At 35.7% G+C, this 72089-nt stretch overlaps 1 protein-coding gene across 1 annotated transcript; it reads right to left on the bottom strand.

Moving 5' to 3' along the window:
• Positions 1 to 35784: 35784 nt before the first annotated feature.
• LOC105767021 (uncharacterized) lies at positions 35785 to 40546 on the bottom strand. Its single transcript, XM_052630364.1, has 6 exons — positions 40435 to 40546; positions 38907 to 40299; positions 38154 to 38482; positions 37069 to 37587; positions 36219 to 36344; positions 35785 to 36029 (listed from the first exon to the last, which is right to left on the bottom strand). Exons 1-6 carry the CDS (start codon positions 40544 to 40546, stop codon positions 35785 to 35787), a joined length of 2724 nt encoding a protein of 907 aa, XP_052486324.1.
• Positions 40547 to 72089: the final 31543 nt, after the last annotated feature.

Here is a 72089-nt window from a genome sequence, read left to right as displayed (position 1 = left end):
GAGGTCTAATAAAGAAAACGCTCAAGCTACTCATTTGAGTAATACAGGTGCGAGAGGGAGGCTACACCCAAACACTGGTAATACGGGCAACAGTCGTAATGGGACAAAAGATTTTGCGGTGAGATCTGAAGCACAGGCACCAGCAAGAGCTTACGCGATCTGTGCTCGAGAGGAAGCTTCAGCTCCTAATGTGACCACCTATACTTTTTCTATATTTGATACTAATGTTAATGCTTTGATTGACCCGGGGTCAACACAGTTGTATGTATGGACAACTTTAGTGTCAGATAAGAAAATACCTTTTTAGTTTGATAAGAAAATACCTTTTGAGTCTACTGAGTTTGTGGTTAAAGTAACGAACCCTCTAGGTTAATATGTATTAGTTGATAAAGTTTGTAAAAACTATTCTTTGATGATTGGGGGTTGCAACTTTCCGACTAATTTGATGTTACTACCCTTTGATGAATTTGATGTGATTCTGGGTATAGACTGGTTGACTCTGCATGATGTTGTTGTGAACTGTAGACGAAAGCATACTGTGTTAAAGGGTCAGAATAGTGAAAAGCTTCAAACTGAATCAGAAAGACTGGATAGTGCATCTAATGTTATTTCAGCTATATTAGCATAGGAATATGTTAGAAAAGGGTGTGAAGCGTATCTTGCTTATATATTTGATTATATGTGAGCCTACAGATGTGTTTCTAGAAGAATTACCAGGGTTATCACTGACTAGAGAGGTTGAGTTTGTTATTGAACTGATGCCGGGAACATCTCCGATATCGATAGCTTCGTATAGAATGACACCTATAGAATTAAAAGAGTTGAAAGAACAGTTGCAAGAGTTAATAGATAAGGGCTTTGCTCAGCCTAACTTTTCTCCTTGGGGTGCTCATGTGTTATTTGTTAAGAAAAAGGACAGATCAATGCGACTATGTATTAACTACTGACAACTCAACAGAGTCACAATCAAGAATAAGTATCCATTGCCACGTATCGATGATTTGTTTGACCAGTTGAAAGGTGCGATGGTATTCTCAAAGATCAATCTTCGTTCTAGTTATTATCAACTACGGGTTAAAGACTCTAATGTGCCAAAAATTGCGTTCAGGACTAGGTACGGGCTTTATGAGTTTTTTGTAATGCCATTTGGTTTGACTAATGCGCCTACTGTGTTTATGGATTTGATTAACAGAATATTCAGACCGTATTTAGACAGATTCGTTGTGGTGTTTGTTGATGATATTTTGATCTATTCACGAGATGAGACAGAGCATGCCCAGCATTTGAGAATTATTTTGCAAACATTACTCAAAAACCAATTGTTCTTTAAGTTCAGTAAATGTGAGTTCTGGTTCCGAGAAGTCAGATTTTTGGGACATGTGGTATTGGCAGATGGTATTAGGGTTGATTCGAGTAAGATCTCAGCTGTTGTGTACTGGAAACCTCTGAGAAATGCATCTGAAGTTAGAAGTTTTCTGGGTTTAGCCAGATATTACAAAAGATTTGTCAAGGGATTTTTGATGATTGCTACGCTGTTGACGAAACTGTTGCAAAAAGATGTTAAACTCGAATGGTTTGAAAAATGTCTACAAAGTTTTAATAAGTTGAAAGCTTTGTTAACCGAGGCACCTATTTTAGTTCAGCCAGAGCCCAGTAAAGAATTTGTAATTTATAGTGATGCTTCGTTGAATGGTTTGGACTGTGTTCTAATGCAAGTGGGAAAAGTGATAACGTATGTTTCTCGACAGTTGAAACCGCACGAAATGAATTATCCAACTCACAATTTAGAGTTTGCGACTATTGTATTTGCTTTAAAGATTCGAAAACACCAATTATCCGGAGAAAAATTTCATATCCTCACGATCACAAAAGCATAAAGTATTTGATGTCGCAGAAAAACTTGAACTTGAGACAGCACAGATGGCTTGAATTATTGAAAGATTATGATTTGATTATCGACTATCATCCAGGAAAGGTTATTGTCGTTGCTAACGCACTGAGTAGAAAATCTTTGTTTTCTTTGCGAGCTTTGAACACAGGGTTAATGTTGATTGATGACGATTCAATTTTAGCTAAACTAAAATCTAGACCGATGTTTCTACAACAGATTTGGAAAGCTCAGAAATGTGACAAAAAATTGATCACCAAACGGAAACAGATTGAGACAACATCTTATTCAGATTTTCATGTTGGTTCAGATGACACCTTGTACTTCAAAAAATAGAATTTGTGTTCTGAGAGATTTTGCTCTCATTCAAAAGATTTTACAGGAAGCTCACAGTAGTAACTTGTCGATTCATCCTGGCAGCAATAAAATGTTTGACGACTTGAAACAGATGTATTGGTGGTCAGGTATGAAATGGGAGATTTCAGAGTTCGTATTGAAATGTTTGGTTTGTCAACAAGTTAAACCCGAGCATTAGGTACCTTCTGGTTTATTACAACTTATGATGATTCCAAAGTGGAAATGGGAATGTGTCGTGATGGATTTCGTATCGAGATTGCCTCTATCTTTGAAAAAGTAATATGTTGTGTGGATAATTATGGATCATTTAATGAAATCCACACATTTCATTCTAGTGCGTATAGATTTTTCACTTGAAAGATTGGCAGAGTTGTATGTTGCTGAGATTGTTAGATTGCACGATGTGCCAGTTTCTATTATCTCAAATAGAGGTCCACGATTTATGTCTCGATTTTAGAGCAAGTTACATGAAACTCTAGGTACTCGACTGCATTTCAGCATAGCATTTCAGCCACAGATCGATGGTCAATCTGAGTGAGTAATTCAGATACTTGAAGATATGTTTTGATGTTGTGTTTTAGAGTTCGAAGGTAACTGGGAGAGATTTCAGTCGTTAGTTGAATTTTCTTATAATAACAGTTATCAAGCGAGCATTAAAATGCCACTGTACAAAGCTTTGTATGGTCACAAGTGTCGAACTCTGTTATACTATGCTGAGCTAAGCAAGAAAAAAATATTCAGTGCTGATTTGATTCGAGAAACTGAGAAAAGGGTCAAAATGATTCGAGACAGTGGGAAGGCGACTTCAGATCAACAGAAATCTTATGCTCATTTGAGAAGAAAAATATAGAATTTCAAGTCAGTGACAAGATATTTCTGAAAGTATCACCTTGGAAGAAAGTTCTTCGATTTGGCCAAAAAGGAAAGCTTAGTCCGCAGTTTATCAGGCTGTATGAGATCATTGAGAGAATCAGGTCAGTAGCTTACATATTGGCTTTGTCGTCAGAGTTAGAAAAGATTCATAATATCTTCCATGTATCGATGTTATGATTGTATTGATAAGATCCTTCACACGTAATATCCCTAGTTGATGTTGAGATTCAGCCTGATATAACGTACAGTGAAAAACCGATCTGAATTCTAGCTCGGGAAAGTAAAGAATTGAGAATAAAAGTACAACTTTAGTTAAAGTTCTTTAGTAGCAACTTGGAATAAAAGGCTACATGGGAAATAGAAGAAGCTATGAAAGTGCAATACTCGAACTTATTTTTTGGTAAGATTTTTTGGGACAAAAATTCCTTTAGGGGGAGAGTTGTAATAGCCCGTTTTTAGTGAAATCAGAATAGTAGTTTTGGGACCACAAATTTGACGATAAAATTATTATTTTATTATTAATTTAGTGTCTATGAGATGTTACTGAGGTCGTATTAAAATTTTGTTAAGAAATTTTGATGTTTGCATGATTAATTAAGTGAAAATGACTAAATTTTAAAAAGTGTAAAAGTAGAGCTCCATTAGTTAAAACGGTCAAATAGCTATGAAACCTTGAAGTGGTTGGATTTAAATGGTAATTATATGATTTATAAAGCTAGTGGACAATTATCAACACAATTTAAATTATTTTTAAGGTTAATAAGTAAGGTTAAAAAGTAATTTAACAATTAAGTTTAAGTAAAATATGGTAAAAACATAGTATCATCTTCTTGGATGCATTTCTCCACCAAATTTAGAGAAGGAAAACTCCATTTATGCATTTTGAAGGTTTGACTATATTCAATTTTTGCATGTAAGTGATTTTGAACCCCGTTTTTAATGATTTTTATGTTTTTGAAGTCATTTTAACTTAATCTAGCTAGCCCGGGGATCAATTTGTAAAACTGTCAAAGATTGCGGGTTATGCCAAGAATGATTTTGTATGATTCTTGATGTTTAATGATAGATTATGAATCCTTGTTGATAAATAAACAAGTTTTGTAAAGTGATTTTTGATGAAAATGACATTTAGGGACTTATATGTAAAAATGTAAAAGTTCATGTTAAATTTTTGAAATGATGATAGGTATGGGTTGGTTTAAGTCTCTAGAGAAATTCGTTAGCTTGAGAAGAGGATTAAAATGTTTAGATTTCAATTTATGAGCTTAAGGATTAAATTGTGAAAAGGAAAAATGTTAAGGGTAAAATGGTAATTTCACATAAATATGAATTTTGGACTGAATTGAATAATAGAAGTAATAAATGGATTGAAATTTTCTATTTTTATCAAGATAGACCATATACGAATTTAGATCGAGGAAAAGCTAAGGCCTCGGATTAGTTGGATTTTGTTTCTACGCCCTATTTTTTGAGGTAAGTTCATATGTAAGGATTACTATATTTATGTAATTCAATTGTATGTATTTATGTATTTGTAATTCTATTGAATAATATATATCCAAAGCAAAGCTATGATGGGTATCGAGTACTGGTTGAACCTTAGGAATTCGTAGGATACAAATGACATGTCATTAGGAATTTCATGTTCGGGTGCTCGTCTTGAATGTCCTACTGATGGCTGAGGTCCTGCATGTGTTGCGAATACTCCATAGTGATACGATCCCGGCCAGGGACGCCCATGATTTCATCTTGAATTCAGCTCCTCAAGCTCCATTTAGCTTGGTTCAGCTCACCTAATTTTTATTTCAACTCACATGAGCTTAATTCAGCTCGTTTGAGCTCGGTTTAATTTCTTTTCAGCTAATTGAGCCTGAACTTCAATTTATTTTAATGTATGCTTTTACATTATTGCTGGAATAAATTAAGTGCGTTAGTTTAATTAGTTAAATTCAGCTCAATAATTGTTAGTGTTTAATTTACTTAATTCTAGACAAATTTATTTATTTATATTAATTGTGTTTCATGCACGCTTTTAATTTGTTCTAGTTATTACATAGCTTAAATGTGTCTCAAGTTCATACCTAATAAATAGCTAATTTTAATTTGTCTAAGGTTTAGACAAATTTATTAGCTGCTGTTGTTTAATGTGTATAGCTGAATCTGCCTATTTAATTTGTCCTTGTTCCAGCTGAAATTATTTCAAGGTGTTAATGTGTATGACCGAATTTAATGTGCATATTAATGAGTTCATATGCTACTGATTTAATGTGTCTGAAATGCATTTAACTTGCTGATTTTTTTTTATTTGCTACAGATACATCTTCTTTGGACGGCTTAGGTGCATGTATGGTTTTTAAATGGGGAGCTGATGATTGGTGTTTCCTAAGTGACTTTTCAGCGAAAGAGAAAGCTGCCTCTATTCCCAAGCTGACCGTCCATTCTCCAACCAACTATCAAAGTTTTCACACTTGCTAGACCATCCTTTCACATTTTTTGGCCATTTGGTTTTTAGCTTTCACACACAAATGGCTGCTCAATTCCATGTGTTCACATTCCATGACTTTTGAAGTGTCCCAAGCAGCCCAATTAAAAATGATTCAAGCACAAGGCTAAACCAACTTAATGCATTCAGCTCCCAAACATTCCATTTAATTTTTTAGCTGGATTCAAGCATCGAGAAGCTGCCAAAGAAGTTCTCCATGCCCAAGAAGCTTCAAGGAACCTTCCCTTAAAATTCTGGAATTTTCAGCTACTCTTTAAGGCCTATTCGGCTATGATACGAACTCGTCTCGTGATGTTTTGAGTCGTATGTGTTGCCCAATCGTGAATTGAGTAAGGATGGATTCGTTTCAGTTTTAAAATGAAACAAAATAGAGATAATGGCTTCCAACAAAGATAATAAACAAAATAAAGAGGAAACAATAACCAATTAATTGGCTAAGACCAAAAATGAACCAACAATAACGAATTGTTGACCCGAATCTCAAAATGGTCTTTAGGTGTTTTTCGGTTAAAGGAAACAAGAAAGGAACCTTGACCCACTATCAACTATGATAGGAACCAAAGGTATATTGAACGCCACACCAAAGGTGATAAGTTCAGCAACAAAGAAAAGATGGACGCCACAAGCTATGCTTGATAAGTCAAATCAATTCCGAAAGAACAAAGAGAATTGGATAGCTCACAATTCAAATATTTCATCTATATTCAGCAAAAAGTTCCTCCCCTCTATGGCTGATTACATCTATTTTGATACGAACTCATCTTGTGATGTTTTGAGTCGTATGTGTTGCCCAATCGTGAATTGAGTAAGGATGGATTCGTTTCGGTTTTAAAATGAAACAAAATAGAGATAATGGCTTCTAACAAAGATAATAAACAAAATAAAGAGGAAACAATAACAAATTAATTGGCTAAGACCGAAAATGAACCAACAATAACGAATTGTTGACCCGAATCTCAAAATGGTCTTTAGGTGTTTTTCGGTTAAAGGAAACAGGAAAGGAACCTTGACCCACTATCAACTATGATAGGAACCAAAGGTATATTGAACGTCACACCAAAGGTGATAAGTTCAGCAACAAAGAAAAGATGGACGCCACAAGCTATGCTTGATAAGTCAAATCAATTCCGAAAGAACAAAGAGAATTGGATAGCTCACAATTCAAATATTTCATCTATATTCAGCAAAAAGTTCCTCCCCTCTATGGCTGATTACATCTATTTTGATACGAACTCGTCTCGTGATGTTTTGAGTCGTATGTGTTGCCCAATCGTGAATTGAGTAAGGATGGATTCATTTCGGTTTTAAAATGAAACAAAATAGAGTTAATGGCTTCTAACAAAGATAATAAACAAAATAAAGAGGAAACAATAACAAATTAATTGGCTAAGACCGAAAATGAACCAACAATAACGAATTGTTGACCCGAATCTCAAAATGGTCTTTAGGTGTTTTTCGGTTAAAGGAAGCAGGAAAGGAACCTTGACCCACTATCAACTATGATAGGAACCAAAGGTATATTGAGCGCCACACCAAAGGTGATAAGTTCAAACAACAAAGAATAGATGGACGCCACAAGCTATGCTTGATAAGTCAAATCAATTCGAAGAACAAAGAGAATTGGATAGCTCACAATTCAAATAATTCATCTATATTCAGCAAAAAGTTCCTCCCTCTATGGCTGATTACATCTATTTATAATGCTAGAACAAGGTAACAAGAATGGTCAAAAACATCCACTTAATGTGCCATAAAAAGCTGATGTCTTTTCTTATTCTTTGAACCAAATAACTCCTTCCATAAAATCACTTTAATTCAGCTGATTTGAATGTCTTTAATGGCTTAGAAAATGACTCTTGAGTTGTCCTTGGCTAGTTGAATAGTCACCATCTCTTAACTCTGCTCCTTAATGACATTCAAAGGCTTGATTAATTTCTCTTGAAAGCTCTAAAATGGCTGGAAGTGGAAGAGTTGCTGCTGAATTTTAAAGGGCATAAAATGCTCTTTAAAACTCCTTTAATGATTTTAAGCTCCCTTTATAACAGCCCCTTTAATTGTAACTCAAAAGAACTTGAACGACCACTTAATTAAATGTGTAATGACCTTGAATTGTAACCACTATAAGCTAAAAGTCACCTGCAATAAACACATTAAAATGAGTTTATTAAACAAATGAAAACACTTATTATTCATAACAAACATTAAACTTACTTAAATAAATGAACTAAAACATATATGCAATAATTATTCCAAGAACTAGTTTAATTAAAGAAGCATAATTTAAAAACTTAATTTATGCATCAATAAATAATCCTAGGAACTAGATCAATTAAGAACAACACTTATTAAATAAAGTTCAACAAAAACACTTATTAATTAAAACTAAGATGAGTTGAATAAATGTCCAACAACTCATTTATTAAACTAAGATGCTAAAATGCATGGTTTTGAAATGCAAATTTAACTAACATGAAAGTTACATAATTAAACTAACTTGACTTAATTTATTGATGCAAACTTAACTAACATGAAAGTTACATAATGCATGACTTTATTAAATGCAGAACACATATTAATGATGTGCAAACTATGACATAATTAAAAACGCAAACTAAAATAACTAAAAATTAATGAATCAAAGTCCTTATTTTCCAGCAGCCAAATTGACAAACTAAAATTAAAAACTTAATTTTGCACTTGGGCCCCTCGAGTTTGGACCAATCTCGGTAGCATCGAGTTGTGCCGTAACATGATGCGACCGGGATCGCATCATACCCTCCATCTTGAAAACGATTTGTCCTCAAATCGGGCCACTTGCTCAAGAAAAAGTTTTCAAGATCATGACCCCCTTTGTTCATGATCCAGACAGAATTATTTTCAAAATTCTGAGAACCACAAATGGCTTGACAAGAAAGATGGTCATTTGCATGCCATCCCTCTTTAGGAGGGTACCACTGATACGATCTCGGTTTAGTAGTCGAACCTGAGTCGTTTATTTCCCGATCGTAAACGAAGAAGTATATTAGACAAGAAGAAGAAAGAATATATTTGTGTTCAAAGAAGTAAAATAAGTTCGATCAAAATAAGATGTGGATTTGGCTTAAGTCAAATGGTATGATTAGTATGGTCGAATTCGTTTTAGGAATAAACAAGAAATGGTATTTGGTTTAGGTACGATTTGGTATTTAGGAATTGGTACGAAATGGTATGGAAGTTGGTACGAAATGGTATGGTATTTGGTACGAATTGGTAATGGTTCAAAAAGGTCAAGAGTGAACCAACACTAAAGAAGAGTGTTGACCCAAAACTTATAGGACCAAATTGAGTTGGAAATGGTGGATAAGGACCTTGACCCAATACTTAGTAAAGTATGAACCAAAGGTATCAAAGGTGAACGCCACACTAGGGTTTAGGGAGTGATAAGTTTGAAAGAAAGACTCGGAAAGACGCCACTAGAAGCTAGATAAGTCTTACGGGTCTCGAACGAAATTTGAGAGAAAATGCCTCACAAATTTGGCAGCAATTCGTTACTTAAAATGTCAAAAGTCCTTTACAAAGTAAAAATTCATCTATTTATAATAATCTCCTAAGCTAGCCGAATGGTCTCTTTCAATCCTTAAGGAGTAAGCAAATGAACCACTTGAATGTGCTAGCTAGATTCGGCTGAACTTGACAAGCTTCTAGAACTCCCATTGAACCTTGGTCACTTTGAATGGTGCATGAAGGAGTTAGAGTCGGCCAATGTACATAAAGGAGCTTATTTAAGTTGTATCTTTCTTTGAAAAGTGACCACCATTAAGAGGATTTGAATGGCCAAATGAAGTGTGAACACTCAGTTTCAAAGAGTCCTTGTGTGTGAACATTCCAAACCGAAAAGCCAAGAGTGTGAACTTCATGTGTGAACGGCAATATGCTGGTTCTTGAATCATTTAAAATCAGCTGAACATTCCTCATGCATGTAACGCCACATTCATTGAACCTATGATGCATGCACCTAGTGATACGAGTCACAGAGGCCCAACCCAAATTCTTGAAGGCAAGGCCCAATAAGAAGATTCCAAGCCCAATCAAGAAATCCACCCATACTTAGTTGAAAATCAGGCCAAATTGTCAAAGTGGCCCAAGTTGTAAAGTTTTATTTTTATTTTTATTTATTTATTTATTTATTTTTACTTAGTTTAATTTTTATGTAAATATTCAGTCCCAGAGTCCCAAATAAAGACCCTTGGCTGAATTTCCATATTAAAATAATTAGGTGATACGACCTCGATTTAGTAGTTGAACCCGAGTCGTTTAGTTCCCGATCGTAAACGTAGAAGTGTATTAGAAAAGAAGAAGAGAAAATGTAATTAAGTTCAAAGAGGTAAGGTAGGTTCGTTCAAAGTAGGTTGTGGAATTTGGTTTAAGTCCAAATGGTATGATTAGGTTGGTCGAGTTCGGTTTAGGAATAATTCAAGAAATGGTATTTGGTTTAGGTATGATTTGGTATTTAGGAATTGGTACGAAATGGTATGGAATTTGGTACGAATTGGTAATGGTTCAAAAAGGTCAAGAGTGAACCAACACTAAAGAAGAGTTGATACGACCCAAGCCCAAGGGAGGCCTTTGAGAGCTCGCAAGCCCAAGATGATGTCCAAGCCATCTTCCCTCTTCCTACGGGTCCAATAACCCGTTCTAGAGCCCAAAAACTCAAGCAGGCCTTGGCAATACTTCTTTCACAAGCTTGGGACGAATGTGAAGCAAAGGCCCAAGGAGAATATATTTTAAGCCCATATAATTTATTCTTAGTGATAATTAAAACTTAAATCCGTTTTGGTATTTTTGGGCCTAATTAATTAAAGTATTTAGTGTTTCTATATTTTAAATTAAGTCATAAGCATGTTTAGGTTATTACATATTTTATAGTATGTTTTAAATGTGTTTTCATTATATATTTAATAAGGTGTTAATATGCCTTCACTATTACATAGATTTCGTGTGTTTAATTTATCCTAGATTGTGAACTAATTTGGGTTTAATGTGTCCTAGGAAAGCTTTAAAGTGGACGGTTGCAAGGGGGAAGTATGTGACCATTCGGCCACCATCATAATCACCCATTCATGCATTTCCAAGATGACCATTCAAGTGGATAGCACAAGGGCCGAATCATACAAAGTACTTAAGGAACATTCAAGGTGGTGCATGTACTTCCATAATTACATTCCATGAATCCTATGAGCCCATTCGAGTTTCTAGGTGACCATTCATGATACAAGGTCTTTCATGGCCGAATTTGACCTTTGGAATTGTGACCATTCGGCCATACAAAGCATCCATTCGTCCAAGGCATTAAAATCAAGTCTTTTGGCCATTAAGCTACTCCAAGGTGCATGGATGAACATCAAGCTTCAAGTTGTCTTCTTGGGTTCATCAAAGGTCTTTCTAGAAGCCATTAATGTCCAAGCTATCCATGTATCATCTTTAAGACATTTTGACCATTCATGTACTCATCTTGGCCTATATATTTTCGGCCATTTGGACTGTTTAAGGTTAATGAACAATTTATACTTTATGAGAATTAAAGTTCTTCCTTTGTTCTTATTCTGGCTTTGTGAGACTTATCAACCTAGCTTGTGGCGTCTTCCAAGTCTACTTCCATCTTGATAACGTTGGTTCTTACCTTCCATAGGTAACGGGTCACGTTCCTTAACACCACTACCCCTCTTTCCCATTTCTTTGCAATCCTTGCCAACATAAGAAACGGGTTTGACTCTTTAGTCTGGGTTCTTTCTTCGGCTAACTCTTAGTTCGTATCAATTTGGTATCAGAGCAGGTTCGGGATTTAAAAAAAAACAAAAAAAATAAAAGAATAGAATAGAAGAGAAATTCAGAAAAAAAAAGTCTGGAGACCCATCAATAGAAATTTTTCGAAAATCATCATCTATACCCTCCAATACCCTTTCGGGTGAAATTTGACGCTATCAAAAAAAATTGACCCAAAATTCCAATTTTACCCCTGTACCCCGAAAACCTCAAAACCCTCCCAGACTTCCGTAAACATCATTTTGAGTCAATCCTGAGAAGACAAAAATATATATATATAATATATATATATTTTTTAATATACCCAAAATACCCTTCCTTCTTTTTTTCTTCCAAACGACACAACCGACGCTTCAAAGCAGTTTGATATAGTAAACAGAGCCTCGGTAAGAACTTGGCAAAAGAACTTTCGAGAGGAAAAAGGCAAGAGAGGTGAGATCATTCGAGTGAATAAAAGCCAAAATAGAGAGTTAAACACGAGTGGAGTGAAATCAAAAAAAAAAATTCTGAGTGACTAGTGAGTTTTTGTTGTGAGGTGATATTCTAAAAAAAAAATGTCTCGAAGTCCAATGCGAGAAGGAAACAATATGGGAGATGCTCTTCCAAATCTTCAAATGCAAGCAATGATAAGAGAAATGCAAAGAATGTTGCGAGAAGAATTAGAGCCAATTCATGAAAGGCTCGAGCAAGTCGAAGAGCGTTCTAGCGTGGCGAGATCTCCTCTGAAGTAAGGCGAGGCCGAGAACCAATTAGGCCCCGACGAAATGCTTTCTATGATCACCCAGATCAAGCAAGTGATCATGAGTCTATTTTAGAAGAACGGCCGCAAGATCGTAGACACCGCCCCCGTCACGTCCGTGATCGAGTGGATGATAACTTAAACAACATCAAGTTGTCTATTCCACCCTTTCAAGGGAAAACTGATCCAGAATCATACTTAGATTGGGAGCGCAAGGTCGATTTAATCTTCGAATGTCATAACTACTTGGAGAACAAAAGGTGAAGCTTGCTTAATCGAGTTCGGCGATTATGCTAGCATTTGGTGGGATCAACTTACCACCAATCGGAGAAGAAATGGAGAACGCCAGTCTCTAGTTGAAATGAAATGAAGGCTATAATGCGGAGGCGTTTCATTACATCCCATTATCATCGGGACCTATTTCAAAAGTTGCAAAACTTGGCGCAAGGGTCCAATAACGTGGAGGATTTTTACAAGGAAATGGAGATGGCCATGATAAGGGCTAACGTAGATGAAGACCGTGAAGCCACCATGGCAAGGTTCTTGGTGGTCTTAACCGAGACATAGCCAGCGTTGTGGAACTCCAACATTATGTGGAACTTGTTCACATGGTCCACATGGCTATGAAGGTGGAGCGTCAACTAAGGCGAAAAGGCCCGATCTTGAAGTAATCCTATTTCCCATTCCACGAACAAATGGGGCCAAAACACCTTTAGAAAGGATCCAACCCCACGATCCAAAGAAGTGTCGCTTCAAACAAGCCCACTCCACTCGTTGGTGATTCGAGCAAAGGCAAGGTGTGGAGTCCAACCAAAATCGAGCTCGCGATGTCATGTGCTTTAAGTGCTTGGGGCGAGGGCACTTTGCAAACCAATGCCCCAATCGGAGAACTATGTTACTTCTTGAGAATGGAGAAGTCGAATCTGGCCGATTCGGAAGATGTTTCAAAAATGATGTTGTTGAAGAGGAGGACGAGGAAAATTTAGAATATCTTTGTTGAGGAGAGGCCCTTGTTGTCAAGCGGAGCCTCAATACACAAACCATCCGGAGGAGCTCCAAGAGAAAACATCTTCCACACTAGATGCCATATTTACAACAAGGTTTGTAGTGTGATAATAGATGGCGGAGTTGTACAAATGTTGCGAGCACGTTGTTGATTGAGAAACTTCACTTGCCACCACAAAGCATCCAAAGCCGTACAAACTTCAATGGCTCAACGATGGTGGCGAGATTAAGGTGACCAAACAAGTAACACTTGCCTTTTCGATCGGAAGTATATCGATAAAGTTCTATGTGACGTGGTTCCGATGCACGCAAGTCACCTACTTTTGGGAAGGCCATGGCAATTTGATAGGCGAGTTACTCATAGCGGATATCTGAATCGGTACTCTTTCCGGTTCCAAGGAGAAACATCACTTTGGCGGGCCTTACGCCAAAACAAGTATTAGAAGATCAAATTAAATTACGTGAGTCTTTTGAAAAGATAAGTTTGTTGATTGTAAAAAGAAAAATAAAGAGAGAAAAGAAAATGAGATGAGTAAAGAAAAGAAAGAGTATGAAAATGAAGGAGAAAGTAGTAAAAAATACAAAAGAGTGAGAGTGGAAAAATGAGTGTGTTTGCAAAATCAAAAGATATTCGGAGGGCCTTATGCTTAAGCGACCTATTCTAGTACTCTTGTACAAAGAGGGTTTGCTTAACACTAACGATTTAAATGATTCTCTGCCTTTGTCTGTTGTTTCGTTGTTACAGGAATTGATATGACCACGCCTCGGGCACACTTTTGGACCAGCTCCCTAAGCACTGTTTGCAAATCCATGCGAATGAATTAGTTCATTTTCTTCTCGTTGAGCTCTGTTTAGCTCGTTTCACTCACTTGAGCTCAAGTCACTCATTCGAGATCAATTCACTCAATTTTAACCCAATGAGCTTATTTTTAGCTTTCTTTAGTTTGCATTTATTTTCTTTGAAATAAACCATTTAATTTGTCTTTAGTTGAATTAGTTGTTTATTTTAAGTTAATTGATTTGTTAAAATCGGATAAATAATTAACTAAGTGTTTTAATTATATCTAAATTAAATACTTAATTAATTATGATGTTTTAAATAGGTCTGAATTTGTTAATATGTATGGCGAATTTAATGTGTAAATTATTGAGTTCATATCTTGCTAATTTAATGTGTATGCAAAATGCATTTAACTTGCGATGTTATTTCTCGGAGTTCATGAACGGATTGGTGTAATGTATGGGAGTGTGCATGCACAATTGAGGTTCAATGGATGGCATTTAAAGTAACACATGCATTTGGGACGTTCATGCAAGAGGAGTTGTTGAAAGTTCATGTATTTGAAGATTCATGGATCATATTTATGGGGAAAGTACATGGGACGTTTCATGCATGATTCATGCATTTTCAAGATGACCATTCAAGTATTTTAGGCACATTAATGCCTTATTCAGCCAAGGGAGATGTAGGATCATTAAAGGGCTGCACATTCATGGAATTATGGAGATTCTTCAAGGCTAAGGATGCATGAATGCATCTAGTGAAGCAACATGATGATTCAGCCAATCCATGCATCATCTCTAGACATGAACCGAATTTTTAATGCTTCATTCATGCACATTCAACAAATTAATTATTTCTTTCTAGAAATTTCTAGCATATTCATGGCTGAATTCTTAGCCATTAAGTTGCCCATTCGGCTAGCTTAGTCTTTGCCTATAAATAGCTTACTTGTTTATTGTAAAGGTTCTGAATTTGATTATTGAAAACTTGATTGAGAGGTATCCTCCTATCCTATTTAAAGACGAGTCTCGTTCGACTTATCTAGCTCGCTAGTGGCGTCAACCCGACTCCTTGAACTTATCACCATTCGGTGTGGCGTTCCCCACCTTTTTTATACCTTTGGTTCTTACCTCAATATAGGTAACGGTCAAGGTCCATCTTCGACTATCCATCAAATTCACCTTAAGCAACATAAGTCCCGGGCAATACTTCATATAGTATTGAATTGTTCTTGACTTGAGTTCACTTTACCATCTCCATTTTAACTTTAAAATTATAAACTTTATTTTTCTTGTAAAACCCGAACCTAACATCAATCATCAAACTTCACCTATCCTTTGAACCCTTTTTCCAACTTCCGCTTAAAGTTAATCAAAATCCATTTTCTCACCAAGCGAGCGATTCTTCTCGTCGACGATCGGGCAAACAAGTGAATCGACTCAATCAATCGAATGGATCACATCATTTGGTATCGAGCTTGCAAAGCGAGGAGCACCGACGTTAAGTAACAAAGGCCGCAAGTAGGTTCGAACGTGAAAAAATCAAAAAAATTTCGAGTTGTAATTTAATTTTTTTCCTTCCTTGTATTTACCTTACTATTGTATTGGAGTATCACAAAAATCAAAATTCAAAAAAATTGAAAAAAAGAAAAAAAAGTGAGCAAAAAAAGAGTAAAAAAAGAAAAAAGAAGTGAAAAGTCTTGCGAGTTTTATTTTCATCTCTTATTACTCCGATCATCAAGTATCCTTCCTACCATTATTATCCATCCCAACGCCACACTTTAAACCAATTTTTTCTTTGTTCACCTACCTTACACGACATTATCCCTTGTAACCCATTTTGAAACCGACCTCAAGCGACAAATTAAGTCTACCGAGATGAATTACGAATTTGTGAGGCGAGGTCGAGTGGTAAAAGGCAAGAGAGCGTGAGTTCATTCGAGAGAAGAAAAGCCAAATAAGAGTGAAACACGAGTGGTGTGCCATTTATTATTTTCTTTTGAGAGAACTTGTGAGATTTTGTGGTGAGGATTATTTTTCTTTCTAATTTATCTTTTGTTTTCTAACATTTTGTTGAAACATGTCAGAAGAATTTTCGAATGTGAATTCCAAGTATGGGCGAGAAATGCAAAGGATAATACGATCTGAATTAAGCGAATACAAAAGGAGAACTCAAGTAATATCCGACAAAGATAAAGAAGATTTGACACTGTTAACATTGACATCAAAATGAGTTCAAGTCTTCAACAATTGGAGAACGAACCGCAACATAAGAATCATTTCATACTCGATGCCGAGTCCACGATAAAATTTGTTGCATCATTGTTAATGGTGAAATTAGTTCAAATGTGGCCAGCACTAGAATGGTGGAAAAACTTGGCTTACTCGTTACCAAGCATCCCCAACCTTATAAGCTACGGTGGTTTAACGACAAAGGTGAATTTGAAGTTACTCAATAAGTGCGTGTTGCATATTCCATCGGCAGATACCAAGATGAAGTCGTTTGTGATGTGGTACCTATTCAAGCTTGCCATTTGTTGCTGGGAGCACCATGGCAATTGGATCACAAGGTCACTCACGATGAATGTACCAATAGGTATTCCTTCAAGCATCAAGGAAGGAAAATCACCTTAGCACCGCTCACACCGGAACAAGTCCATGAGGACCAAATCAAATTGAAAATTTTGGTTGTAAAAGATTTTGAGCGAGAAAGAATAAAGAAAATGAAAATGAAAGAAATGAAAAGAAAAATATGAAAATGAGATTTCAAAAATAAAAGAGAGTGAAAAGCAAAAGAGATTGAAAAAGAAATTGAAAGAGAGCTTGAAAAGAAATCGAGTGGAAAAGAAAAGAGTTCGCAAAAGAAACGAGTGAAGAAAGCAAGCAAGAAAAAGTAAGGAAAATTTTGCTAACCCCTGTTTGAGTTTGCCTTTTGATTCTTCTTCGTTTCGGGTTTGCAAAATTTCACCCATTGATGGTTCCAACTTCATTATCTTTCGACATCGACGTTTTCAATTAATTGAAAAGGTAAGTTGGATGTTGTGAATAATTTTCAAACTTTGAAGGTAAGTTAGGTAAGAATCTTTTGGTCTTCATTCGATTGTGATTTTTTCTATCAATCAATTCGGCCATTTTGTTGGTCTTAGAAAGCCCATTCAAACATTTGTTTTGTTGTTTAACCTTGGATCAAAATGTTGATTTTTCCTGAAAGGAGTCTTGCAATGCTCTAGTCATCATTTGTTTCCTCTTGATTTCCATCACGATCAATTGCAAGATATCATTCTTCCAATGTTTCAAGGTAAGCAAGGTATGAATGTTGAAAATTTTAAAGCACCTCGCCTTTTTCGATTGTTGGTGGACACATTGTTGATGATTTGGTCTTTAGAAAAATCTAAACTTTGGCGTGGCTACTTGTTATTCTTTGATTGATGATGATCCATTTGTTTTTCGATGATAAGAAGATTCTTGTTTTTGAAAATATTATTTTCTTGATGGTATTGGTTGTTTATCTTTAACTAGCAATGGAATGCATGTTTTGGATGCTCGAGATGAAAGTCCGTATAAATTGTTCATTCTAAGCGATCCTGTTGAAAAGGAATGGAAATGTATTGATGAGTATGGCATCAGCAAGATTTTTGATGAAGAACGATTAAAAAAAGCACCAACAAAATATGGAATTGTGTGATCAAAAGTCGACATATCATCTGTTTGGTTGTGTTGATCATGTGAATTATCTAATTTGTGGTGTGAAATTTCCATGTTTTCGTAAATCTTTTGAACAAAATTTAAAGGGTTTGCTTGTTTGAATTTGAGTATGCTAACACCCTCGTTGCCATTTGGATCGAGTAGTCAAAATCATTTGTTTAATCACAGAGTTTGCTATTATGAATCATCCATGAAAGAAAGCAAGCATCGTAAATTTTGTTTGAATGAATGTGTAAACAATCTTTGTTTGTATGATGCTTTGTCTTTAAGTTTGAAAATGAGACATGTGAATCTTGTTGGTTTGTTAAGTCAAAATCAAAATTTTGTTTACGGAGGTTGTTCTCAAGCGTGGTCTAAAAGATCCGAACATGTTTTGCATGATAATGATTTTGAGTTGCTTAGTGTTCTTTCTATGAAGTCTGTCATGAAATTGCCAAATCAAATTGAAATGGCAAGAGAAAATTTTGTTTTTGACCCCGGAGATTATTATTCTTTGTTCTTGTTAAAAGGGCTTGGATTTTGTAATTCTGACCTTCGAGATTATGCCTTTCGATTGTTTTGCGATTTAGGTTTGTTTCTATCGAAAAAACGGTAAGAACAATTTCTATTTTTGACCCTGGTATCGGTTTATTTGTTCGAATTGTGAATCAAATTTTGGAAAGTTCCTTTGTGCTTAACCTTCATCGTGTTACTAATTCGTTCTATTCTTTTATAGGTAACGATGTGAGGTGGTACCCTTCTAAAGAGGGAGGGTATGCGAATGAGCTTCTTTCGATCCAAGCCATTTGTGGCTATCAAAATCTTGAACAATTTTTCACGAGCAAATGGCCCGATTTGGGGACAAATCGCTTTAAAGAGGGAGGGGATGATACAACCACGCCTCGGGCACACTTTTGGACCAGCTCCCTAAGCATTGTTTGTAAATCCATGCGAGCTGAATTAGTTCATTTTCTTCTCGTTGAGCTCTGTTTAGCTCGTTTCTAGCTCACTTGAGCTCAAGTCAGCTCATTCGTGATCAATTCAGTTCAATTTTAACCCAATGAGCTTATTTTTAGCTTTCTTTAGTTTGCATTTATTTTGCTAAAATAAACCATTTAATTTGTCTTTAGTTGAATTAGTTGTTTATTTTAAGTTAATTGATTTGTTAAAATCTGGACAAATAATTAATTAAGTGTTTTAATTATATCTAAATTAAATACTTAATTAATTATGATGTTTAAATATGTCGAATTTGTTAATATGTATGATCGAATTTAATGTGCAAATTATTGAGTTCATATCTTGCTAATTTAATGTGTCCGAAATGCATTTAACTTGCGATGTTATTTCTTTGCGAGTTCATGAACGGATTGGTGCAATGTATGGGAGTGTGCATGCACAATTGAGGTTCAATGGATGGCATTTAAAGTAACACATGCATTTGGGACGTTCATGCAAGATGGAGTTGTTGAAAGTTCATGTATTTGAAGATTCATGGATCATATTTATGGGGGAAAGTACATGGGACGTTTCATGCATGATTCATGCATTTTCAAGATGACCATTCAAGTATTTTAGGCACATTAATGCCTTATTCAGCCAAGGGAGATGTAGGATCATTAAAGGGCTGCACATTCATGGAATTATGGAGATTCTTCAAGGCTAAGGATGCATGAATGCATCTAGTGAAGCAACATGATGATTCGGTCAATCCATGCATCATCTCTAGACATGAACCGAATTTTTAATGCTTCATTCATGCACATTCAACAAATTAATTATTTCTTTCTAGAAATTTCTAGCATATTCATGGCTGAATTCTTAGCCATTAAGTTGCCCATTCGGCTAGCTTAGTCTTTGCCTATAAATAGCTTACTTGTTTATTGTAAAGGTTCTGAATTTGATTATTGAAAACTTGATTGAGAAGTATCCTCCTATCCTATTTCGTACGAGTCTCGTTCTGACTTATCTAGCTCGCTAGTGGCATCAACCTGACTCCTTGAACTTATCACCATTCTGGTGTGGCGTTCCCCACCTTTTTTTATACCTTTGGTTCTTACCTCAATATAGGTAATGGGTCAAGGTCCATCTTCGATTATCCATCAAATTCACCTTAAGCAACATAAGTCCCAGGGCAATACTTCATATAGTATTGAATTGTTCTTCAGCTTGAGTTCACTTTACCATCTCCATTTTAACTTTAAAATTATAAACTTTATTTTTCTTGTAAAACCCGAACCTAACATCAATCATCAAACTTCACCTATCCTTTGAACCCTTTTTCCAACTTCCGCTTAAAGTTAATCAAAATCCATTTTTCTCACCAAACGAACGACTCTTCTCGTCGATGATCGGGCAAACAAGTGAATCGACTCAATCAATCGAGCCGGATCACATCAGGAATTCGAGGACGTGTTTCCCGAAGAAATGCCTAGTGGGTTGCCACCCATTCAAGGCATTGAGCACCAAATTGACTTCATACCAGGAGCCACTTTGCCTAACCGACCAAGCATCAAAAGTAACCACGAAGAAGCGAAGGAGTTCTGAAGCAGTAAAAGAATTGATGGAAAAAGGATTTGTTAGGGAAAGTTTGAGTCCATCTTATTGTTCTGTACTTTTGGTTCCAAGAAGGATGGAACTTGGAGAATGTGTGTAGATTGCCGTGCAATTAACCAAATTCTTGTCAAGTATAGGCATCCCATTCCCGCCTTGACGACATGCTAGAGCGAACTTAGTGGAGCCACAATTTTCTCTAAAATTGATCTTCAAGTGGCTACCATCAAATAAGGATGCGAGAAGGTGACGAATGGAAAGCGGCTTTCAAAACCAAGCAAGGTTTGTACGAATGGTTGGTAATGCCATTCGGTCTTACAAATGCTCCAAGTACTTTTATGCGCTTAATGAATCATGTCTTGAGATCCTTCATTGGTAAATGTTGTGTAGTTTATTTTGATGACATCCGATTTATAGTCAATCGTTAGATGATCATGTTTTGCATTTGAGGCAAATTCGGATGTGTTGCAAAAGAAAAATTGTATGCCAATTTGAAGAAATGTGCTTTTTGTTCTAATGAGATTGTGTTTTTAGGATATGTTGTAAGTGCTGTAGGTTTGCACGTCGATCCTGAAAAGATCCGTGCAATTAAGGAATGGCCACACCCGACAAATGTAAATCAAGTTCGAAGTTTTCATGGGTTAGCAAGTTTTTATCGAAGGTTCGTACCCAATTTCAAAGACGCTAGCCGCTCCTTTGACAGGTATTATTAAGAAGAATTTATCGTTCAAATGGGGTAAGGAGCAAGAACAATCATTTAATTTGATTAAAGAAGCTTTGACTAATGCACCTGTTTTATCTTTGCCTAACTTTGCTAAAACTTTTGAGTTAGAGTGTGATGCTTCAGGTGTAGGCATAGGTGCTATTTTGACCCAAGATGGTAAGCCCATTGCTTATTTTAGCGAGAAACTAAATGGGGCTACATTGAATTATCCCGTGTATGATAAGGAGATGTATGCGCTTATAAGGGCTTTAGAGACGTGGCAGCACTATCTTTGGCCAAGGGAGTTTGTGATACACACTGACCACGAAGCCTTGAAACATTTGAAAGGTCAGCATAAACTCAACAAAAGACACGCCAAGTGGGTTGACTTTTTAGAATCCTTCCCTTATGTTATTCGGTATAAGAAAGGTAAGGAAAACATTGTTGCCGATGCTTTGTCACGAAGGTATGCATTATTTGGTATTCTTGAATCTAAATTACTTGGTTTTGAACATTTAAAAGAATTGTATGTGAATGATGCTGATTTTTGTGAAGTATATGTAGCTTGCGAAAAAGGAGCTTATGACAAGTTTTATAGACAAGATGTATTTTGTTTAAGGATAACAAGCTATCGTGCCCCAAGGGTCAATGCGAGAATTGTTGATAAGAGAGGCGCATTGTGGCGGCCTTATGGGACATTTGGGATATCTAAGACCTTAAGTATGCTTCAGAGCATTTTATTGGCCCAAAATGAAGCAAGGTGTTGAGAAGATCTGTGCCAATTGTTTGGAATCTTTGAAAGGCAAAGTCCAAAGTCCAACCCTATGGGCTTTACATGCCACTTCCTATTCCCGAACATCCTTGGGAAGACATATCGATGGATTTCGTCCTTGGTCTTCCACGATCCAAAAGTGGCAAAGACTCAATTTTTGTTGTAGTAGATAGATTTTCAAAAATGGCACATTTTATTCCCTGCACTAAGACTAACGATGCTTCTTTTGTTGCTTCTTTGTTTTTCAGGGAAGTGGTGCGTTTACATGGAGTGCCTAAGTCTATAGTGTCAGATCGTGATGCCAAATTCTTGAGCCATTTTTGGAGGACATTGTGGGCAAAGCGGGCACCAAGTTCTTGTTTTCGACAACATGCCACCCCCAAACAGATGGACAAACTGAGGTGGTGAATCGAGTTTTGTCGACCCTTTTGCGTGCCGTTATTAAGAAGAATTTGAAGTCGTGGGAAGATTGTATTCCCCATGTGGAGTTTGCCTACAATCGAGTATGCGTCCACTACCCAAAGACACACCTTTTGAAGTCGTCTATGGGTTTAATCCTTTAACTCCACTTGATTTACTTCCTTTACCAAATAATAAGTTTGTTCATGCAGATGGAAAGAAGAAAGCAGAGTTTGTTAAGGAGTTACACAAAAGGTGAAAGAGCATATCAAGCGTAAGCCGAGCGTTACGCTCAAAAAGCTAACAAAGGTCGGAAAAGAATCGTGTTTGAACACGGAGATTGGGTGCGGATACATATGAGGAAGGAAATATTTCCTACTCAACGACGGTCCAAGTTGATGCCTCGAGGAAATGGGCCCTTCCAAGTTCTAAAATGCTTGAATGATCATTCAGTATCAAATAGACCTCCGGTGAGTTTAATGTGAGTGCTACTTTTAATGTAGTGATTTATCTCCTTTTGATGCGAGATGTCGATTTGGGGACAAATCGCTTCCAAGAAGGGGGGAATGATACGAACCCAAGCCCAAGGGAGGCCTTTGAGAGCTCGCAAGCCCAAGATGATGTCCAAGCCATCTTCCCTCTTCCTACGGGTCCAATAACCCGTTCTAGAGCCCAAAAACTCAAGCGGGCCTTGGCAATACTTCTTTCACCGACTTGGGACGAATGTGAAGCAAAGGCCCAAGGAGAAGATATTTTAAGCCCATATAATTTATTCTTAGTGATAATTAAAACTTAAATCCGTTTTGGTATTTTTGGGCCTAATTAATTAAAGTATTTAGTGTTTCTATATTTTAAATTAAGTCATAAGCATGTTTAGGTTATTACATATTTTATAGTATGTTTTAAATGTGTTTTCATTATATATTTAATAAGGTGTTAATATGCCTTCACTATTACATAGATTTAGTGTGTTTAATTTATCCTAGATTGTGAACTAATTTGGGTTTAATGTGTCCTAGGAAAGCTTTAAAGTGGGCGAGTTGCAAGGGGAAGTATGTGACCATTCGGCCACCATCATAATCACCCATTCATGCATTTCCAAGATGACCATTCAAGTGGATAGCACAAGGGCTGAATCATACAAAGTACTCAAGGAACATTCAAGGTGGTGCATGTACTTCCATAATTACATTCCATGAATCCTATGAGCCCATTCGAGTTTCTAGGTGACCATTCATGATACAAGGTCTTTCATGGCCGAATTTGACCTTTGGAATTGTGACCATTCGGCCATACAAAGCATCCATCCGTCCAAGGCATTAAAATCAAGTCTTTTGGCCATTAAGCTACTCCAAGGTGCATGGATGAACATCAAGCTTCAAGTTGTCTTCTTGGGTTCATCAAAGGTCCTTTTAGAAGCCATTAATGTCCAAGCTATCCATGTATCATCTTTAAGACGTTTTGACCATTCATGTACTCATCTTGGCCTATATATTTTCGGCTATTTGGACTGTTTAAGGTTAATGAACAATTTATACTTTGTGACAATTAAAGTTCTTCCTTTGTTCTTATTCTGGCTTTGTGAGACTTATCAAGCTAGCTTGTGGCGTCTTCCAAGTCTACTTCCATCTTGATAACGTTGGTTCTTACCTTTCATAGGTAACGGGTCACGTTCCTTACACCACTACCCCTCTTTCCCATTTCTTTGCAATCCTTGCCAACATAAGAAACGGGTCTGACTCTTTAGTCTGGGTTCTTTCTTCGGCTAACTCTTAGTTCGTATCAAGAGTGTTGACCCGAAACTTATATGACCAAATTGAGTTGGAAATGGTGGATAAGGACCTTGACCCAATACTTAGTAAAGTATGAACCAAAGGTATCAAAGGTGAACGCCACACTCGGGTTGGGGAGTGATAAGTTCGAAAGAAAGACTCGGAAAGACGCCACTAGAAGCTAGATAAGTCTTACGGGTCTCGAACGAAATTTGAGAGAAAATGCCTCACAAATTTGGCAGCAATTCGTTACTTAAAATGTCAAAAAGTCCTTTACAAATTGAATTTTCAGCTATTTATAATCAGCAACCAAGTTAGCTGAATAGTCACATACATTTTCTTAAAAATTAAGCTAATGAATTCTTCAATGGCTTGGCTAGGTTAATTTGAACTTGGAAAGCTTCTAGAATTCACATTGAACCTTGGACAACTTGAATGGTGCATGGATGAGCTAGATTCGGTCAATGTGCATAAATAAGCTCATTTAATTTGTAGCTTTTGCTGAAAAGTGACCAGCAATTAAAAGGGACTTGAATGGCCAAATGAAGTGTGAACACTCGGTTTCAAAGAGTCCTTGTGTGAACATTCCAAACCGAAAAGCCCAGTGTGAACTTCATGTGTGAATGGCAATATCTGGTTCTTGAATCATTTAAAATCAGCTAAACATTCCTCATGCATGTAACGCCACATTCATTGAACCTATGATGCATGCACCTAGCTTAAATGCTTCCATCCATATTCGCCAACCTACACAACATGAACAAATGAATTTAGTTGATCATTATTCAATTTGAATCATATTAAAAACGAAATTTAGACAACATTAATCCAAATAATTAAAACAAAACTCAATTAATTAAACTAAGTCTAATTAATTCGGTTTGGACAAGACACATTAAAAACATGTATTAAGACTTATATATAAGCTGTAGGAAATTAATTTGACTTAATAACATGTAGGAAAAACATAATTAATCATGCATAATTAATTCTGACCAGATGTGAGACAAATTAAATAGCAAAAAATTATTTGAGCTGAATTTTCAAGTTTTGAGCTAAATTGAGCTAATTTGAGCTCATTGAGCTTGAAAGGAGCTGGAAACGAGCTAAATGAAGCTCCACAAAATAAGATTGAGCTACATCCAGCTTGCAAACACAACGAGCCTCGCTTGTAGGCTGAAGCAATGGCCGTTCCCAAGGGCGGGTCGTATCATTAGGAGTTTTTTTATTTTAGTTTTCTAATTAGATTAGGACTAGTTATAAGGCCTATTTAAAGGCATGGCTAGCCACCTTGTAAACAACTTCTCAAATATATATTAAATTTCAGATTTGTTGAGTGCAGAATTTTCTTTGAGGTTTTCTCCAAGAATTCTCTCTTGAGTTTTCTTTAGAAGTTGTTTTAACAATCTTTTTGATTGTGGAAGCCATCTTCAACCTTCTTCTTGCCATTGATATTCTTTGGAGGGGAGATTAGAGCCGTTTGAAGGAAGTTGTGAGATCTTTCGGGATTTCAAGGCTTCTTAGGACTTATCTTTTAATTTCTTCTTTGTCAATTCTTTCTTTATTTCGCTTGTCTTTGAATCTTTATCTAATTTATTTTCTGTTTTTATTGTGTTTTCAGCCTTTTTCTATCTTAAGGAATCAGCCAAAAAAATCCCCAATTTCTAGGGTTCTTCCATACTCTTTTTGGGTGAAATCAGATTGTCGAAATTTGAGGAAAACTATCTTGGTGTTCAATTGGGCAGAATCGCAATCTCCTTTAGGATCTGATTGTTTAGGGTTTTTCGTAGGAGTTTCCCGTAACTTGGCAACTCGATCTTGGTCCGCAAGCAACCCCGTATCATTTGGTATCAGATTTTGGGCGTTTGGTGTTCTTGGTTGATTTCTAAACGATCTCTATTTTTAAATTACAAACAGCTTTTACCGGAAAAATTTTCGATAAAAATTCATTTGAGTGGGTAAATGTTTTCTGATTGATCTGAAATTTTACATACATATTTTTGGCACTGTTATTGAATATACAAAAATATTTCCCGCAAAAAAATACGTCGAAAAAGTCAAAAAATCGAAAAAAGACGAAATCCAATAAAAAATTAAAAAAAATTTCAGTGGGTTGAATTTGGTGCCCAAATTTTCCAGATCAAAAAGTCAATATTTGAAGACATTCCAGATTTAATTTCGTGATTTTTTGAGATCAGGAACACCTCAAACGAAGTTGTCAAGTTACTCATGCTTTTTCGGTTTTCTGTTTTCAACAATTTTATTGATTCTTAGTGTAGGTTTTCATTTGTTTGCTTTTTATTCTCCTTTACAATATCTAACACCTTCTTGTTTCTTGTGTTAGTAGGATTTAAACGTGTGCACAATCCTTCCTCGGTGCAACACAAATCAATTGGTGTCTCGCCGGTTTTGGCATCTTAGTGCAAATTAGGATTCTTTGGTAGTTTGGTTCACACTCTCTAATTGGTTGATATAAACTCCGATAAAGAACTCACAAGATTGAATTCTACCTCATTGAGAATTTGAATTTTTCTTTTTGAGTGATTAACGGTGAGGTTTGCTAATTTTTCTTTTTGAGTGTTAAGTGTTTGTTTTGCAGGTAGTCCAAAAAAAAATAATAATAAGATGCTCCGCCGCACGCTTAACATTCAAATGGGAGACGATTGCGATAACCAAAGGACCAATATTTTCCATTCTAGGTGTTTTATAAAAGGTAACTTATGTTCACTTATGATTGATAGTGGGAGTTGTTCAAATGTAGTTAGCGTTATTTGGTGGATTCCTTAAAGTTACCTTGTATCGAGCACCCTAAGCCGTATCACCTTGGTGGCTTAATGAATGCTCGAAGTTAATGTTACAAAACAGTCCTTGATCACTTTTAAGCTCGGGAATTACGAGGATGAGGTATGGTGTGATGTGGTCCCAATGCATGTGGCACACTTGCTCCTTGGACTGACCTTGGCAATTTGATCGTGATGTTACACACCAAGGCAAGCTCAATAGATACTCTCTTGTGTTTAAAGGCCGAAAATTCACTCTTGCTCCTTTAAATCCCAATGATGTATATAAAGATCAATTAAAAATGATGAAATTTTGTGAGGGGGTGAGGGAGAAAGGAAAAATAAAAAAGACAGAGAGAAAAGAGGCTAGTAGTGAAAAAAGTCAAAATTTAAATGGCCCAAAGGTGAGTGAATCCGCAAGTGGCAAAACTAGAGAGAAAAAATTGATTGCAACAAAAAAAGATGTGCGGAGAGCCCTACTCAATAAACAACCTTGTATCCTTGTGAGGTTTAGGCAAAACTATTTATCTCTATCTAACATTAATGGATATTTGCCTAGTGTGTTTCAATGTCTTTTGCAGGATTATGTGGATGTTTTTAGTGAGTCCCCTAAAGGTTTACCACCTTTACGTGGGATAGAACACTTCCATTGGCCACATATGAAGAAGGATGTCGAAAAGGTATGTTCTAAGTGCATCAAATGTAAACAAGCAAAATCTAAGGTAATGCCTCATGGCCTTTACACTCTTTTGCCGATTCCTACTTCACCATGTGATGTGATCCGGCTCGATGATGTAGAGTTGAGTCACTTGTTTGCCCGATCGTCGACGAGAAGAGTCGTTCGTTTGGTGAGAAAAATGGATTTTGATTAACTTTAAGCGGAAGTTGGAAAAAGGGTTCAAAGGATAGGTGAAGTTTGATGATTGATGTTAGGTTCGGGTTTTACAAGAAAAATAAAGTTTATAATTTTAAAGTTAAAATGGAGATGGTAAAGTGAACTCAAGCTGAAGAACAATTCAATACTATATGAAGTATTGCCCGGGACTTATGTTGCTTAAGGTGAATTTGATGGATAGTCGAAGATGGACTTTGACCCGTTACCTATATTGAGGTAAGAACCAAAGGTATAAAAAGGTGGGGAACGCCACACCGAATGGTGATAAGTTCAAGGAGTCGGGTTGACGCCACTAGCGAGCTAGATAAGTCGAACGAGACTCGCATTTAAATAGGATAGGAGGATACCTCTCAATCAAGTTTTCAATAATCAAATTCAGTAACCTTTACAATAAACAAGTAAGCTATTTATAGGCAAAGACTAAGCTAGCCGAATGGGCAACTTAATGGCTAAGAATTCAGCCATGAATATGCTAGAAATTTCTAGAAAGAAATAATTAATTTGTTGAATGTGCATGAATGAAGCATTAAAAATTCGGTTCATGTCCGGAGATGATGCATGGATTGACCGAATCATCATGTTGCTTCACTAGATGCATTCATGCATCCTTAGCCTTGAAGAATCTCCATAATTCCATGAATGTGCAGCCCTTTAATGATCCTACATCTCCCTTGGTGAATGAGGCATTAATGTGCCTAAAATACTTGAATGGTCATCTTGAAAATGCATGAATCATGCATGAAACGTCCCATGTACTTTCCCCATAAATATGATCCATGAATCTTCAAATACATGAACTTTCAGCAACTCCTCTTGCATGAACGTCCCAAATGCATGTGTTACTTTAAATGCCATCCATTGAACCTCAATTGTGCATGCACACTCCCATACATTGCACCAATCCGTTCATGAACCCGCAACAAATAACATCGATAAGTTAAATGCATTTGAGACACATTAAATTAGCAAGATATGAACTCAATAATTTGCACATTAAATTCGCCATACATATTAACAAATTCAGACATATTTAAAACATCATAATTAATTAAGTATTTAATTTAGATATAATTAAAACACTTAATTAATTATTTGTCCAGATTTTAACAAATCAATTAACTTAAAATAAACAACTAATTCAACTAAAGACAAATTAAATGGTTTATTTCAGCAAAATAAATGCAAACTAAAGAAAGCTAAAAATAAGCTCATTGGGTTAAAATTGAGCTGAATTGATCTCGAATGAGCTGACTTGAGCTCAAGTGAGCTAGAAACGAGCTAAACAGAGCTCAACAAGAAGAAAATGAACTAATTCAGCTCGCATGGATTTGCAAACAATGCTTAGGGAGCTGGTCCAAAAGTGTGCCCGAGGCGTGGTCGTATCATCCCGTCCCTCTTTAAAGAGATTTGTCCCCAAATCGGGCCATTTGCTCGCGAAAAATCGTTCAAGATTTTGATAGCCACAAATGGCTTGGATCGAAAGAAGCTCATTCGCATACCCTCCCTCTTTAGAAGGGTACCACCTCACATGGTTACCTATAAAAGAATAGAATGAATTAGTAACACGATGAAGGTTAAGCACAAAGGAACTTTCCAAAATTTGATTCACAATTCGAACAAATAAACCGATACCAGAGTCAAAAATAAAAATTGTTCTTACCGTTTTTTTCGATAGAAACAAACCTAAATCACAAAATAATCGAAAGGCATAATCTCGAAGGTCAGAATTACAAAATCCTAGCCCTTTTAACAAGAACAAAGAATAATAATCTCCGGGGTCAAAATCAAAATTTTCTCTTGCCATTTCAATTTGATTTGGCAATTTCATGACAGACTTCATAGAAAGAACACTAAGCAACTCAAAATCATTATCATGCAAAACATGTTCGGATCTTTTAGACCACAGTTGAGAACAACCTCCGGAAACAAAATTTTGATTTTGACTTAACAAACCAACAAGATTCACATGTCTCATTTTCAAACTTAAAGACAAAGCATCATACAAACAAAGATTGTTTACACATTCATTCAAACAAAATTTACGATGCTTGCTTTCTTTCATGGATGATTCATAATAACAAACTCCAGGATTAAACAAATGATTTTGACTACTCGATCCAAATGGCAACGAGGGTGTTAGCATACTCAAATTCAAACAAGCAAACCCTTTAAATTTTGTTCGAAAAGATTTACGAAAACATGGAAATTTCACACCACAAATTAGATAATTCACATGATCAACACAACCAAACAGATGATATGTCGACTTTTGATCACACAATTCCATATTTTGTTGGTGCTGTTTTAATCGTTCTTCATCAAAAATCTTGCTGATGCCATACCCATCAATACATTTCCATTCCTTTTCAACAGGATCAGTTAGAATGAACAATTTATACGGACTTTCATCTCGAGCATCCAAAACATGCATTCCATTGCTAGTTAAAGATAAACAACCAATACCATCAAGAAAATAATATTTTTCAAAAACAAGAATCTTCTTATCATCAGAAAAAACAAATGGATCATCATCAATCAAAGAATGACAAGTAGCCACGTCAAAGTTTAGATTTTTTCTAAAGACCAAATCATCAACAAAGTGTCCACCAACAATCGAAAAAGGCAGAGGTGCTTTAAAATTTTCAACATTCATACCTTGCTTACCTTGAAACATTGGAAGAATGATATCTTGCAATTGATCGTGATGGAAATCAGTAGGAAGCAAATGATGATTAGAGCATTGCAAGCCTCCTTTCAAGGAAAAATCAACATTTCGATCCAAGGTTAAACAACAAAACAAATGTTTGAATGGGCTTTCTCTAAGACCAACAAAATGGTCGAATTGATCGATAGAAAACAAATCAAAATCAGAATGAAGACCAAAAAGATTCTTACCTGACTTACCTTCGAAAGTTTGAAAATTATTCACAACATCCAACTTACATTTTCAATTAATTGAAAACGTCGATGTCGAAAGATAATGAAGTTGGAACCAAAGTGGGTGAAATTTTGCAAACTGAAATGAAGAAGAATCAAAAGGCAAACTCAAACAGGGGTTAGCAAAAATTTTCCTTACTTTTTCTTGCTTACTTTCTTCACTCGTTTCTTTTGCGAACTCTTTTTCTTTTCCACTCGATTTCTTTTCAAGCTCTCTTTCAATTTCTTTTTCAATCTCTTTTTGCTTTTCACTCTCTTTTATTTTTGAAATCTCATTTTCATATTTTTCTTTTTCATTTCTTTCATTTTCATTTTCTTTATTCTTTTCTCGCTCAAAATCTTTTACAACCAAAATTTTCAATTTGATTTGGTCCTCTTGGACTTGTTCCGGTGTGAGCGGTGCTAAGGTGATTTTCCTTCCTTGATGCTTGAAGGAATACCTATTGGTAAGTTCATCATGAGTAACCTTGTGATCCAATTGCCATGGTGCTCCCAGCAACAAATGGCAAGCTTGAATAGGTACCACATCACAAACGACTTCGTCTTGGTATCTGCCGATGGAATATACAACACGCACTTGTTGAGTAACTTCAAATTCACCTTTGTCGTTAAACCACCGCAGCTTATAAGGTTGGGGATGCTTGGTAACGAGTAAGCCAAGTTTTTCCACCATTCTAGTGCTGGCCACATTTGAACTAATGTCACAATTAACAATGATGCAACAAATTTTATCGTGGACTCGGATCGAGTATGAAATGATTCTTATGTTGCGGTTCGTTCTCCAATTGTTGAAGACTTGAACTCATTTTGATGTCAATGTTAACAGTGTCAAATCTTCTTTATCTTTGTCGGATATTACTTGGAGTTCTCCTTTTTGTATTCGTTGGAATTCAGATCGTATTATCCTTTGCATTTTCGCTTCCATACTTGGAATTCACATTCGAAAATTCTTGAACATGTTTCAACAAAATGTTAGAAAACAAAAGATAAATTAGAAAGAAAATAATCCTCACCACAAAATCTCACAAGTTCTCTCGCAAAGAAAATAATAAATGGCACACCACTCGTGTTTCACTCTTATTTGGCTTTTCTTCTCTCGAATGAACTCACGCTCTCTTACCTTTTACCACTCGACCTCATCTCACAAATTCGTAATTCATCTCGGTAGACTTAATTTGCTGCTTGAGGGTCGGTTTCAAAATGGGTTACAAGGGATAATGTCAGGTGTAAGGTAGGCTGAACAAAGAAAAAAATTGGTTTAAAGTGTGGCGTTGGGATGGATAAATAATGGTAGGAAGGGATACTTGATGATCAGAGTAATAAGAGATGAAAATAAAACTCGCAAGACTTTTCACTTCTTCTTTTTTTTTACTCTTTTTTTTTGCTCACTTCTTTTTTTTCTTTTTTTTCGAATTTGTTTTTTGAATTTTGATTTTTTTGTGATACTCCAATACAATAGTAAGGTAAATACAAGGAAGGAAAAAAAATTAAATTACAACTCGAAATTTTTTTTTTGATTTTTTTTTCACGTTCCGAACCTACTTGCAGCCTTGTTACGAATGTCGGTGCTCCTCGTTTTGCAAGCTCTGATACCAAATGATGTGATCCAGCTCGATTGATTGAGTTGATTCACTTGTTTGCCCGATCGTCGACGAGAAGAGTCGTTCGTTTGGTGAGAAAATGGATTTTGATTAACTTTAAGCGGAAGTTGGAAAAAGGGTTCAAAGGATAGGTGAAGTTTGATGATTGATGTTAGGTTCGGGTTTTACAAGAAAAATAAAGTTTATAATTTTAAAGTTAAAATGGAGATGGTAAAGTGAACTCAAGCTGAAGAACAATTCAATACTATATGAAGTATTGCCCGGGACTTATGTTGCTTAAGGTGAATTTGATGGATAGTCGAAGATGGACCTTGACCCGTTACCTATATTGAGGTAAGAACCAAAGGTATAAAAAGGTGGGGAACACCACACCGAATGGTGATAAGTTCAAGGAGTCGGGTTGACGCCACTAGCGAGCTAGATAAGTCGAACGAGACTCGCATTTAAATAGGATAGGAGGATACCTCTCAATCAAGTTTTCAATAATCAAATTCGTAACCTTTACAATAAACAAGTAAGCTATTTATAGGCAAAGACTAAGCTAGCCGAATGGGCAACTTAATGGCTAAGAATTCAGCCATGAATATGCTAGAAATTTCTAGAAAGAAATAATTAATTTCTTGAATGTGCATGAATGAAGCATTAAAAATTCGGTTCATGTCCGGAGATGATGCATGGATTGACCGAATCATCATGTTGCTTCACTAGATGCATTCATGCATCCTTAGCCTTGAAGAATCTCCATAATTCCATGAATGTGCAGCCTTTAATGATCCTACATCTCCCTTGGCTGAATGAGGCATTAATGTGCCTAAAATACTTGAATGGTCATCTTGAAAATGCATGAATCATGCATGAAACGTCCCATGTACTTTCCCCCATAAATATGATCCATGAATCTTCAAATACATGAACTTTCAGCAACTCCTCTTGCATGAACGTCCCAAATGCATGTGTTACTTTAAATGCCATCCATTGAACCTCAATTGTGCATGCACACTCCCATACATTACACCAATCCGTTCATGAACCTGCAGCAAATAGCATCAACAAGTTAAATGCATTTCAGACACATTAAATTAGCAAGATATGAACTCAATAATTTGCACATTAAATTCGCCATACATATTAACAAATTCGACATATTTAAAACATCATAATTAATTAAGTATTTAATTTAGATATAATTAAAACACTTAATTAATTATTTGTCCGATTTTAACAAATCAATTAACTTAAAATAAACAACTAATTCAACTAAAGACAAATTAAATGGTTTATTTCAGCAAAATAAATGCAAACTAAAGAAAGCTAAAAATAAGCTCATTGGGTTAAAATTGAGCTAAATTGATCTCGAATGAGCTGACTTGAGCTCAAGTGAGCTGGAAACGAGCTAAACAGAGCTCAACAAGAAGAAAATGAACTAATTTAGCTCGCATGGATTTGCAAACAATGCTTAAGGAGCTGGTCCAAAAGTGTGCCCGAGGCGTGGTCGTATCACCATGGGTAGACTTATCCATGGATTTTATTCTAGGATTGCCACGAACTAAGGAAGGAAGCGTGAGTTGTTATTCTCTTGATTTGCCTTGTGTAAAATCTGCGAATTTGTGCAAATCTATTTTGGTGAATAAAAAAAGTTTTGAATGTAAGTTGGTACGTATGTCGAAAACCCTCATGGTTTAACTTGATTGGTTTAATGAAATCTTTGTTACACTTGGCATGACTAATTAAAATCAAGTTTTAAACACGAATCTATTTTGGTATATTTTGTTGGAAAATCAAGCATCATCTATTGTGTGCAAATACTTTCTATTGTTTTGATACTTGGTTTTTGAATAAGGTAACAAAATTTACCAAATTTGTTTTCAATTTATATTCGTGCCTTAAGCAGTTTACGTGGTTATACATGAAGTTTGAGTTGCATTTGACAAAGGTTAACTCAACAATGAGTTTCGACTACACTATGCCCCGATGAGTGAAGGTTTGTATTAAATGGAAAAGGTAAAATCGACCCTTATTCTTCTCATTATAAAGATAAGATGCTTGAAACTTTTGAAACACCTTTGTACTCCTCGGATAGTGACAAAGATCATGTTGATGATTTAATTTTTGTAAAACACTTAGATCGAAACATGCTTGGTGTCCTATTTTATTTATTGATGATCTATCTGTTTTGATGGTTGATAAAAGATTATTGTTTTTGATAATTTTATGATGCATGTGTGAGTGAATCTATAGTCCGTCAATTAATGCATGGTATGATTGTACAACTCTGTGAACCGTGTGAACCTTTTCAAATACCTACTTGTGACGATTACGTTTACCACTTGATTTATTACTCGCGATTTATTCATGGTTTGTGGAAACAATTTGAGAGGATTGAATGCTTTAAAACATGTCCATCTTTCAATGTGCCTGACTTGTCCCCATTTGATTTTTCAGATTCGAGGACGAATCTTTTTGAGGAAGGGGGGAATGATACGAGTCACAGAGGCCCAACCCAAATTCCTGAAGGCAAGGCCCAATAAGAAGATTCCAAGCTCAATCAAGAAATCCACCCATACTTAGTTGAAAATCAGGCCAAATTGTCAAAGTGGCCCAAGTTGTAAACTTTTATTTTTATTTTTATTTTTATTTATTTATTTTTACTTAGTTTAATTTTTATGTAAATATTCAGGTCCCGAGTCCCAAATAAAGACCCTTGGTTGAATTTCCATATTAAAATAATTAGGAGTTTTTTTATTTTAGTTTTCTAATTAGATTAGTACTAGTTATAAGGCCTATTTAAAGGCATGGCTAGCCACCTTGTAAACAACTTCTCAAATATATATTAAATTTCGATTTGTTGAGTGCGTAATTTTCTTTGAGGTTTTCTCCAAGAATTCTCTCTTGAGTTTTCTTTAGAAGTTGTTTTAACAATCTTTTGATTGTGGGAGCCATCTTCAACCTTCTTCTTGCCATTGATATTCTTTGGAGGGAGATTAGAGCCGTTTGAAGGAAGTTGTGAGATCTTTCGGATTTCAAGGCTTTTTAGGACTTATCTTTTAATTTCTTCTTTGTCAATTCTTTCTTTATTTCGCTTGTCTTTGAATCTTTATCTAATTTATTTTCTTTTTATTGTGTTTTCACCTTTTTCTATCTTAAGGAATCAGCCAAAAAAATCCCCAATTTCTAGGGTTCTTCCATACTCTTTTTGGGTGAAATCAGATTGTCGAAATTTGGGGAAAACTATCTTGGTGTTCAATTGGGCAAAATCGCAATCTCCTTTAGGATCTGATTGTTTAGGGTTTTTCGTAGGAGTTTCCCGTGACTTGGCAACTCGATCTTGGTCCGCGCGCAACCCCCGTATCACCTAGCTTAAATGCTTCCATCCACATTCGGCCAACCTACACAACATGAACAAATGAATTTAGTTGATCATTATTCAGCTGAATCATATTAAAAACAAAATTTAGACAACATTAATCCAAATAATTAAAACAAAACTCAATTAATTAAACTAAGTCTAATTAATTCGGTTTGGACAAGACACATTAAAAACATGTATTAAAACTTATATATAAGCTGTAGGAAATTAATTTGACTTAATAACATGTAAGAAAAACACAATTAATCATGCATAATTAAATCCGACCAGATTTGAGACAAATTAAATAGCAAAAATTATTTGAGCTGAATTTGCAAGTTTTGAGCTAATTTGAGCTGATTTGAGCTCATTGAGCTAAATTGGAAGTTAATTCAGCTCGTAGTAAAATGCATGGAGTGTTCTTGAGTTGGTCCAAGCTTCTTCGATGTGCTCAACCAAAGTCTCGCCCAAACTTTGTTAACTAAAGCCAAACAAACCTCCTTGAATTGTTTGGCTCGTGATCGGGTGATGGGACCTTGAGGCAGCTCCAAAGGCTCCTTGCTCGAGCTAGATTGGAATTGAGGTGTGGCTGTATCATCCTCCCCCTCTTCAAAGCGATTTGCCCTCAAATCGGAATCTGCATCAAAAGGGGATAAGTCAGAGACATTAAAACTTGCACTTATGTTATACTCACCTGGTAGATCAAGCCGATAAGAATTTTCGTTAATTGCTCCAAAACTTGGAAAGGTCCGTCACCACGCGGTAATAGCTTTGATCTACGCTAATGGAAAGCGTTCCTTTCTCATGTGAACCTGCACCCAATCACCGTGTTCAAAGATAATTCTTTTACGACCCTTATTCGCTTTCCTAGCATAACTCTCGGTTCTTGCTTCAATGTTGGCTCGAACTTTTCGATGTAACTCCTTTACATACTCGGCCTTCTTTTTAGCATCTGCATGAATAAGTTGATCGTTAGGTAAAGACGCTAAATCTAAAGGAGTTAACGGGTTGAATCCATAAATGATTTCAAAAGGAGAGTGTTTGGTTGCTGAATGAACGGATCGATTGTACGCAAATTCTATATGCGATAAACACTCCTCCCATGACTTGAGATTTTTCCGTATGATGGCTCTTAACAAAGTTGATAGCACTCAGTTGACCACTTCCGTTTGGCCATCCGTTTGGGGGTGGCAAGTGGTTGAAAACAGCAGTTTAGTCCCGAGCTTTCCCCACAATGACCTCCAAAAGTGACTAAAAAACTTCATGTCTCGATCTGAAACAATTATTCTCGGAATGCCATGCAAACGTACAATTTCCTTAAAGAAAAGGTTAGCAATGTGAACGGCATCATCAGTTTTTGAACAAGAAATAAAATGAGACATTTTGGAAAAACGATCAACAACAACAAAAATAGAGTCCTTCCCCGTTTTAGTCCTAGGTAATCCAAGGACAAAATCCATGGAAATGTCCTCCCAAGGTGCGTCGGGTATAGGGAGCGGCGTATACAACCCGTGCGGCTTAATCTTGGATTTGGCCTTCTTGCATGTCACACATCGTACACACACTCGTTCAACGTCCCTTTTCATTTTCGGCCAATAAAAATGCTCTTGGAGGGTTGCTAAGGTTTTTCCATCGCTGAAATGGCCCATAAGGCCTCCGCTATGCGCCTCATGTACTAATAGGTCTCGTCACGAACTCATGGCACACATAATTTTCCTTCTCTAAAAGGAATCCATCACTCCTATAAAACTTATCAATAGCAACACTTTCACAAGCAACAAATATTTCTCCAAAATCATCATCAGCAGGATATAAATCTTTTAACAATGCAAAACTAAGTAGTTTAGAGTCCAAATACGACAAAAGGGTATACCTTCTTGAAAGAGCGTCAGCTACGATATTTTCCTTACCCTTTTTATATTTAATGACATAGGGAAATGACTCCAAATACTCCACCCACTTAGCATGGCGTTTGTTTAATTTGTGTTGTCCTTTAATGTGCTTTAACGCTTCTTGATCCGAATGGATCACGAACTCCTTCGGCCACAAATAGTGTTGCCAAGTCTCGAGAGCGCGGATAAGTGAATACATCTCCTTGTCATAAACGGGGTAGTTTAGCACGGCACCATTCAACTTTTCACTAAAGTAAGCGATCGGCCTCCCGTCTTGAGTTAACACGGCACCTATTCCAACACCTGAGGCATCACACTCAATTTCAAATGTCTTAGAAAAATCAGGCAATGCTAATAATGGAGCTTTAGTAAGACAATTCTTAATAAGATTAAAGGAATTTTCTTGTTCTTCGCCCTAATAAAATGTTGAGTTCTTCTTGATAGTACTTGTCAACGGTGCGGCCAACGTGCTAAAGTTAGGTACAAAACGCCTATAGAAACTTGCTAGGCCATGGAAGCTTCGCACTTGGCTTATGCTCGTCGGTCTCGGCCATTCCTGAATCGCCTTAATCTTTTCGCTATCTACTTCGAGGCCCTCCGAGCTAACCACAAAACCTAAGAAAATCACTTTGTTAGAACAAAATGTACATTTTTTAAGATTGGCATACAAAGTCTCTTTTCTAAGAACTTCCAAAACAGCATGCAAATGAATTACATGCTCATCCATCGATTTGCTATAAATGAGAATATCATCGAAATACACAACATAAAACTTACCAATGAAATTTCAGAAACATAGTTCATAAGTCTCATAAAAGTGCTAGGGGCGTTGGTTAAGCCGAACGGCATTACCAACCATTCATACAAACCATGTTTCATTTTAAAAGCGGTTTTCCACTCGTCACCTTCGCGCATTCGAATCTGATGGTATCCACTTTTGAGATCAATTTTTGAGAATAACTTGGCACCACTTAACTCATCAAGCATATCATCTAAACGCGGTATGGGATGCCTATACTTGATGGTGATTTTATTTACGGCACAGCAATCGACGCACATGCGCCATGTTCCGTCCTTCTTTGGCACCAACAAAACCGGTACAGCGCATGGGCTAAGGCTTTCTTGAATATAGCCTTTTTCCATGAGTTCGTTGATTTGACATTGAAGCTCTTTGGTTTCTTCGGGATTGGTTCGGTATCTGTGGCCGATTAGGAATAATGACTCCGCACAAAATCGATTTGGTGCTCAATCCACGAAGTGGTGGCAAACCACTTGGCACTTCATCCGAAAACGTCTTTGAAATCTCGCAAAGAGTCAAAAGCAGAAGAAGGGGATCTCCGGATAAGTCGTTAGTATTAAACAAGTTTTCCTTATACATAAGTACAAGGATCAGTTGTCTTGCCAAAAACGCTTTTCGAACATCACTTGCTTTTGCAAAAACATTCAATTTTTCACTTAATGTTTCTTTTTCATCTTTTTCTTTTCTTGCTTTCTTTTCATTCTCTTTTTTTGAATTTTCTTTCTTTTTTTCATTTTTCTTTTCTTTTGTATTTTCGCTCTTTTCTTTTTCTCTCATTTGATCTACAGAATTTTTCAACTTAAGTTGATCCTCGTAAACTTGCTTTGGCGTCAATGGGGCTAGGGTTACATTTCTTCCCATATGCTTGAAAGAATATCGATTTGAGTAACCATCGTGCATAACTCGACGATCGAATTGCCATGGACGGCCCAATAACAAGTGACCCGCATGCATCGGAACAACATCGCATAGCACTTCATCAGAATATTTTCCAATGGAAAAGGAGACTAGAACTTGCTTTGTCACCTTTAACTCTCCTCCATCATTGAGCCATTGAAGTTTGTACGGAGTTGGATGCTTGGTGGTCGGTAGATTTAATTTTTCCACCATGAGAGTGCTTGCCACGTTCGTACAACTTCCTCCATCGATGATGACACTACATAGCTTTCCTTGTACTTGACAACGAGTATGGAAGATGTTCTTTCGTTGTTGTTCATCGTCGATACTTTGGATACTTAGGCTCCTTTTGACTACTAGGAGTTCTCCATCAAGAGCATGTTCCACTTCTTCTTCATTGTCAGACACGTTTTCGGCCTCATGTTCAAGTTCTTCTTCCTCCGATTCTATTTCTCCATTTGCTCGAACCACCATGACGTTGCGGTTGGGACATTGACTCGCAATATGGCCCCTTCCAAGGCACTTAAAACACTTAATATCCCTTGAACGATTAGCAAATGAATCAGTTGCCTTTCCTTTGCTTGTGTCGCCCATGGGTTTGTTTCCTTTGGTTGGCACCATCGGTTCTTTGGCGCGACTTGGTGGATTAGTTTTACTCGAACTTTGCCCCCATCTAGTTGTGCTTTGGATAGGATAGCTTCGAGTGGTACTCTTTCGTTTAAGTTGCTTCTCCACCTTAATGGCCATGTGTACCATGTCCACTATCTCAACATAATGTTGGAGTTCCACAATGTTAGCGATATCTCGGTTGAGACCAGCAAGGAATCGCACCATCGTTGCTTCACGATCTTCTTGGACATCGGCTCGGATCATCGCGATCTCCATCTCTTTGAAATAATCCTCAACACTCTTTGAGCCTTGAGTAAGATTTTGAAGTTTTTGATAGAGTTCCCGATGGTAATAGGAGGGAATGAATCGGTGTCGCATCACGGCCTTCATCTCAGCCCAAGTTGATATTGGCCGTTCCCCATTCCTTCTTCGGCTCGTAGTAAGTTGATCCCACCATATCATAGCATAATCGGAGAATTCTATGGCCGCCAACTTCACCTTTTTGATCTCGGAATAATTATGACAATCAAAAACCAATTCGATCTTCTTCTCCCATTCCAAGTAGGCTTTCGGATCAGATTTTCCTTGAAAGGATGGAATGGATAGTTTAATGTTTCTTAAGTCGTCATCCATGCGTCTTTGATTCCAATTACCTCGGTTCCTTTGACCTCTTCGTCCTTCACTTATGTTTGATCCTTGATCACTTTCGACTTCATTCGGATCATATAGGTCGTCTTGATTGATTTCCAATTGGTCTCGCCTTCTTTGCGGCCCTTGGGGTGTACGCTCTCATTGATACCCCAATTCAACTCGATCCAATCGTTCGTTAACAGATTCTAACTCACCTTGGATCATGCGTTGGATTTCTCGTAACAAGGCTTGTTGAGCCAAATCCGGCACTCCACCTCCTCCAGGCGCAATGTTTCGGATTGGTTGCCTTCCACCTCCTTCCGCCATATTTCGTTCAGGACTTTGAGACATGAAAATAAAACCTCACAACAAAACCTCACGAATCTCTCAAAAAGAAAGAATAACACTCCACTCGTGTTTCACTCAATTTTTTTTGGCTTTTTCTTTTGATGTAACTCTCACGCCTTTTTCCACTCAAGTTCCTCTCGTGATTTCGTAAGCGACTCATCGTGACCTTATCGTAGTTCAATGGGTCGGCTTCAAATGGCTTTACAAGGGTTTGATGTTAGGTTACGAGTAGGCTAAAAGAAGCAAGAAAGGCTTTAGGCTAAGTGTGGCTTAGAAGATGAATAGAAGAGAATGCCAAACTTACAAACTCGAAACACTTTTTTTTATATCGAAATTTTTTTTTTCAATAGCGTGAAATTTCACTAAGAGGGATATAGAAGAGTGTAGAATGTGATTTTGGAAAAAATTTTGTTGAAGCGTCTCCAGACTCTTTTTTTTTTACGGATCTTTCACGTTCTTTTCGTCTGCACCTAGACCGTATACAATTTTTTTCTTTTTTTTCAATTTTTTATTTATTTTTTTCGATTTTTTTTCAAATTTTTTTTCACGAGTCTACTTACTCCGGCTCTTCTCGAATGTCCGTTCTTCTCATTTTAACCAGCTCTGATACCAAATGATACGATCTCGGTTTAGTAGTTGAACCCGAGTCGTTTATTTCCCGATCGTAAACGAAGAAGTATATTAGACAAGAAGAAGAAAGAATATATTTGTGTTCAAAGAAGTAAAATAAGTTCGATCAAAATAAGATGTGGATTTGGCTTAAGTCAAATGGTAGATTAGTATGGTCGAATTCGGTTTAGGAATAAACAAGAAATGGTATTTGGTTTAGGTACGATTTGGTATTTAGGAATTGGTATGAAATGGTATGGAAGTTGGTACGAAATGGTATGGTATTTGGTACGAATTGGTAATGGTTCAAAAAGGTCAAGAGTGAACCAACACTAAAGAAGAGTGTTGACCCGAAACTTATAGGACCAAATTGAGTTGGAAATGGTGGATAAGGACCTTGACCCAATACTTAGTAAAGTATGAACCAAAGGTATCAAAGGTGAACGCCACACTCGGGTTTAGGGAGTGATAAGTTCGAAAGAAAGACTCGAAAAGATGCCACTAGAAGCTAGATAAGTCTTACGGGTCTCGAACGAAATTTGAGAGAAAATGCCTCACAAATTTGGCAGCAATTCGTTATTTAAAATGTCAAAAGTCCTTTACAAAGTAAAAATTCAGTCATTTATAATAATCTCCTAAGCTAGCCGAATGGTCTCTTTCAATCCTTAAGGAGTAAGCAAATGAACCACTTGAATGTGCTAGTTAGATTAATTTGAACTTGACAAGCTTCTAGAACTCCCATTGAACCTTGGTCACTTTGAATGGTGCATGAAGGAGTTAGATTCGCCAATGTACATAAATGAGCTTATTTAAGTTGTATCTTTTCTTTGAAAAGTGACCACCATTAAGAGGGATTTGAATGGCCAAATGAAGTGTGAACACTCGGTTTCAAAGAGTCCTTGTGTGTGAACATTCCAAACCGAAAAGCCAAGAGTGTGAACTTCATGTGTGAACGGCAATATGCTGGTTCTTGAATCATTTAAAATCAATTGAACATTCCTCATGCATGTAACGCCACATTCATTGAACCTATGATGCATGCACCTAGCTTAAATGCTTCCATCCACATTCTACCAACCTACACAACATGAACAAATGAATTTAGTTGATCATTATTCATTGAATCATATTAAAAACAAAATTTAGACAACATTAATCCAAATAATTAAAACAAAACTCAATTAATTAAACTAAGTCTAATTAATTTGGTTTGGACAAGACACATTAAAAACATGTATTAAAACTTATATATAAGTTGAGGAAATTAATTTGACTTAATAACATGTAAGAAAAACACAATTAATCATGCATAATTAAATCCGACCAGATTTGAGACAAATTAAATAGCAAAAATTATTTGAGCTGAATTTGCAAGTTTTGAGCTAAATTGAGCTGATTTGAGCTCATTGAGCTAAATTAGAAGTTAATTCAGCTCGTAGTAAAATGCATGGAGTGTTCTTCGAGTTGGTCCAAGCTTCTTCGATGTGCCCAACCAAAGTCTCGCCCCAAACTTTGTTAACTAAAGCCGAAACAGCCTCCTTAAATTGTTTGGCTCGTGATCGAGTGCTGGTGGGACCTTGAGGCAGCTCCAAAGGCTCCTTGCTCGAGCTAGATTGGACTTGAGGCGTGGCTGTATCAACCACCTAACATCGTCACCTACAAAACAATAAAACAAATTAGTGACACAATGAAGGTTAAACTAAAAAGAACTTTCCAGGATTTTAGTCACAACTTGAACAAATAAACTCAAAAGAACAACACATGAATCAATACCGGGATCAAAAACAGAAATTGGTTTTACCTTTTTCTTCGATGGAAAAAAACCTGATTCACAAGGTATTTGAAGAATATAGTTTTGAAAATTAGAATTCGATGGTCCAAATCCCTTGAACAATGATATGGAACAGCATTCACCGGGATGAAAGACAAAGTTTTTGTTCACCATTTCAAATTGATACGCCCTCGCCTCGTTTTCGAATTAAGTCGTAGAGATTGCCCGATCGTGAATTAGGAGTAAATTGGAAGCTTTACAAAATAGGCTAGAAGAAAAGGATTATTTGGGCTCAAAAGAGTTGGTTGGTTTAGGAAATAAATCAAAAATAATAAAAGCAATTTTGGCTAAGGATTCGGAAGCCAAACTAACACAATAGGAGTGTGTTAACCCGTAACTTAGGAGAATGCTTAGGTTGGTAAGGTGTGGATGGATAGTTGGTTGAATGGATAAAACTTCAACCCGCTATCAAAAATGATAGGAACCTTAGTATGAATCGAACGCCACACTTTTGGGATTAAAGTGATAAGTTCGTAGAAACAAAAACAAGTTTGACGCCACAAAGAAGTTTGATAAGTCTCACAAGTTTTTGGAGAATAACGAGTTGAAAACAACCTCACAATTTAGCAAAGCTATCAAATTGTTCATTAACCTCAAAATGTGAATTACATGGCCTATTTATAGTATGGACTAAGGTAGCCGAATAGTCTAATCAGATTCTTAAGCCTTAAGCTTCTTTAGGAAACTTCCTAGCAATTTCCTAGATGCATTCATAAACAACAAAAAAATCTGAATAATAACCTTCTAGAAGAGATGATTTGGCTGGCCCTTTAAGGATGATAATTCACATTCAACTAATGTTTTAAAATAGCTTAATTGTGCTATGGAGAAGAGAAATGGACAGCTTCAAGAATTATGCTTCTTTGGTCAATATGAGTAGCCACCAAGTGAATTAGTTGCTGGAATTTATGAAGCACCTTTTGGCCATTGCTCTCCACGAAATTGACCCTTGGAGAAGCTCAAAATATCAGCTTGAAGTCCATTGAGCTACACAAAAAATCATTTGGAAACACAAGGTAGTCTGCACTTTAAATGCCATCCATGCATGTGCCCAAATACATGCTCCTTCTTTATGAGCTTCCTTTGCCATTAAGCTAGCTGAAAAACATCAAATAAATGTGGTTAAGACAAGTTTAATACTCATGAAATCATCATTGGACATATTAAAATCAGACATTAATTTAACTAAGACAAATTAACTAGCGACCACTAATAAATTTGTCTAAGTCAAGACACATTAAAACTTTGTAATTAAACTAAACACATTTAATTTATGACTTAATATGGACATATTAAAGGCATGTATTAATATAAAACATATTTAATAAGTGAATTAAGAATGTCCGATTAAGACACATTTATTTAATTAAATGATTTTGAGCTGATTCTAACTAACACAACTAATTAAATTTATTCAAAATAAATATAATCAGCTCCTTGAACTAATTAATGTCGAATTGAGTGAATTGTCGACACGAGCTAAAATCAGCTTGTAGGATGGTGCGAATCAAGCTAGTTGAGTTGGGCATTTTATGGGCAATCAACCCATCACTCCACAATCGAGCAATATAGCTTGCTACAGCATCTTGGAACTTCTTGGCACGTGCTCGAGTAATTGGCCCCAAAGGCAACTCCATGGATTCGGCACCTATCTTCATGGGCAAGCTCATATCACAAATTGACCAGAAAAATTTATGGCTAGTAACTTATGAAGAACCTAGTAACTTATGAAGAACTTGAAGCACATTAAAGTTAAAATCATGCAACACATGTTCGAATCCATTAAGCAACAATATACAACAACCTCCAGAATCAAAAATTTGATTTTGACTTGGCAAGCCAACGAAATTCACATGTTTGGTTTTCGAACTAAATAAAGATAAAACTTGAAGCAAATAGAAGGGGTCAACACATTGATTCAAAATACAATTTTGATACTCACCTTCGCTTGACGTCAACTTAGGAATACAGGCTCTGGGTTTAAAAACATGGTTTTGATCGGTCATTCCGTAACGTAACAAAAACTTCACTTTCACCAAGACATCACACATGCCAAATAAAGAAGATGTAGGCAAAAATAAATTCAAACAATCAAATCTCTCAAATCTCATGCAAATATACGAAGATCTCACACTAAGAGTTAAAAAATTTTCATTACCATCACGATCAAACAGATTAAGCGTTTCACATGAAAGCTCTTTATCAAACATGATCAGATTTTGTATTTGTGGATTTAATCGAACAATATCAAAAGATTTTTCAACACAAAACTTATTGAGTGAACAACTCTTCATGCCTCCACTTAAAACGAATTTATCAACCACAAATAGTGAGTAACAATTAACCAAATCAAATTAAGGAGATCTTTTTAAAACTAAATTATCAGAAATTTTATCAACAACTTTTAAACCTGATTGCCATGATTCATTGACTAAAAACTCCTTACCTTGCTTACCTTTAAGCGCTTGAACCTTACCTTTTTCGATCAAATGGAATCGTCTCTCATCAGGAAGGTAATGAAGTTGAAACTTGTCATTTGAATCTCTACAAACCTGGAAAGAAGAAACAATACGAGGACAACTTGCATATTGGTTAGTAAAAACATTCCTCGCTTTTTCTTGTTGACTTTCATCTTTTCCACTCGTTTGTTTTTCAACTTCTCTTTCTTTTTCCACAATCTCTTTGTTTGTTGAAAACTCACTTTCACTCATCAATTCTCTTTCATTTTCAACAACACTTGTTTCTCGCACTCTTTCTTTTCTTTCTCCAATCTTTTCTCTTTTCAATTTTTGTTTCTTTTCGGTTTTTTTCTCTCGTCACTCTTTTTCTTCTCTCAACTTTATTACAAAATGGAGATAATACAAAAGAATCAGAACAATAGACTTTTCGTTTGAAAGAAGTGGAAGAATCTTCATAAGAGTCACAATCAACTCTTCGTGAATAAACCTCTATGGATGAGTTCTTATACGAAACACATTCACTTCTTCGTAAGGATTTTTCCGTAGATGAATACTTTGATGCATACGAAGAATGACTTGTGCTTTCTCGTTCATTACCTTGATAGGCTTCAAACTCGTAGCTAAATTTATTTCGGCCTAAATTCCTTGAAGAATAGGAATCTGGATAAGGGTCTCTTTTCACATATTCGTCGAATGTTCGTCTCCTTGATGATCTCATTTCTGTCCTTTCATTTGGATAAATTTGCTCCCGTTGGGTTCTTGCTCGATGACTCCGCTCTTCGACACAATCCAATTGTTTCTTGATGGGTTTGAGTTTTCGATCAAATAGATGCTCCATTTCATGCGTAAAGGCTTGGAGTGTAAAATCTGGCACACTTCCTCTAACAATTCTTACAGGACGGAATCCAACTCCCTTGTCTAAATTTTTTTTCAGACTTCGTGACATTTTTTTTAAGAACTCACAACAAAGAATCTCACTATCCACTCACAAAGAAATCTCACACACTTGGCTTTTTTTTTCTCTCGAATAAACTCACCACTCTCTTACCTCTTTCCACTCACTCCTCCTCTCTAAGTTCTTAGGAATTATTTAAACTTAAAAAGCAATTGTTGTGGGTCGGCTTACAAACTTGATGTTTGGGCTTGGTAAGATTATTATAGGACAAAGGAAGGTAGGCTTGAAACAAAGAAATGAAAAGGTTGGGTGTGGCGAAATACTAGAAGGTAATAATGACTAAAATTTGGGCAGCAAACAAAAACTAAATTTCAAAACTAGCTCTTTTTTTTTCACAATTTTTTTTTGAATTTTTTTTCGAGTTTTTTTTCGAGAAACTACTATACCGTAATGCCGACAACGTCGATTCTTACTCCAAATTCGCTAGCTCTGATACTAATTTGATACGAACTCATCTCGTGATGTTTTGAGTCGTATGTGTTGCCCAATCGTGAATTGAGTAAGGATGGATTTGTTTCGGTTTTAAAATGAAACAAAATAGAGATAATGGCTTCAAACAAAGATAATAAACAAAATAAAGAGGAAACAATAACAAATTAATTGGCTAAGACCCAAAATGAACCAACAATAACGAATTGTTGACCCGAATCTCAAAATGGTCTTTAGGTGTTTTTCGGTTAAAGGAAACAGGAAAGGAACCTTGACCCACTATCAACTATGATAGGAACCAAAGGTATATTGAACGCCACACCAAAGGTGATAAGTTCAAGAACAAAGAAAAGATGGACGCCACAAGCTATGCTTGATAAGTCAAATCAATTCGAAGAACAAAGAGAATTGGATAGCTCACAATTCAAATATTTCATCTATATTCAGCAAAAGTTCCTCCCCTATGGCTGATTACATCTATTTATAATGCTAGAACAAGGTAACCGAATGGTCAAAACATCCACTTAATGTGCCATAAAAAACTGATGTCTTTTCTTATTCTTTGAACCAAATAACTCCTTCCATAAAATCACTTTAATTCAGCTGATTTGAATGTCTTTAATGGCTTAGAAAATGACTCTTGAGTTGTCCTTGGCTAGTTGAATAGTCACCATCTCTTAACCTGCTCCTTAATGACATTCAAAGGCTTGATTAATTTCTCTTGAAAGCTCCAAAAACGGCTGGAAGTGGAAGAGTTGCTGCTGAATTTTAAAGGGCATAAAATGCTCTTTAAAAACTCCTTTAATGATTTTTAAGCTCCCTTTATAACAGCCCTTTAATTGTAACTCAAAAGAACTTGAACAACCACTTAATTAAATGTGTAATGACCTTGAATTGTAACAACTATAAGCTAAAAGTCACCTACAATAAACACATTAAAATGAGTTTATTAAACAAATGAAAACACTTATTAATCATAAGAAACATTAAACTTACTTAAATAAATGAACTAAAACATATATGCAATAATTATTCCAAAGAACTAGTTTAATTAAAGAAGCATAATTTAATAAACTTAATTTATGCATCAATAAATAATCCTAGGAACTAGATCAATTAAGAACAACACTTATTAAATAAAGTTTAACAAAAACACTTATTAATTAAAACTAAGATGAGTTGAATAAATGTCCAAGAACTCATTTATTAAACTAAGATGCTAAAATGCATGGTTTTGAAATGCAAAATTAACTAACATGAAAGTTACATAATTAAACTAACTTGACTTAATTTAATGATGCAAACTTAACTAACATGAAAGTTACATAATGCATGACTTTATTTAAATGCAGAACACATATTAATGATGTGCAAACTATGACATAATTAAAAACGCAAACTAAAATAACTAAAAATTAATGAATCAAAGTCCTTATTTTCCAGCAGCCAAATTGACAAACTAAAATTAAAAACTTCATTTTGCACTTGGGCCCCTCGAGTTTGGACCAATCTCGGTAGCATCGAGTTATGTCGTAACATGATGCGACGATCGCATCAGGCTACCCCTTGTATTTTCTATAAATAGTTGATTATTTTCATTGTAAAAAGGACTTTTGGCCAATTTATTAATGAACTTTGTTCAAAGAGTGAGTTTTATCCTCTTTAAATTCGTACGAGTTTCGATCTGACTTATCTAGCGTGCTAGTGGTGTCTATCGTTCTCTTCTTGAACTTATCACCTTATTTTTGGTGTGGCGTTCAACCTTTCTACAATTTCGCAAATCCACCTTAACCAAATAGAAACCAGGGTGACACTTATTAGTGGTGAATCGTTTCTGGAGTTGAGTTCATTTATCCATCTCCACTGAATATCCTATATTTTTTACAAATCTACAATATCTTATACAAAACCGATCCTTCATTTATTCAACTTCCTTTTTTTCTTTATTTTTATTCTTAAACCAAACCTACAAACTTGCCATCACCTTAGCCAACCTTTAAAACCATTTGAAAGCTTCCGCATCTTTAGCCTTATTTCATCCTATTTCTAACAACTCAACTACTCCTCGTCATTGATCGGGTGAACTACGTGAAACGACTCAATTAACACGGGTCAGTTCGCATCATTTGGTATCAGAGCTATTAAAACAAGGAGCGCTGACATTCTCGTTAATCCCAGAGTAAGTTTCGAAGGAAAATAATTTCAAAAAAAATTCAAAAAAAATTTTTCAAGTTGTAATTTTTATTCCCTTTGTATTTCAGCAAGTTATAATAAAAAAAGATACAAAAATTGAAAAAAAACCGAAGTTAAAAAAAGGAAAGAAGTGAAAGTCATGCGAGTTTATTTTGTTTTCATTTTTTTGTTATTTCCGATCATCCATTCATTCTACCATTCCTTCTTCCCCTAAAATGCCACACATACTTTGATTTTAATTTCTTCTTCAACCTACCTACACCCGACGTTATCCCTTGTAACCCATTTTGAAGCCGACCCTCGAAGCCGCAATAAGTCTGCTTGAAACATAATACAAATTTATGAGAGTGAGACGAGCGGAAAAAGGCACAAGTGGTGAGTGCATTAGAGCGAGCAAAAGTGTAAAAGAGAGAGGTCAAACACGAGAGTGAGTGAATTCTTCTTTGTGAGTGATCCTGTGAGGTTTGTGGTAAGGTAATTACTTTCTTTATTTTGTTTAACTCTTTTCTTGTCATTACTTAATCATGTCTCGAGAAACATTTTCGGTCAATGAATTTCAATATTTGGTGAATGAGATGGGTCCAATGCTTGAAAGGAAGCTAGGTCCATTACAAAGATATTTAGACCAAGTGGAGGAAAGGGCCCGAAGGAAGCAAAATCCACCGAGTCGAAAAATGGCGTTAAATTCATCATGACGACATTATTCGAGAAGAGATTCATATCAAGACTCTCCTATTCAACAAGGCTTTCGAGTAAAAAATCACTCAAGATGAATGAGAAAGTATGAGTTATTCCTCATTTGCCTTAACAAAGTACCTCTCGGGGAAACTTTCACGAAGACTTGAACGAGATATTAATGTGAATAATTCCTATTCTTTCGAGCTAAATACTAATTCTTTCGAGTCTTTTGTATCATCTTTGAGTTGTAATAAAATAGAAAAAGAAAAAGAAATTGAAAAAGAGAAAGAGAGAGGATTTGAAAAAGTGTGTGAGCCATAAAATAAAATTGAAAAAGTGAGAGAAAATGAAAAAATAAAAAAAAGAAATTGAGACAAAAAAGCAACAAGAGAAAAAGAGACAAGCAAACCGGAAAAAGTGAGGAGTGTTGCAGCTAACCCATATAAAACTTGTTCTTGTTCTGTTTCTTCTTCTTAGGTGCCCGAAATATCGAACGATAATTTTTAGCTTCGATACCTTCCCGATGAAAGAGTCTTTCTTATGATGAGCATAGGTAAGGTTGAAGATAAAATCACGCCCCATGAGTTCGAAGGTTAGCAAGGTAAGGAAATTTTAACAACCGAGTCACGGACACCAGGTTTGAAAGTTGTTGAAATAGTTTTCAGTGACTTAGTTTTTAAACGCTCTCCTTATTAATTGTTACTCTTTGAATGTGGTTGATGTTTGGTCCAATCAACAAACTAAAGATTTAATTTTACATAATGACGATTTTTCACGAAAAGTGATTAAATTTATCAATTATGATAATTTTGTGCATCAATTATTGGCTAGTGAAAAATCTGTGAATTTGTGAAAATCTGTTTTAAAGAATGAAAAGAGTTTTGAATGTATGTTGGTGTGTATGCGAAAAACCTATTGATTTAACGTGTTTGGTTTAATGAGATCTTTGCTACACTTTGGCTTGAATAATCATAATCAAGTTTTTAAACCTGGAATTTGTTTTGGTTCGATTTGTGAGAAAATCAAGCTTCATCGATTGTGTGTGAAAAAATTTCTATTGTTTTGTTACTTGGTTTTTGAATAAGGAAATGAGGTATGATAAATTTGATTACACCTTTAATCCGTTCCTTAATCCTTTCCTGTGGTTGTACTTGAAGTTCGCATTTTGATCGAACAAGGTTAATTTAGCCACGAAGCTTCGACTAGACTACATTCTCGAGGAGAAAAGGTTTGTATTAAATTGAAAAGGTAAAATTGACCCCTATTATGCTCATAAAGGTAAGATGCTTGAAACTTTTGAAAGATTTTTATACTCTTCGGATGGTGTTAAGGATCGTGTTGATGATTTAGTTTTTGTAAAACATTTAGATCGAAACGTGCTTGACTTTCATATTTTGCTTAATGATGATCTACCTCTTTTGTGGGTTGATAAAAAGATTCTTGTTTTTGATAATTGTGTTGAAGCAATTGTAAGAGAATCTATAGTCAATCGTCTAATGCACGGCATGATTGTGCAACTTCGAGAACCATGAAAATCTTTTTCATTACCTGTTTGTGATGCCTACGTACATATTTTGACTCATTACTCGTGATCCAATCATGACTTGTGGAATCAATTTAAGTTGTATGCATGCCCTGAAATCTATTTGATTTTGTTTCGAACATCTGTCGAGGCATTTTCGAGTAAACTAGTTTGTTTGCATGGTAATCTAAATCTGACCATTCGCATGTGTTATACTTGTTTTGTTATGCTTATGATTGGACTACAAGTTTGTTTACATTGCTATTTGCTAACTCATGGCTATTCTTTTCAGTGGACTCAATTGCAATTAGTCCCGTTTGATCGAGGAAAGTTGAGTAAGAGGAGGTATGATCGAATGAACCAACGGCTCGACTTCAGGACAAGTCGTTCTAAAGAAGGGGAGAAAGATACGATCCCGGCCAGGGATGCCCATGATTTCAGCTTGAATTCAGGTCCTCAAGCTCCATTTAGCTTGGTTCAGCTCACCTAATTTTTATTTCAGCTCACATGAGCTTAATTCAGCTCGTTTGAGATCGGTTTAATTTCTTTTCAGCTCATTGAGCCTGAACTTCAATTTATTTTAATTTATGCTTTTATATTGTTGCTAGAATATATTAAGTGCGTTAGTTTAATTAGTTAAATTCAGCTCAATAATTGTTAGTGTTTAATTTGCTTAATTCTGGACAAATTTATTTATTTATATTAATTGTGTTTCATGCATGCTTGTAATTTGTTCTAGTTATTACATAGGTTAAATGTGTCTCAAGTTCATACCTAATAAATAGCTAATTTTAATTTGTCTAAGGTTTAGAAAAATTTATTAGTTGTTGTTGTTTAATGTGTATAGTCGAATCTGCCTATTTAATTTGTCCTTGTTCCAGCTGAGTTAGTATGTCCTATTTTCGTTTTAAAAATGTCTGAAATTATTTCAAGGTGTTAATCTGTATGACTGAATTTAATGTGCTTATTAATGAGTTCATATGCTGCTGATTTAATGTGTCTGAAATGCATTTAACTTGTTGATTTTTTATTTCTTTGTCAGCAGACATCCGCTTTGGACAATTGAGGTGTATGTATGGTTTTAAAATGGTGAGCTAATGATTGGTGTTTCTTAAGTGAATTTTCAGCCAAAGAGAAAGCTGCCTCTATTCCCAAGCTGACCGTCCACTCTCCAACCAGCTATCAAAGCTTTCACACTTGCTGGACCATCTTTTCACATTTTTTGGCCATTTGGTTTTTAGCTTTCACACACAAATGGCTGCTCAATTCCGTGTGTTCACATTCCATGACTTTTGAAGTGTCCCAAGCAGCCCCTTTATTACCAAGAACATTCGGCTGAACAAAGTAGCCCAATTAAATAAGATTCAAGCACATGGCTGAACCAACTTAATGCATTCAGCTCCCAGACATTCCCTTTAATTTTTCAGCTGGATTCAAGCATCTAGAACCTGCCAAAGACGTTCTCCTTGCCCAAGAAGCTTCAAGGAACCTTCCCTTAGAATTCTGGAATTTTTAGCTACTCTTTAAGGCCTATTCGACTACCCCTTGTATTTCCTATAAATAGTTGATTATTTCATTGTAAAAAGGACTTTTGGCCAATTTATTAATGAACTTTGTTCAAAGAGTGAGTTTTCTCCTCTCTAAATTCGTACGAGTTTTGATCTGACTTATCTAGCGTACTAGTAGCGTCTATCGTTCTGTTCGTGAACTTATCACCTTATTTTTGGTGTGGCATTCAACCCTTCTACAATTTCACAAATCCACCTTAACCAAATAGAAACCGAGGTGACACTCCTTAGTGTTGAATCGCTTCCGGAGTTGAGTTCATTTGTCCATCCCCACCGAATATCCTATATTTTATGCATCTATAATATCTTATACAAAACCGATCCTTCATTAATTCAATGATAAGACCCCGGTCTCATGGATGAATTCTGAGTCGTGTTTGTTGCCCGATCGTCCTAACGATGAAGTTTCGTTCGTCTTGAATCAAAGAGTTATATTTGTTCAATGAAGGTGTTAATGGTTCATTTAAGGTTAAAAGGAAATGGTTGGTAGGTATTTCGGCTAAGAAAGAAAGAAATCAAATATTAAAGGTATGGAATTTTCGGTTTAAGGTGAAATGGAAAGAAAGGCTTAAAAACAAGAATGAACCAACACTAAGGAAAATGTTGACCCGAATCTTATATGTCTTTAAGGTGGATGAAACGGATGTAAAAGGACCTCGACCCACTATCTATCAAAGATAGGAACCTCGGTATCAAATGAACGCCACACTTTGGGTTGAAAGTGATAAGTTCGATTTTTGCAAAGAGCAAGGTTGACGCCACTAACTAATAGATAAGCCAACGAGTCTTTGGATGAAGTTCAAGAGAAGAGTTCTCTCAACAAATTGACAACATTTCATTAAGGTTCAAAAAGTCCTTTACAAAATGAATTTAACAACTATTTATAGAAAAATACTGAGCTAGTCGAATAGTCACATGAATTCTTAAGTATTAAGCAAATGAGTTCCTTTAATGTCAATGGATAGGTTCGGCTGAATGGGGGGAGCTCCAGTAGTCATCTTCTAGATGGATAATTAAACTTGGAACTTGAGTAAATACATGGCAGCAGCTACATTCGGTTGATGTGCTTAAAGGAGTTCATTTAATTGGCAACCATTGCTGAAAAATTACCAGCAATTAAGGAGATGTTGAGTAGTCACTTCAAGTGTGAAAACCAAGTTTTGAAGAGTCCTTGAATATGAACACCTTGAACCGAACAACCATGATGTATCCAGCAATGTGAAAGCAATAACTTCGGCTGAATGGTCACTTAGGAAACTTCAAACAGACCAACTTCATTTTCCCATTCATGCATGTGCAGTCCCCTTCATGTACCTCCTTTAATACCTTTCATGCACCAAGGACGTTCATGGGTAATGTACCGCAGCAACATTCATCAAATCAATCAAATACATGTTTAGACACATTAAAGTAACACTAAAATTTCGCACATTAAATTCAAAGACCTTAGGACATAATTAAAACAAGTAATAAAGTTGACACATTAAAAACATGCATAAAAACATATTTATAGGTCAGAGGAATTAATATGACTTAATAACATGTAAGAAAAACATATTTAACATGCTTATTTAAATTCGTCCAGATTTAAGACCAATTAAACAACAAAATTAATTGAGTGTAATAAACTAATTAAATGACGCAAATAATTAGTTCAACTACTATAATAAAGGTCTTAAAGATATTGAGCTGAAATTGAGCTGGTTCGAGCTCATTGAACTTGAAGGAGCTGGAAATGAGCTAAATGAAGCTCCACAAAAATAAAATTGAGCTACATCCAGCTTGTAAAAACGACGAGCCTCGCTTGTAGGCTGAAACATTAGCCGTTCCCAGGAGCGGGTTGTATCATTCAACTTCCTTTTTTTCTTTATTTTTATTCTTAAGCCAAACCTACAACCTTGCCATCACCTTGGCCTTCCTTTAAAACCATTTGAAAGCTTCCGCATCTTTAGCCTCATTTCATCCTATTTTTGACAACTCAACTACTCCTCATCGACGATCGGGTGAACTACGTGAAATAACTCGATTAACACGGGCAAGATCGCATCATTTGGTATTAGAGCTACTAAAACGCGGACCACTGACATTCTTGTTAATCCCAGAGTAAGTTTCGAAGGAAAAAAATTCAAAAAAAATTCAAGTTGTAATTTTTATTTCCTTTGTATTTCAACATATTGTAATAAAAAAAGATACAAAAAGTGAAAAAAAATTGAAGTTAAAAAAAAAAAGGAAAGGACTGAAAGTCTTGCGAGTTTATTTTGTTTTCATTTTCTTGTTCAACCTACCTACACACGACGTTATCCCTTGCAACCCATTTTGAAGCCGACCTTCTAAGCCGCAATAAGTCAGCTTGAAATAGAATACGAATTTACGAGATTGAGACGATGATATGCCCTCACCTCGAGATCGAATTGAGTCGTAAAGATTGCGCGATCGTGAATTAGGAGTAAATTGAGGCTTTACAAAATAGGCTAGAAGAAAGAGGTTTATTTAGGCTCAAAAGAGTTTGTTGGTTTAGGAATTGAATCAGAAAACAATGGAAGCAATTTGGCTAAGGATTCGAAAGCCGAACTAACACAATAGGAATGTGTTAACCCGTAACTTAGGAGGATGCTTAGGTTGGTAAGGTGTGGATGGATAGTTGGTTGAATGGATAAAAACTTCGACCCGCTATCAAAAAATGATAGGAACCTTAGTATGAATCGAATGCCACACTTTTGGGATTAAAGTGATAAGTTCGGGTAGAAACAAAAACAAGTTTGACGCCACAAAGAAGTTTGATAAGTCTCACAAGTTTTTGGAGAATAACGAGAGTTGAAAACAACCTCACAATTTAGCAAAGCTATCAAATTGTTCATTAACCTCAAAATGTGAATTACATGGCCTATTTATAGGATGGACTAAGGTAGTGAATAGTCTAATCGATTCTTAAGCCTTAAGCTTCTTTAGGAAACTTCCTAGCAATTTCCTAGATGCATTCATAAACAACAAAAAATCAATAATAACCTTCTAGAAGAGATGATTCTATTTGGCCCTTTAAGGATGATAATTCACATTCAACTAATGTTTTAAAATAGCTTAATTGTCTTTGCTATGGAGAAGAGAAATGGACAGCTTCAAGAATTATGCTTCTTTGGTCGAATATGAGTAGCCACCAAGTGAATTAGTTGCTGGAATTTATGAAGCACCTTTTGGCCATTGCTCTCCACGAAATTGACCCTTGGAGAAGCTCAAAATATCAGCTTGAAGTCCATTGATCTACACACAAAAATCATTTGGAAACACAAGGTAGTCAGACGTTAAATGTCGTCCATGCATGTGCCCAAATACATGCTCCTTCTTTATGAGCTTCCTTTGCCATTAAGCTAGCTGAAAACATCAAATAAATGTGGTTAAGACAAGTTTAATACTCATGAAATCATCATGGACATATTAAAAATCTGACATTAATTTAACTAAGACAAATTAACTAGCGACCACTAATAAATTTGTCTAAGTCAAGACACATTAAAACTTTGTAATTAAACTAAACACATTTAATTTATGACTTAATATGGACATATTAAAGGCATGTATTAATATAAAACATATTTAATAAGTTGAATTAAGAATGTCCGATTAAGACACATTTATTTAATTAAATGATTTTGAGTGATTCTAACTAACACAACTAATTAAATTTATTCAAAATAAATATAATCAGCTCCTTGAACTAATTAAGTCGAATTGAGTTGAATTGTCGACACGAGCTAAAATCACTTGTAGGATGGTGCGAATCAAGCTAGTTGAGCTGGGCATTTTATGGGCAATCAACCCATCACTCCACAATCGAGCAATATAGCTTGCTACAGCATCTTGGAACTTCTTGGCACGTGCTCGAGTAATTGGCCCCAAAGGCAACTCCATGGATTCGGCACCTATCTTCATGGGCGAGCTCATATCAGACGAGCGGTAAAAGGCACAAGTGGTGAGTGCATTAGAGCGAGAAACAGCCTAAAAGAGAGAGTTCAAACACGAGAGTGAGTGAATTCTTCTTTGTGAGTGATCCTGTAAGGTTTGTGGTAAGGTAATTACTTTCTTTATTTTGTTTAACACTTTTCTTGTCATTGCTTAATCATGTCTCGAGAAACATTTTTGGTCAATGAATTTCAGTATTTGGTGAATGAGATGGGTCGAATACTTGAAAGAAAGCTATGTCCATTACAAAGACGTTTAGACCGAGTGGAGGAAAGACCTCGAAGGAAGCAAACTCCACTGAGTCGAGAAATGGAGTTAAGTTCATCACGACGACATTATTCGAGAAGAGACTCATATCAAGACTCCTATTCAACAAGGCTTTCGAGTCAACGAGAAGAAAACTTCGAGTCAAAATCACTCAAGATGAACGAGAAAGTATGAGTTATTCCTCATTTGCCTCAACGAAGCCCCTCTCGGGGAAACGTTCACGAAGACTTGAACGAGATACCAATGTGAATAATTCCTATTCTTTTGAGCCAAATACTAATTCTTTCAATTCTTTTGTATCATCTTCGAGTTGTAATAAAATAGCAAAAGATAAAGAAAAAGAAACTGAAAAAGAGAAAGAGAGAGGATTTGAAAAAGAGTGTGAGCCAGAAAATAAAATTGAAAAAGGGAGAGAAAATGAAAAAAGAAAAAAAGAAATTGAGACAAAGAAAGAAATGAGAGAAAAAGAGACAAGCGAACTAGAAAAAGTGAGGAGTGTTGCAACTAACCCATATGAAACTTGTTCTTTTTCTCTTTCTTCTTCTCAGATGCTTGAAATATCGAACAATAATTTTCAGCTTCAATACCTTCCCGATGAAAGAGGCTTTCGTATGATTAGCATAGGTAACGTTGAAGATGAATTCAAGCCCCATGAGTTTGAAGGTAAGCACGGTAAGGAAATTTTAACAACCGAGTCATAGACACCAGGTTTGAAAGTTGTTGAAATAGTTTTCAGTGACTTAGTTTTTAAATGCTCTCCTTATTAATTTTTACTCTTTAAATGTGGTTGATGTTTGGTCCAATCGACAAACTAAAGATTTAATTTTAGGTAATGACGGTTTTTCACGAAAAGTGATTAAATTTGTCGATTATGATAATTTTGTTCATCAATTATTGCCTTGTGAAAATCTGTGAAAATCTATTTTGATGAATGAAAAGAGTTTTGAATGTATGTTGGTGTGTATGCGAAAAACCTATTGGTTTAACGTGTTTGGTTTAATGAAATCTTTGCTACACTTTGGCTTGAATAATCAGAATCAAGTTTTTAAACCTGGAATTTGTTTTGGTTCGATTTGTGAAAAAATCAAGCTTCATCGATTGTATGTGAACAATTTCTATTGTTTTGTTACTTGGTTTTTGAATAAGGAAATGAGGTATGATAAATTTGATTACACTTTTAATCCGTTCCTTAATCCTTTCCTGTGGTTGTACCTGAAGTTCGCATTTCGATCCAACAAGGTTAATTTAGCCACGAAGCTTCGACTAGACTACATTCCTGAGGAGAGAAGGTTTGTATTAAATGGAAAAGGTAAAATCGACCCCTATTCTGCTCATAAAGGTAAGATGCTTGAAACTTTTGAAAGATTTTTATACTCTTCGGATGGTGTTAAGGATCGTGTTGATGATTTAGTTTTTGTAAAACATTTAGATCGAAATGTGCTTGACTTTCATATTTTGCTTAATGATGATATATCTGTTTTGTGGGTTGATAAAAAGATTCTTGTTTTTGATAATTGTGTTGAACCAATTGTAAGAGAATCTATGATCGAAACGACATGATTGTGCAACTTCGAGAACATGTAAATATTTTTCATTACCTGTTTGTGATGCCTACGTACATATTTTGACTCATTACTCGCGATCCAATCATGACTTGTGGAATCAATTTAAGTTGTATGCATGCCCTGAAATCTATTTGATTTTGTTTCGATCATCTGTCGAGACATTTTCGAGTAAACTAGTTTGTTTGCATGGTAATCTAAATCTGACCATTCGCATGCGTTATACTTGTTTTGTTATGCTTATGATTGGACTACAAGTTTGTTTGCATTGCTATTTGCTAACTCATGGCTATTCTTTTCAGTGGACTCAATTGCCATTAGTCCCGTTTGATCGAGGAAAGTTGAGTAAGAGGAGGTATGATCGAATGAACCAACGGCTCAACTTCAGGACAAGTCGTTCTAAAGAATGGGGGAAGGATACGATCCCAGCCAGTGACGCCCATGATTTCAGGTTGTATTCAGCTCCTCAAGCTCCATTTAGCTTGGTTGAGCTCACCTAATTTTTATTTCAGCTCACATGAGCTTAATTTAGCTCGTTTGAGATCGGTTTAATTTCTTTTCATCTCACTGAGCCTGAACTTCAAATTATTTTAATTATGCTTTTACATTGTTGCTGGAATAAATTAAGTGCGTTAGTTTAATTAGTTAAATTCAGCTCAATAATTGTTAGTGTTTAATTTGCTTAATTCTGGACAATTTTATTTATTTATATTAATTGTGTTTCATGCATGCTTGTAATTTGTTCTAGTTATTACATAGGTTAAATGTGTCTCAAGTTCATACCTAATAAATAGCTAATTTTAATTTGTCTAAGGTTTAGAAAAATTTATTAGCTGTTGTTGTTTAATGTGTATAGTCAAATCTGCCTATTTAATTTGTCCTTGTTCCAGCTGAGTTAGTATGTCCTATTTTAATTTTAAATATGTCTGAAATTATTTCAAGGTGTTAATGTGTATGACTGAATTTAATGTGCTTATTAATGAGTTCATATGCTGCTGATTTAATGTGTCTGAAATGCATTTAACTTGCTGATTTTTTTTATTTGCTGGCGGTACATCTGCTTTGGACGGCTGAGGTGTATGTATGGTTTTAAAATGGTGAGCTAATGATTGGTGTTTCTTAAGTGAATTTTCAGCCAAAGAGAAAGCTGCCTCTATTCCCAAGCTGACTGTCCACTCTCCAACCAGCTATCAAAGCTTTCACACTTGCTGGACCATCCTTTCACATTTTTTGGCCATTTGGTTTTTAGCTTTCACACACAAATGGCTGCTCAATTCCGTGTGTTCACATTCCATGACTTTTGAAGTGTCCCAAGCAACCCCTTTATTACCAAGAACATTCGGCTAAACAAAGCAGCCCAATTAAATAAGATTCAAGTACATGGCTGAACCAACTTAATGCATTCAACTCCCAAACATTCCCTTTAATTTTTCAGCTGGATTCAAGCATCTAGAAGCTGCCAAAGAAGTTCTCCTTGCCCAAGAAGCTTCAAGGAACCTTCCCTTAAAATTCTGGAATTTTCAGCTACTCTTTAAGGCCTATTCGGCTACCCCTTGTATTTTCTATAAATTTTTTATTATTTTCATTGTAAAAAGGACTTTTGGCCAATTTATTAATGAACTTTTTTCAAAGAGAGAGTTTTCTTCTCTCTAAATTCGTATGAGTTTCGATCTGACTTATCTAGCGTGCTAGTGGTGTCTATCGTTCTCTTCTTGAACTTCTCACCTTTTTTTTGGTGTGGTGTTCAACCCTTCTATAATTCTGTAAATCCACCTTAACCAAACTGAAATCGAGGTGACACTCCTTAGTGTTGTACCATTTCTGGAGTTGAGTTCATTTGTCCATCTCCACCGAATATCCTATATTTTACCCATCTACAATATCTTATACAAAACCGATCCTTCATGTATTCAACTTCCTTTTTTTTCTTTATTTTTATTCTTAAACCAAACCTACAAACTTGCCATCACCTTAGCCAACCTTTAAAACCATTTGAAAGATTCTGCATCTTTAGCCTCATTTCATCCTATTTCTGACAACTCAACTACTCTTCATCGACGATCGGGCGAACTACGTGAAACTACTCGATTAAGCCGGGCTGGTTCGCATCACATAGCTTGTGTGAGAAGCATCATGTAGCTTACATTCTGATCCACAGCTCTTGTAACCAATGATGTAAAGGAAAGGTTACGGTTATATGTTTAAGCACACTTCATGTGAGCTTTCCCGAGTATTCGATGATATACTAGTTGGTTCAACAGGTAGGAAAATGGATTGAAATGGTAAGTTTCCAAATGGAATTATGCATATGCTCATGAAAAGGATGTATTTTATTATGAAAATGGCTTATCATGTGGTTAATCCAAATGAGTTATGTATAAATGCACTAACTTGTGTATTGATGATGAGGTTAGGCTTGTGCCAAGCTTGTGGTTTGGGTTACGTTAAGTTTATACTTATTATTATGCAATGAAATGGTAAGTTGTGTTTCATTTTCTACGAACTTACTAAGCATTATGTGCTTACGTAGTTTCTTCCCTATGTTTTATAGATTATCGGAAGCTCGATTGGTTTAAAAACTCGTTGGAGATCTATCACACTATCCAACATAAATTTCGGTAGGTTTTGAATATTATGGCCAAGGTTATAATGGCATGTATAGGTGGGCTTGTAATGGTTTTTAGTTATATGTTTAATGGATGAATTGGTATGTATAACTTATGCAAGTTGTCTTGTTTGGTACCATTTGATACCTTGATGCCTTGATGGTTTGTGTCATTGTGATATCCCATGTTGCATGTTTTGGAATGGCTTATGTAGTAAGTTTTGAGGTAGCTTGACTACAGTGATGTTATGGCATGTTTTGTAATGGAATGGTAACGATTAAATTAAGCTGTGTTTGGTAAGTTTTGAAGCTAGTAATTGATGAATGAAAAGTGGTAGAATATGCATGTTTAGGTAAGTCTTAATGATAGCATTTGAGGTGTCTTTAAATGACATACTGGTTAGTTGAATTAGGACTTTTGGAATGCTCACTATATGTATGTTTTGATAGGGTTTTGATGCCTTGATTATGTGCACAAAAGGCTTAAAGGTTTATGCATGATTTGGTGTTGGGAAATGCTTGATTTTGGGCAAATTTATGTCCACACGACCTGAGACATGGGCGTATGACTCAGCTGTGTGTGACATAAGGCCTGGCGACACGGCTGTGTGCATCTTATAAGTTCTTTGCATGCAACTCAATTAGTTACATGGTCTAGCACAAGGCCTGGCACACGAGCGTGTGACACGGTAGTGTGACCCTACTCAATAGTTACACGGGTGAGGACACGGGTTGGGGCACGGTTGTGTTCTCAGCTGTGTGGGGCACACGATCGTGTGACCCCTACTTCTAAATCTTGTGATTTTTTCTTAAAATTTCCTAATGTTTGCTATTTAGTCCCGAATTTTTTCTAAGGTATTTTTAAGGCCTCGAAGGCTTGATTTAGGGACGATATGTGTGCGGATGATTGCTTTAAAATGTGTTTATGATAATGTATAAAATGTATGTTTAAATGTTTTGCTTGTTCGGTAATGCTCTGTAACCCTAATCTGGTGACGGATACGGGTTTGGGGTGTTACAAAAACTACCAACTTAGATGGATAGTTTGAGCTGGTGATACGAGTCATAAAGGCCCAATCCAAGTTCAAGAACGTGATGGGCTCAAATTGCCACAAGGCCCAATAACAAGATCAAAGGCCCGACAAATGCGGTCCAAACTAAATGGGACCATTCAAGAGCTTGTTAGCAAGGCCTTAGATGCATACACGAGAGAACAAGAAAATCAAGATTCACTTTCTTGTTTTCAAGAAAATCAAGAAACCGAATCTTGGCCCAATTTTGCTGTTCGAAGAGATTTCAAGAATCAAGAAAATCAAGATTTCAAATCTTGGAAATCTTGGTCCAAGAAACCAAATCTTGCAGCCAAAATGCATTGGATCTCCATTACGACGCCAACGACCCAATTTTGGTAGGAGATGGATCACGAGCCCAAATTCTTGAAGGCGAGGCCCAATAACCAAAATTTAGCCCAATCAAGAAATTTCTTCATACTTAGTTGAAAAATCAGGCCAAAATGTTAAAGGGCCCAATTTGTAAACATCTTACTTGTTTAATTTAATTTTTTAATCTTTAGGAGCATTACATGTAAAATTCGCCCAAAACAACCCATATAAGTGCATGGCGAATTTACCTTGTTATTTTATTAATTAGGTTTAATTTTATTAGTTACTTGTGAGATTAGGATTTGTTGGAGGCCTATATAAGCATTGGCCACCACCCTTTGTAAAAATCATCTTATTATTATTTTTCTATCAAATTTGATTTGTTGAGTGAGAATTTTCTTTGGGGTTTTCTCCAAGAATTCTCTCTTGAGTTTTCTTTAGAAGTTGTTTTAACAATCTTTTGATTGTGGGAGCCATCTTCAACCTTCTTCTTGCCATCGATATTCTTTGGAGGGAGATTAGAGCCGTTTGAAGGAATTTGTGATTTCTTTCGAATTCAAGGGTTCTTAGGACTTTTCTTTAATTCCTTGTTGTTCAATTTATTTTCTTTATTATTGCTTGTGCCGATTCTTCTTCTAATTTTCTTTGCTGTTTTTGTTTGTGTTTCACCTTGATTAAACTCCAAGAACTCTTCGTTTAATCGATCCCTTTTATTGGCAAGAACTATTCGATCCAAAAATCCCCAAAATTTAGGGTTCTTGCCATTTTTTATTTCTTCTTGTTGGGTGAAATTAGGTCTCTGGAATTTGGGCATTCTTGGCCGATTCAAGTTATTGATGATTAGCACTCTTTCTTTACTTCCAAATTCGTTCAATTTCATTAATTTCTTTCTTTTCTTTTGTCGCCCAAATCCCTAATTTTCTATTAAAGATCCGATTGATTTAATTCGTTCTGTTGTTTAGTGTTCTTGAACAGATTAAACTTGTGGAGAATTGATCTTGGAGCTCGATTTTGTCTTCTTGAACTACGAAAACATCTATTCATTCGTTCTTTGTGTCTTCTTTGTTCATTTAATTGAATTTGGGGATTTAATTCAGATCCGATTAGTTTAATCTTGTTCTTTGTTTTAATTTCAGATCTGTTCGTTTAGAGCTTTCGTAGGAGTTTCTCGTGACTTGGCAACTCGATCTTGGTCCGCGCGCCACCCCGTATCAGCTGGTTTTTTTATCCTTCCAAGATGTTAGCAACGATAAACTACAAAACAATCCACAAGAATCGATAAGTTTACATAACTTAGTAAGGACATGGTATAACATTTAATCAAATATAATTAGACACATTTTACATAGTATTTGATTCAAGGTTACCAAAGTACAAATAGGGGAACATATTGACGTGACCACGTCCCGGAGCTCAACAAGTTCTAATTCTGATCCCATCGAGCTTCCTAAAGGACCTATGACTTGAGCTCAAACTAGGCACCTTCAAGAAGCTATTTTAGCTTTATTCACTCAACTTTGGAGTTAAACTAGCTCGATGTTGATGGAGAAGCTCAGGCTAGCACCTTAAAGACTTCTTGCTCCTTAGTGCAAGCTGATTTTAACTCATCTTTAGCTCCCCGAGCTCCATTCAGCTCGAATCGGCTCACTTGAGCTCATTTAAGCTCGTTTGAGCTCAACCTAACTTAGTTTCAGCTTATTTCTTTTATCATTATACTAAACTAAGTATTAGTTTTATTTTATTTAATTTGTTACAGCTCATAACCGACTATCCTAGCTCAATTCATTAATTGTTTTCACTTGTTTTGAGCTAGCCGACTATAATATACTAGATAGTCCATAATTAAATGTGTTTTAAATTATTTAATATGTTAATCAATATGTCTAGATGATGTTTTATTAAGGTTCAGCCGAATTCATGTTTGATTTAGTGTGTTTAATGTGTGTTTAGGTTCAACCGAATGCATGAAGAGGAGTTAATGTAAGGTGCATGCATATTTGAGGTTCAATGGACGACATTCAAAGGAACATATGCATTTGGGACGTTCATGCAACAGGAAGATGTTGATTGTTCATGTATTTGATAATTCATGGATCATATTTATGGACAATTGGAAGATAAATTCCTGACAAATTCGTACAAGTACTAACCAGCATCTAGAATAAACCAGTTCTTCTCCCATGCATGATTATTCTGCCATTTATTAAAGTGCATGGACGTTGGCCACGAGGGAGATGAATTTCTATACATTCAATTCAAGTATTCAAGGCACATTAAAGCCTCATTCGGCCAAGGGAGATGTAGGAGTATTAAAGGGCTGCACATTCATGCCATTATGGTTATTATTCAAGGATAAGTATGCATGAATGCATCAAGTGAAGCAACATGATGGTTCAGCCAATTCATGCACCATCTTCAAGCATCAACCGAATTTTAATGCTTTTGTGTGAACATGTTAAATACAAATGTGAACAGATTTTAAGTTAGTGTGAACATCATAGATGCCGAATTTTAATAGGCATATTAGGCTTATAAATAGTTGCTTTGTAAACTAGAGGAGGGACTTTTTCCATTTTATTGAATGAACATTAGTTCTTGTGAGGTTTGTTCCTCTCTATTTCGTGTGAGTCTCGAACGACTTATCTAGCGTGCTAGTGGTGTCAATCCGAACTCCTTTTTGAACTTATCACAAACCTTTTGGTGTGGTGTTCACCTATCCTTCTACCAAACCATTTTTCAACCTTAAAGAATATATGAACCGGGGTGACACTCTTTATAGTGTTGAATCACTCTTGACGTTTAAGTTCGCTATCCATTTCCACCTTCTTTCTTATCTATCTTTCTTTATTTGTTAAACCGAGCCCATCCAATTATCTTTCATCTTCTATTTCTTGTTAGCTGACTTATCCTATCTATCTTTTAGCCTTTTGAACCTATTTCATCCTATACCTCTATACTTAGCCAAAATACACCTTTCTCACAACACTGAATGAAACTTCTTGTCGACGATCAGGCAACTTACGTACACTCGATTCAACCTATCGAGCTGGATCACATCATTTGGTATCAGAGCTATTAGAACGAGCAGCGTCAACGTTCGTAGTAATCCAACAGTAGGTTCGTAAAAAAAGTTTCAAACAAAAAAATAATTTCAAGTTATATTCAAAGTTCTTTTGTAATCATTATATTGTATTTGAAGTAAAAAAAATTCGAGTATAAAAAATAGGTGAAGTGTTGAAGTTCTTGTTTATTCATCCATTTGTATTCCTGATCATCAAGTTGTTCATTCTACTATCAATTACTCCCCCAAAGCCACACTTAAACCAAAAATTTCTTTGTTTCAGCCTATCTCACACCTACTACAATATATCCCTTGTAACCACTTTGAAACCGACCCCAAAGCAGTAAATAAGTTCAAAAGAGACGAAATATGAAATCACGAGAGAAAGAATAGAGTGGTAAAAGGTATGAGTGTGTAAGCACAATAGAGAGAAAAAAGCTTTATATCAAGAGCAAACACGAGTGTGAGTGCTAAATTATTTTCTTTCCTTACTGAGTGACTAGTGAGGTTTTGTGTAATAAAATCATGTTTTGAGAAAAGTATTCAGCATTTTAATTTCAAGATTTGGTGAAAGAGAAGGGCTGATTACTCAATAGAAAATTAGAACTTGTAAAAGAACAATTGAAGCGATTGAATGAACTAGCCCAACGTAAGCAAATTTTACCAAGTCGAAAAACGGAGTCAAGACCATCACGAAGACAAATATCCCATGACTACCTGAAAAGAGATCTATACTGTGATTCCTACTCATCGAGGAATTGGAGTAGAAAGAAAGAAAACTTTGATTTTGAGAACTTCCGAGATGTCACACGAGAAAGTAGAAATATCTCGTCAAGTGCGTCAAGGGAATCATCCATGGAGAAATATTCACGACGAGTTGAACTTGGTTCATATGTAGATTTTCCCCCTTCTTTTTGTTGAAAAACTTATCATTCTGATTCATTTGTATCATCTTCATATTGTAATAAAAGAACGAGGCAAAAAGAAAAAGAAATAAAAAGAAAAGAGTGACAATAGATGATAATAAGAGAAAATGAGCGGATCCTAAACGAACTCGAGAGAAGAAAAAAAGAGATGAAAGAAAAAGAAATTGAAAAAGAAAATGAAAGAGAGTTTGAAAATGAGTTAGAAAAAGAAACAAAAGAAAAAGAAGATAGTGAGCAAGAACAAGTGAGGAATGTTTCCACTAACCAACATGTGAGTTTTCCTCGTGTTGTTTCTTTTCAGGTTTCTAAAGAATTGATTAATAAGTTCCATCTACTTTACTTCCTAATGGAGAGACGGTACACATTGGGTGGAGAAAGTAACATTTTGAACGACCGTAGTCCACCTATGCCTAAAGGTAAGCAAGGTGAGGTTGCTATATCCTTTAAACAACCCTATTCGATTCATAGTAAAGACATTGCTTATGACGTGGGTTTTGGAAAAGAACTATACCTTTATGTGGTCGATTTTAATGACGGTAAGGAAAATTTTGCTAATGATAATTGTTGTGTCAATCAGTATGTGGATGAAGTGAGATTCAATCATCATGAATATATTTCGAGCTCATGCAATAAAAGGTTGCTATGCAAAGTGCTTAGTTCATATGAATGTGATGATGGTGTGACGGATCTGCCTTGTTGTATAAATTTTGCATGTTTGAGTAAGTTTGAACGAGTGAGACTTGAGTTTTATGATTGTTTGAATGATTGTTTGATCACATCTTCTTTGATTAACATGAGTGGGACATTGGAAATTAAGAAACTCATGTTGCCTGTTGAATCGAGTGACCAAGCTTGTGTGTTTAAACCTAGAATTTGTTGTTTTAGGTCGATATATGGGGAACTCAAGCATCCTAAATTTTGTGTGACCAATTTATGTTTGTTTAATGCTTGGTCTTTGACTAAGGAAATGAAATTTAAAGATTCTAATTATAACTTAAAATCGTTCCTTGTTCATTCTAGGTTGCTGGTTATAAAATTATTGATTCATCATGAAATGGTAAGACACATTGATGATAATGAAATATGACAATTAAAGTTGCATGTTGTTGAGACAATTGCTAGTGACATAGCTTTCAAAAGACCTCTTTATTTTGCTTTGGTTAACTGTTATTCTTTGCTTGTGGTTGACAATTTTGTTGGAAATGGAGGCATGATGCGATCCCGGTCGCATCATGTTACGACACAACTCGATGCTACCGAGATTGGTCCAAACTCGAGGGGCCCAAGTGTAAAATGAAGTTTTTAATTTTAGTTTGTCAATTTGGCTGCTGGAAAAAAAGGACTTTGATTCATTAATTTTTAGTTATTTTAGTTTGTGTTTTTAACTATGTCATAGTTTGCACATCATTAATATGTGGTCTGCATTTAATAAAGTCATGCATTATGTAACTTTCATGTTAGTTAAGTTTGCATCATTAAATTAAGTCAAGTTAGTTTAATTATGTAACTTTCATATTAGTTAAATTTGCATTTCAAAACCATGCATTTTAGCATCTTAGTTTAACAAATGAGTTGTTGGACATTTATTCAACTCATCTTAGTTTTAATTAATAAGTGTTTTTGTTGAACTTTATTTAATAAGTGTTGTTCTTAATTGATCTAGTTCCTAGGATTATTTATTGATGCATAAATTAAGTTTTTCAAATTATGCTTCTTTAATTAAACTAGTTGTTGGAATAATTATTGCATATATGTTTTAGTTCATTTATTTAAGTAAGTTTAATGTTTGTTATGATAAATAAGTGTTTTCATTTGTTTAATAAACTCATTTTAATGTGTTTATTGCGGTGACTTTTAGCTTATAGTGGTTACAATTCAAGGTCATACACATTTAATTAAGTGGTCGTTCAAGTTCTTTTAAGTTACAATTAAAAGGGTTGTTATAAAGGAGCTTAAAATCATTAAAGGAGTTTTTAAAGAGCATTTTATGCCCTTTAAAATTCAGCAACAACTCTTCCACTTCCAATTGCTTTTGGAGCTTTCAAGAGAAATTAATCAAGCCTTTGAATGTCATTAAGGAGCGAGTTAAGAGATGGTGACTATTCAACTAGCCAAGGACAACTCAAGAGTCATTTTCTAAGCCATTAAAGACATTCAAATCAGCTGAATTAAAGTGATTTTATGGAAGGAGTTATTTGGTTCAAAGAATAAGAAAAGACATCAGTTTTTTATGGCACATTAAGTGGATGTTTTTGACCATTCGGTTACCTTGTTCTAGCATTATAAATAGATGTAATCAGCCATAGAGGGGAAGAACCTTTTGTAGAATATAGATGAAATATTTGAATTGTGAGCTATCCAATTCTCTTTGTTCTGTCGAAATTGATTTGACTTATCAAGCATAGCTTGTGGCGTCCATCTTTTCTTTGTTGCTGAACTTATCACCTTTGGTGTGGCGTTCAATATACCTTTGGTTCCTATCATAGTTGATAGTGGGTCAAGGTTCCTTTCCTGTTTCCTTTAACCGAAAAACACCTAAAGACCATTTTGAGATTTGGGTCAACAATTCGTTATTGTTGGTTCATTTTCGGTCTTAGCCAATTAATTTGTTATTGTTTCCTCTTTATTTTGTTTATTACCTTTGTTTGAAGCCATTATCTCTATTTTGTTTCATTTTAAAACCGAAACGAATCCATCCTTACTCAATTCACGATTGGGCAACACATACGACTCAAAACATCACGAGACGAGTTCGTATCAAATTGGTATCAGAGCTAGCGAATTTAGAGTAAGAATCGACGTTGTCGACATTACGGTATAGTAGTTTCTCAAAAAAAATTCAAAAAAAAAAAACTAGGTTCCATTCAAACTTAAAAGATTGGATATCAAATTGTGAAAAAAAAATTTGAAACAAAAAATTTTGAAAAAACAATTGTGAAAAAAAAGAGAGAGCTAGTTTTGAAATTTAGTTTTAGTTTGCTGCCCAAATTTTAGTCATTATTACCTTCTACTATTTCGCCACACCCAACCTTTTCATTTCTTTGTTTCAAGCCTACCTTCCTTTGTCCTACAATAATCTTACCAAGCCCAAACATCAAGTTTGTAAGCCGACCCACAACAATTGCTTTTTAAGTTTAAATAATTCCTAAGAACTTAGAGAGGAGGAGTGAGTGGAAAGAGGCAAGAGAGTGGTGAGTTTATTCGAGCGAAGAAAAAAAAAAGCCAAGTGTGTGAGATTTCTTTGTGAGTGGATAGTGAGATTCTTTATTGTGAGTTCTTAAAAAAAATGTCACGAAGTCTGGAAAAAAATTCAGACAAGGGAGTTGGATTCCGTCCTGTAAGAATTGTTGGAGGAAGTGTGCCAGATTTTACACTCCAAGCCTTTACGCATGAAATGGAGCATCTATTTGATCGAAAACTCAAACCATCAAGAAACAATTGGATCGTGTCGAAGAGCAGAGTCATCGAGCAAGAACCCAACGGGAGCAAATTTATCCAAATGAAAGGACAGAAATGAGATCATCAAGGAGATGAACATTCGACGAATATGTGAAAAGAGACCCTTATCCAGATTCCTATTCTTCAAGGAATTTAGGCCGAAATAAATCCAGCTATGAGTTTGAAGCCTATCAAGGTAATGAACGAGAAAGCACAAGTCATTCTTCGTATGCATCAAAGTATTCATCTAAGGAAAAATCCTTACGAAGAAGTGAATGTGTTTCATATAAGAACTCATCCATGGAGGTTTATTCACGAAGAGTTGATTGTGACTCTTATGAAGATTCTTCCACTTCTTTCAAACGAAAAGTCTATTGTTCTGATTCTTTTGTATTATCTCCATTTTGTAATAAAGTTGAGAGAAGAAAAAGAGTGACGAGAGAAAAAGAAACCGAAAAAGAAACAAAAATTGAAAAAAAGAAAAAGATTGGAGAAAGAAAAGAAAGAGTGCGAGAAACAAGTGTTGTTGAAAATGAAAGAGAATTGATGAGTGAAAGTGAGTTTTCAACAAACAAAGAGATTGTGGAAAAAGAAAGAGATGTTGAAAAAGAAACGAGTGGAAAAGATGAAAGTCAACAAGAAAAAGCGAGGAATGTTTTACTAACCAATCTGCAAGTTGTCTTCAGATTGTTTCTTCTTTCCGTGTTTCTAGAGATTCAAATGACAAGTTTCAACTTCATTACCTTCCTGATGAGAGACGATTCCATTTGATCGAAAAAGGTAAGGTTCAAGCGCTTAAAGGTAAGCAAGGTAAGGAGTTTTTAGTCAATGAATCATGGCAATCAGGTTTGAAAGTTGTTGATAAAATTTTCGATAATTTAGTTTTAAAAAGATCTCATTATTTTGATTTGGTTAATTGTTACTCGCTATTTGTGGTTGATAAATTCGTTTTAAGTGGAGGCATGAAGAGTTGTTCACTCAATAAGTTTTGTGTTGAAAAATCTTTTGATGTTGTTCGATTAAATCCACAAATACAAAATCGATCATGTTTGATAAAGAGCTTTCATGTGAAACGCTCAACTGTTTGATCGTGATGGTAATGAAAATTTTTAACTCTTAGTGTGAGATCTTCGATATTTGCATGAGATTTGAGAGATTTGATTGTTTGAATTTATTTTTGCCTACATCTTCTTTATTTGGCATGTGTGATGTCTTGGTGAAAGTGAAGTTTTTGTTACGTTACGGAACGACCAATCAAAACCATGTTTTTAAACCCAGAGCCTATATTCCTAAGTTGACGTCAAGCGAAGGTGAGTACCAAAATTGTATTTTGAATCAATGTGTTGACCCCTTCTATTTGCTTCAAGTTTTATCTTTATTTAGTTCGAAAACCAAACATGTGAATTTCGTTGGCTTGCCAAGTCAAAATCAAATTTTTTATTCTGGAGGTTGCTGTATATTGTTGCTTAATGGATTCGAACATGTGTTGCATGATTTTAACTTTAATGTGCTTCAAGTTCTTCATAAGTTACTAGCCACAAATTTTTCTGGTCAAATTGAAATGGTGAACAAAAACTTTGTCTTTGATCCCGGTGAATGCTGTTCCATATCATTGCTCAAGGGATTTGGACCATGGAATTCTAATTTTCAAAACTATAATCTTAAAATACCTTGTGAATCAGGTTTGTTTCCATCGAAGAAAAAGGTAAAACTAATTTCTGTTTTTGATCCCGGTATTGATTCATGTGTTGTTCTTTTGAGTTTATTTGTTCAAGTTGTGACTAAAATCCTGGAAAGTTCTTTTGTGTTTAACCTTCATTGTGTCACTAATTTGTTTTATTGTTTTGTAGGTGACGATGTTAGGTGGTACCCTCTTAAAGAGGGATGGCATGCAAATGACCTTCTTTCTTGCCAAGCCATTTGTGGTTCTCGAATTTTGAAAATAATTTCATCCGGATCATGAACAAAGGGGTCATGATCTTGAAAACTTTTCTTGAGCAAGTGGCCCGATTTGAGGACAAATCGTTTTCAAGAGGGAGGGTATGATGCGATCCGGTCGCATCATGTTACGACACAACTC

This window comes from Gossypium raimondii, chromosome 5 (genome assembly GCF_025698545.1).
Source record: "Gossypium raimondii isolate GPD5lz chromosome 5, ASM2569854v1, whole genome shotgun sequence".
Lineage (NCBI taxonomy): Eukaryota > Viridiplantae > Streptophyta > Magnoliopsida > Malvales > Malvaceae > Gossypium > Gossypium raimondii.
The sequence above is the reverse complement of the archived record's forward strand: the minus strand, read 5'-3'. Positions and strand labels throughout refer to the sequence as shown.

Bases quoted from the DNA above. Each gene is read 5' to 3' on its own strand.
- LOC105767021 (XM_052630364.1), bottom strand. From the start codon at position 40,546: ATGGCGGAAGGAGGTGGAAGGCAACCAATCCGAAACATTGCGCCTGGA. The intron at 38,483-38,906 runs GCAAGTTTACGA...AATCGGCCACAG, and splicing joins CTAGCCCCATTGACGCCAAA to ATACCGAACCAATCCCGAAG. The intron at 37,588-38,153 runs GTTTGTATGAAT...GTGATGCCTCAG, and splicing joins CGCTTTTAAAATGAAACATG to GTGTTGGAATAGGTGCCGTG.